Raw genomic sequence first — 71,292 nt, 5'->3', positions numbered from 1 at the left:
GGGGTAGGGGGAGGGGTACGATTTTTAAGAAAACAAAGATTATCAAATAAAGTGTTTAATTAGGAGACGTAAATATATATTCAATAATATAAAACGGGTAACAACATATATTATGGTTCAATTACTAATATCATAGCTACTAATTGCACAACGGGACCTCATTAGGTACCTAAGTTGTATCAAATTGCCTTAAAGTACTTACATTCTTAAAATTATAATTAGTAAATAATAATTAAAGTACATTTCACATTTTATAGGAAATTTTACAGTCCTTTTTCTTATTCTATAGCACTATTTTCTTCTGAAGAAGAATCTTCAATAGTATAGACAGAACTAACATTCAGACTAGAACTACTCATATTTACTTATATCTATACGTAATATGTCTATATATATAGTATTTAATAATATCCTATTATAATTATAATTAATTCTAAAACTTAAACATTAGAAAAACATTTAAACCTAAAAAATATCTGAAGCTAGTTCAGGATACACAAGAAAACGACTAGAAGTATTTCCATCATTAGTATTCCCGAATCCAGGCTTTGGTTTATCGACTATAAACCCATTTCCGACTTACACCTATGTTGGATTGGAGCTGAACGCTGTTTCACATTTGCTTTGTCATTTTCATCTGAAAGGTTTCATTTTTTAACTTCAAGCTTATGTGAAGTAATCACTCAGGTTATCAAAGGTTTTAGTAGGACAACCCGGAGTGGATGTTGAGGGTTTGGAGTGGTGGGCAGTCACTTTACACTTGAAATCTTCTGCCAAATAAGTAGAATGGTTGAACAAGAATCGTTCATGATTGCCTCCAGAACTTTTCCATTTTTCAGCAAATTTTGAAGAATTTTCGCTGATATGGTTCCTTAACTCTTTCATAGAATCATCGCTGATACCTTATGGGCCGTGTCTGTTCCTTATATATTGATATAATGCACTGGTACGATATTATTTTGGGTATATACGCCATTCTTCCAAAAACTCAATGTTTGAAATTGTTCCTTCGATGTCTAGAAAATCCAATAAAAAACATAGTTGTAATTTTTTGTGAATTTTATGACTACTAAAAATCAAAAGTTAATAGATATAGCTATGATATATAAAAATATCAACCTGGGGGAAAAAGGGGAGAGATAGTTTCTGGTCCATCAAACTTTAAAAACGACGAAAAAATATCAAAATTTTGCAACATTGCTCGTTTTGTAAGTAGCAGAGAAAAACTATAGGTACTTTAAGTATCAAAATAAAAAGTACATACCTTCAGCTACAAAATCCATAACAATTTTTTTCACAAGTTTAAAATTCACTAGGATATGATGTTTCTCGTTAGAAGCGAAATTGCAACTAGTTGACGCTTTACTTACACTTTATTCGTATAACAGCCCTTATTAACTCATCAATGATTGAAATGTGTGCAAAACAATTGTTAGATCTGGGATAGTGGGGATATTGGCTACGTATTTTAATAGTTAGTTCTTGGAAATTCGGAAGTGACTTTTGTCTAGCTAGCATGTTCTAGATGAATCACTGTGCGTCGGGGATCGCGCGACGATCTCCGGCCACCGTAAGTGCGGGTCTGCGGACGGCGAGCAAGGGTAGCTTGCCGCCCGACCAGAACCAGACCCGTGTGTGCGGCGCGTCGCGTTCCGCGCGCGCCTCAAAGAGCCATCAGACCACCACAGATGGGGCCCAATAGGGCTGATGCCTGATCCGGAGCTGCGGACTACCTAGCGGGTTTACCGGGGCTCCGGCTCGAAAAGCAGGAGAAGGAACGGGGTGGTTTTTAGTCAGTAAGAGTCTGACACTCCCTTTCGCCTCACCCAAGGCGAGAAAAGTCATTGGATGATTTTCCCCCCTCAAAAAAAAAAAAAAAAACCCCCTATTACATAGGAGTTATAACACTAATGATGTAAAGCGGGTGCACATTGTAGAGTGGCATGCATTACGGGTATACATTGACTACATCGCCTACCCCTTCGGGGGTAAAAACGACACGACTTATTTCTCTTGATTTTGTTTAGTCTGACATGTGTCCTCAAGCTGTTATTCCGATGCTTTTTCCTCCCGAAAATTGCATCTAAGTAAGTACGGTACTGATTTTCATTAAAACCAAATAGTTACATAACGAAAGACTGGAATAGACGTATTTCTAAATATCTTTCCAAATTCAAATAAATCGAACACAACCCAGCAATCGACTTACAATTTACAACCTATTATAAACAAGTATAGCTTGTTGACAATTTAGTTCTTAATTTAAAACGACAAATTACCAACAGTTAACGCTTGAGTAATTACAGGATACGAACCTCCTTGATCGGTTCAGTAACAAGCAATTTGCTGTTAAAACCGTCTTAATTTCAGGTAATCACCTCTTTTGACAGTATACGTTAGCAAGACAGTTTGAAAATAATTATGTTACCGAGTAAGGTGTGAGAGAGACGCCCATTGTGCAACAAGGCTGCGCTCGCGTCGTTGCTCGTTGCATGCATAATGCCGTCCACAAATTACCAATTACCACCTGTTACATAACACGGGCCTGTATGCAACTTACACTGAGTCCTTTCTATTGACATTTTGTGCGATTTTAGCTAAACGTGGATTTATATCTTGTATTTGTAAAGAAGTAAATAGCAAGACGTAAGTCAGTCACCATTTACTTTTCAGAAGATTGATAATAGTAAGTACATCTATGGACAGCAATTGTGCATTCGTTTTGATGTAGTATACTCAATACAAACATGGAATAAAATAAACCTCTTCTGTTCTTCGCTTTGCCCGGTCGCTTTGATTATCCGTGCAGCCAGGGAATGGAATAATCTGCCGGCAAAACAACCCGGATCTTTTCAAGGTAAATAGTTACTTTCTAAGTCTGTGTGCTCCATCTTCGGCCACGTTTTCGATTCGCCGTTTAGGCAGCGGGGTGGTGACAAAGCGCAGACTTACCAACGCTAAAAAAATCTGACATCTTCTCTTGGTAGAAGGCTTGCTGCACTTCGCTTGGTAACTACAACGCGAATGCCTATGTGAATATCACCTTGCCAAATATCCTGTCAGTCATTATAACTTTGCTCTTTTATATTTGATAGGATCCTATTAACCATTATTTCAACTGATGATCAGACATGAAGCGGTCATTCATCTTAACAAACTGCACGTCAGTTTTGTAAACACAATTTTATTTGTTTTGGTCATTATTATAATCGTACTATTATAGATGCGAAAGTTTAAGTGTATGAGTGTATTTTTGTTACTCAATCACGTCAAAACGGTTGAAGTAATCGGGATGAATTTGGAACCAGACCAGATTGCTACTTTATATCCCATGCGAACGCGGGCAAAGCCTCTGACAGAAGCTAGTTTATTATACATAGTATAGTTCTACTTATCTGTTTACATTCACGTAATAAAGAAGATATCGAATGATATAAAGTTAAATTAACTATCGAATAATCAAATGATGTGTCTTTTCCATGACTTGAAAGTCTAGCTACTAGGTTATTTAAATCCTCTAGAATTCAGTGATACTGTAAACAATCCTCCCGGGATTTGTTTTTATGAATACTAAGGTTATGTATTATTTAGTCTACAAATCAGTAGATTGAAACATTACCAAAATTGTCTTGAGCTCGTGAGTCAAAAGAACATCAGGTGAGCTTGCAGCTCGATATCAATTACATTGAGCGTTACATGATCAGGCCGTTGTTTTAATACTTTATGCCTACATTTATTACAGTTATAAATACCGAATAATATTTGGCAGTCGAAATTTCTGTTTCCCGTACATTTAGTATGTCAGTCGCATCAAGTTTCCCGGTGCGATTGGTCGCCTTTCCGCAAAATGATTTGCGTGGGTCCACTCCGGAATATTAAGCAAATTGAAATTTATCGCTGAGGAACTACCTAATGTGTGACTCAACTTCCTCCAAGCAAAGCGTAGGAGACGCCACGACACCCACAGCAATGAAGATTCGATATTTTCTGATACAATTTTCGATAACTGATATTGATATGTCAATCATCTATTGCTGTGCCTCCAAAGCCGGAATTCGTTCGCCGACATTCCCTGAGGGCACGGCGGTGTTCAGCCCACGCAGGGCAGATTGCAACCGTGTGTTCCACCGTGTCCTCCGGGCGGTCTTCGCAGTGATGACACCCGGGCGTTTCCTCCCGCCCAATAAAAACAGGAACCTACCGAAACTCCCATGTCCGGTAAGCACCTGCGTCAGGCGGTAGGTGAGGACGCCATGGCGCCTCTATAGCCACTCCTCAAAGAGGGGACTTACCGCTGCAATGACAGCGAGCCCAATGTATGTGGAGAATGGAGATGTAGTTGTATCCTTTTGTTTCTGCGAATGTTTCTCGGATGCGTTGCAGCGTATCATTAACAATAACGTTGTTCGTTAATGTGTTTGTTTCTGCGCGAGAAAGCTTATTGTGTAAGCTCATATGCGTATTAATGCATGTACATTGATTTCAGAGGTTCTTCAGTGCGCCATTGTATGGAGCGGTTCATTGTGTCCATGCTAATGTAGTACGTTTCAATGCACTCTGATGCAACCATGTCATTCATTAAGAATTGCATAAGGCAAACATTCATGTGAGCATTTCACAAGTTCTTTCACGGATGAGAGATAAGGTATGATAATGTTTCTAGTGGAATTTAAGGAAGCAGGTATTTGGGAGTAGGGCGATGTTCATGTGTGGTCGGCACGTGACTGTTTAGAAATAATTTGAATTCAATACACAACGCAAGCGCCGATGTAATGTGAAGGGACTAAAATCTGAGTTGTTAATGAATGCGAACGAATTGTATTCACGTCCAAATTATATTTAAACATGGTAAGCGTTTTAACGTTAAGTAATGTTGCTTCTTTCCGTTAAGAGGTAGGCAGATGTATGTATCAGTGTCCCCAATTTCTCACAGTAGGTAGAAATTGGGCTTCCTGCAATAGATGTAGACTAGCTTCTTTTATAAGCAATTTATGAACGAGATAAACTTCACCTACGACTACAACAACAAGTTAGACCAAAATACCAATATTAAATCACCAATTCTTCTAATTCTAGAACACGAACACAGAAACCTAAATTGAAATCTATCGGGAGATCTAAAGCGATACTCATCTGTTCGAGACATGAAACTTCTGCAAGATAATTTGGAAGTAATGGTGCGTGTAATGATACGATCATTGGGTGTGTAGGCAGTAGACTCGACAAAGCAAGACATACTCCATTGAACAAACCTAGGGAAATTAATGAGTCTTTGTTTTAATAAAAACGAGGACATGGTTTACGATTGCATTGCGTATCAATCAGTTTTTGTGGGAAACAATGCATTTGTTTGTTTTTATGATTTGCTTTTGATGGAATAGGTAATGAGTTTGTAGGTCAGGGGCAATATATATATATATATATATATATATATATGCCCCTGACCTACATATATATATATATATATAATATCAAAGATATATATATATATATCTTTGATTTAAAATAGGTACACAGTAGTCTTAAAAAGATTACGTTCTGATTTTTATTCAACATTATAATAAAAAAGTTTAGACTGAACTTCCCGGTATATAGCAATACAGCCTCTATTAGAGTTATATATAACACAAATGGTAAAAAGTGGGTGTACATTGTATAGCAGCATTACGTGCCGTAATGTGAACCTCTGCCTACTTCTTCGTGGATAAAAGGCGTGACGTTGTTCTACTGAAAATTAAATGCAGAGTTTATCTGTTTACTGCCTAAGATATGACCCTGACGGTCATTAGTCCATATACATTAAACTATAGGTATAACTATATACATATGTTTATCCTGTTGATTATAATTACCGTTATGTAACCATTTAGCTTTAATCGCTAAAGGCCTACGCAGACATGAGATTATCCATGACGTACTTACTTTTTTCTTAATATAAAACTACAACACACTACAACTCTTGCACATTACAGTACAAGAGATTAAACAGTAGTATATATGAGTAACCAATTAAAGACTCGATAATTATTTTTCACTACACTGAATTTCTGATTCAGTAGGATTTACGACGTCACGCATTGGAGCGTATTGCTCATGATTATGAGCTCCGGTCGAAGCTTGAAACTAATCGATAACCCGCGAACAGATACGACGTTATTTTTTCTGAATCAGACATCTATATTTTATTATTTTTTTCACTGGAAGAAAGTGGTCCATCTGCGTAGACCTTAGGAGGTCAGTAGGTGAATATGGAAGATAATATAAGTGAAGCCTTTATTGACTGGCGCTAACAATTAATAAGAGTTCTGGTAAATGAGGCTTCTATGTCCTTAATAGATATAAATTGATTAACTGCTTCCTTCCTGGCCGATTAGAAGCTACCAATGAGGAGCCTCACTTAATTGAATTAAGAACGTAAAAAAGGTGTGTTGTATAAATATAGATTCGCGAATATTGTTTTTAGTAGGAGTTCTGTTTTTTTTACACGTACACCAGTGGAAATCCTATAGATACGCAGACATGCATGCATGTATGTATGAGCGTATACAGGTATTTGTCTCCTAGGTTTATAAGCGGGTTTACCGGGGCTCCGGCTCGAAAAGCAGGAGTAGGAACGGGGTGGTTTTTAGTCAGTACGAGTATGACACTTCTCCTCGTCTCGCTCAAGGCGAGAGATGGCACTGGATGATTTTCCACCCTTAAAAAAAAGGTTTACATAGGTAAGCCTATTTATGTGTACTGACTTTCGTTTTTTTACTTGACTTACATATTAATTAGCAACATGTCTAGACATTGTCTACCAAACTAGTAAACTATTAGTGTCTAAATGTAATTATGTCATTGCAATGGATGACAAGTTCAATGACCTTACGACGACATCTATTGGGGACTTGAGACAATTAATTATTTAATTGTTTCAAGCTAATTATATAACAGAATACTGGTTTGGTATGTGTTACGGTATTGTCATCGGTAACTAATAAATTTAAATTTATTCTGTGTATTTTTTTTTTGTATACTTGGAAGACTAGAAGTATCTAAGTCTAAATCTCGGTAAGATACAGTATAGTAATGAAGAGAGAATTCTAAAAAAATCACAGTTTACTCACGTACATTATTAGAGAAACGCTCTACTAGTTTCGGGTCACAGAGGGACTCTTCATCATGAGCAGCGATTGTGCGTAAAATTAAAAATTAACTTTTAACTAAAGAAACTCCCATATAGCAGTACCTATATTTAAGGGTTCCTTAGAAATAATAAAGTTATTTAAACCAAACAAAACTCTCGAATACTTACACAGTTTGCCTTAAGAAACAAACAAATGCCCTTCTTTCAGAAACCTCCTTCAAACAAAATAGGCTCATCTTTATTTTATTTTATCTGCCGACGGCTGAACAAGGGGCGCCAAGTCGATCACAAAACAATGCTTGTCCAGGTAACTGAAGAATACTTAAGGAGAGTGTGGCGACCCAATGAATGTTTCTATAATTAGCTAGGGAGATGCGTGAACGACCGACGCGCCTCGCAGACGGTGAAGGCCGAACGTCAGACGTCCAGTGACGAATCAATTTTAAAGGCCACCATAACTGATGGGAACGTCAGTTCCTGTTCCATGTTCCTAGAGCATGTAACGTATGGAACCCTGCTTGCATATGAATGCTCTGTACGTAAGTGATGACAAATATTGATTTGTTTCTTTCTAGTTTTTATGGCATAGTATAGGAGGTAAACGAGCTGATGGATCACCTGATAAATAGGAGGTAATGATTAATACCGCCAACGAACTAGAGCTGTACAAACGCGTTGTCGACGTTTTAAAAGGAGTAGGTACGCTCTTATCTTAAGAATTGAAATTTAAACCAAATTAATTATTATTAACACTTTAATTATTATCATAACAACATACAATGTGGTTCTATTTAGGCGACATTCAGTCCAAAAAGCCAAAGTCTAATTCAAATCATTTATTTGCTAATATAGGTAAATTACATTAAGTTGTTAGTAGAAGAGTACAGAAAGTTCCACAAGTAACAACTGTAGATTATAATAGATAGACTAATTCTGACGTAGGTACTTCCTAGAGACGTGATCTGTAAACTAATCTTATGCACTGCACTTTTAAGCCTCTGATTAGCTATTACTATGTACCAGTTAGTATTTAAGATGGCGCTTGTCCACTTAAATAAATTGTAATTACATTGTTGCATTATGACACGCTTCGAAAGGTAATGCACATTATGCACACCAGGTACATTTCCAATAAGTTTTTCAAATTATCGTCACGCAAATTTTATTATCTATTTTAGTTCCTTCTATTTTGGGATCTAAAATTGACTTTATGATACCCAAATTGCCTCCAGAGACGTCATAAGTATAAATTTGGGTTCCTACGTCATTACGTAATGTATTACAAAACGTAATTACATTATTATCCAGTAAGGATAGTCAAGGTCTTCTTACTGACATGGTACAGAATTGTACTCGCTCTTGTACGCTTAACCGTGAAAATAAATGAGTTTAGCTTGAGAAAAATGTCGACCAAATGGTCGCAATTAATTTACCATTATACAAGTAAGAACCTCGACTAATTTGACATTTAAAATTATACTGTGGTAACGTTCCGAGTGGATCGAATTGACTGTTTGAACAGAAACAGATGGTCAAGCAACTAAACGCATTCTTAAAGAGTTCTTATTACTCCATGAATGATTTCTTTGCCGATATGTCTATTAGAATACAATCTACCTGGGCCATGATGCGTTTCTGTATAGATAGTTATGAATGTTATTATAAAGTTGTATTTTACGCCCTATAAGGGTAGGACATAGCTGGTACTAAAAGGTCTTAATACCATCTGTATTATGTACCTAGTATAGTCCACAATAAAAAAATATTTGCTTTGAAGGATTTTTGTTCTTGTTCGTAGGATGTAATCATGATTAAAGTTAAAACAATAGTCGTAGTTCACAAAGCCCTCAGGTTAAAAATGTTACCAAACTTATCTGATGAAGTACCCGAGGCGGATACAAAACGCTTCGCATAAATATTAAGTGTATAGTACTTTGGTACCTACCACAACCATTAAAGTCGACCCATCTGGTCGGCAGTAACATATCGACATTAAGTAGGTACTTATTTCAATAAACTACAATAAAATTAAACAATTTGAAAATTCCCACGATTACAAGTTTGTTGCAAATGAATAAAATTAATAAAAGCTCTGTCTTAGGTTTATACTTTATGTGACTAGACAAAACGCAAGAAAATCCGTCAAGGGCTATCCGCCCTATACGAACTAAGTTTATAGCAAATTCACCACTTTGTTTAAATCACGCATACAAATTTATTTGTGCTAAAAAGCCAATTGTAAAAGAGTCTACTACTAGATAAGTAAACACTCACTAATTAACATTCTTGCTCCAATTACCAAAACCATTGGATCGGCGCGACAATGATTCGCGTATTTTTTTTTATTTATCGAAGGCGATATGGCCAGCTAGCGCCAATTCATCCAATAAAGTTATTGAATTACCGAACCATTGAACACTGAAAGAGATTTCTTAAATTAAAAACACGTGTGAAGCAATTCTCATTATAATTACCGTTTTAGTCCAGTCATTTGGTAGTTTTACCTGGAAAGTTTTCCGGGAGTTTTGAAAATTGGTGAATTTATAGATTTGGGTATGCTCTTTTCGAATTTCAACTTTGCCACCTCGTACAACCGCCGCTCGCGCCGCCATATTGAAAAAATGGCGCCTAAAAACGATTTTTTATTAATATCTCCGTACCGACGCATTTTACGAAAAAATATTTATCTACAAAATTAAACAAGAAAAAAATTCCTACAATTTATGTATTGATAACTTTTTCATAAAATCAATAGTTTTTGGCGTACGAGCGCTACTTGAGCAGTTTATAATCAGCAGTGAACTAAAACAAGACTTTTTTTATGTTAAATGGGCCGACGTTTGGCCGCTATCTCGCCTGATGGTAAGTGTTGATGCGGCCTACGATGGAGCACGTCTGCCCATAAGCAACCTATTCACTCGGGCCTTGAAGACACCCAAGTTATACCCATCAGGAAACACAGACTCCGGCAAGGAGTTCCACTCCCTAGCCGTTCGCACAAGGAAGCTTGAAGCGAAGCGTTTCGTGCGTGTGGGTGGGATATCCACCATGAAACGGTGACGCCTCGCCGATTGTCTTGTGGTTCGATGATGGAAAGGACTAGGAGGAATCAAGTTGTGCAATTCCCCCGCACACTCTCCGAAATGTATCCGGTAAAAAACGGAAAGGCTTGCGACTTTGCGTCTGTGTTCAAGGCTTGGCCGGTCTCCACAAGCGCATCATCATTGATGAGCTTCTTGGCACGCCTTTCAATGTGTTCGAGCGCATCCAGCTGGTATTTAGCCGAGCTGTCCCATAATGATAATAATGACTACGTATTACTCTCTCCATTCTCAGATTCTCAGATAAATAAAATATATGAATTGAAACAGTTCTATATTTTCCTTTTGGAAGCGTACCAATGAATTTGATTTGATTTCAAAGATACCGAACATGCCAAAGAAGTATACGTAGAATGTTGAAGTCTTCTTTTTACCTTTAAACCAATATCTGTTCCACATCCTCAATAACTCTCGTTTATAAGAGGTTAAGATCGTATCATCGATATAAAACTCCAGCATCCCAATGACAAATGGCGTCATAAAATATTTCTGCACCTATCTCTTATATCAAAATGCTTAGGTTTAATGAAACCTCGCAAAGAAGTAGCGTCCATTTTGATTATTGCCATAGCATTTTAGATTTCAGATTATTCTCGTTACTTAGTAAAAATAACTGCTGTAAGGTATTTAGGTTGCATTTAAGAATGTTGAGTTAGTTGTTGCAATTCATAGTGTCGGAGCCGTGGCCCGTGAACCAAATTGTCTGGCTACATAAAACAACCATATCGTAAATTGTTCTTAATTTAGTCTAGGTAAATACGAATGTACTGTCTACAGTCTAGACTGAGTTCTACACTCGTTAACGTCTGATAGTTTGTGCAATACTACAAAATATGGCCGACTTGCATTCATATTTTGAACTAAGTTTTCTATGTAACAAATAGGGTAAGTATAATGCAAATTGAACCAAGTTATCTTCTTTATTACAAGTTATGGATTGGCTATTTTATGGAGCAACTGGATCAGTCTCAAGCTTATAAAATTCCTCAACAATTTGACATGTTTTCTCTTGGACTAATCAGGACTGGGTTTGGGGGTCAACGTTTAATCAGATGCACCTGAATTTTAGTATTTAACACAAATATCTAATTAGTAAGATAGAAAAAAGGTTAATGATTTAATTAGCTTGCATTCTGCAGTTCCATGTGAGTAATAAAAGTTATTTCTGCGTAATATAAATGGGTAGCACACTTAACTTGTTTATAAAGTTTGAGAGACGAACTAGAGCCAGCGGTCGCGCATTGAATTCCTGATGAGGCGCGGCGCCACCTTTGCATATTAGTATGAACCAGGCATAGCTAATTATTTAAAACGTGCCGAGTCTTACGTACTTAGTTATTCCGCGCAATCTATAGTGTCAATATGTTCGTAGAAGATATAACGAAATCAATTTATTAAACAGTTACTTATGAGGTATTTCTTCGAAGAATTTCGGCACGATCACAATCTGCACATTGTAATCATTCTATTGCTACGGCCCCGCCGTAAATCGAGATTTTGTTAGGACACACCATTTTAATACGTTGGACAGTTAGCAAGAAAAGTAAAAAAGTATGAAAATTCCGTGTGCACTCTTTTTATTTTAATTAGGAAAATCTTAGTAATACGTCTACCCTGTCTTCTGTAATCAATTCGTCTGCATATTTACTTAAAGTGTTTCACTTTTTACTCGTAAGCTAAGTAGTTAACATGAACACAATGTTTCAGAGTTCTTAGTGAACGGAACATAGGTATCTGTCAACGTGAGAAAGTGAAACTTTCCGCCATCCATCATGATCTATTCTCAAACTGACTACTCCTATATTTTACGAGACAAATTCATTTGCTTGCCGTCTAGATTTACTACTGTGAAATTAGAATACAGGCTGTGTCATCATCACGTCATTATGTTTTATACCCGACCTGTTAGATATGCGGTACGGAGCCGATTTCACTAAACATTTGCATATGAATGTACTGGACAGATGAAGGATAAAGGAAGCCAAATGTGAGCATTAATCAGTACGGGACCTACTCCAAATACTTATTACAATCATTCAATAAAAATGTAACGACTTAGACGCCATGCAGCCTTAACAACTCATGTTACACAATTTTACGACAATAGTAATGGACATTAATGCCTCTAAAATGATATGTAGCAGGCCCTTAGCGCCGCTTGAATTCTCGTTAGCACAGCCATATCCATAATATCTACCAATTAGAGACTGGATTGAAAGGTACATAATGCCAGCGGAGCTTATAAATTGAACGCGCCATATTGCGGGCTCGGTACCACGTAAATCAAAGGACGTTAGAACTATAGGGACGATACATGTGACTAACCGTTTAAAATGTTATTACATTAAGATTTAGAGTAGTTGTGAAGTCTCGGTGACATCACGAGTGGCGCCGCTGCTCACCAATTGCCGGCAATTGTCTCGTGCTAGTCCTACTACAGCAAGTCGCGCGTACAATTTGCTAAACGACCTAATGAAATCATTGCACAGTAATAATTATATTTACTCCCATTGTATAAGGGCGTTGTAAAATATTAATTGACATAACCGGTCTCCTTGTGTTTGTACAAAACAAACGAATGAAGGTCGTCGCTCTCATCAATCAAGACGTTTGCATCAATTAGCTTTTGAGAGTTAACTGCAAGACTGCAGCGTAATCTGATACGCTTCCATATTGCTGAACATTACCCACTTGCAGGCCCTTAATTGGATGTGTGTACATGACATTTTGTACGGCTATTCGAGTTTTGTTTTTATTCTAACGGAGATAAAGAACTTTATGGGTCTCGATTTGATTGCATGAGTGCTCGGGTGGTCAAACGAAGCGAATTTCTCGGATGGGTAATTATCGTCACGTGAACTGGCAAAAGGTGTAATAAAGCATTAAATGAGAGACAGTAAGGCGGAAGGCATCCAGACGACCTTCTATCGAAATGGGTCGAATTTAATGAGATTTTATGTTTTAAGTTCACACACAATTTATTATTCTTAAATATAATATTAGTATATCTACGTAGGTATATAATCACCAACTGAAGAATATGAATATATTCTTATAAACATTATAGGTAGAGAAAATGACAACTTCAAACCTGTTGCAATGAAAATATGAACATCCTGTACTACTTATTACACAATTTAGACCACCATGCGAACTCTTTTGTCTCCAAAACAATAAATACGTGCACAACTTGAAGTAATTTGCATAAAGGAAGCATATACTTAAGTATTCAGTAATGTAGTGTCAGCAGTTTTGGGAGCATCTTATTTCCATTAGCGCGATGAAAGTGATACAGACTCTCTACCACTCATCGTAAACATTATTTTGAGATTTAGAATGCATCAATGTCTAATAAAAATATCATTACTGTCCTTTTCAGACGTTTGTTGAGAATGTTCACATTTAATATAAGTTTTATGGGAATACGGGCGCCGAGGCTGAGTCAGCTTTTGAGTTCTGCCATTGTCGAATCAGTGATAGTACAATAATTGGGCCTTTGTTAATAAATTGCACTCTGAATTTTAAGTTGTGTCAGCTAATGTAATTAGAAATAGCAATTTTACAATGAACAATATTTTGAGAATCGAAAAAAGAAAAATGTTGATTTCATTTTAGCCAATCCGATCTCTTGAGATATACGTTGTAGCTTTCGACAGTGATTGAAAGTAATTTCGTTACGAAAAATTTGGATTTTTGTGCCTTAAAATTCCTCAAAGGCCTTAAACTAACAATAGTACCTAACAGTAAAATGTGAATACTAAACTTATAACGAACGGCGCATGGTCGACTACGGTGACCGCCGTAATATTAAATACCTACACATATACACGGTGAAAGTTGTCGGTAAAGCCCCATAATCATAATCAAATACAAAGGTAAGCAAGCAATAAGGATTTTTTTAAGGAGGTAAATCATCCATTGTTTTCTACCACCGTGGGCGAGGCGAGAGGGAGTGTCAGACTCTTACTGACTAAAAACCACCCCGTTCCTACTCTTGATTTTCCGGCCGGAGCCCTGGTAAACCCGCTATGTAGTCCGCAGCTCCGGAGGCAATAAGGATAATCCCATAATAATTATTTACAAAACACTCAAGTATATGCACAATTAAAACAAATGTTTTAACCTTAAATTTGGTAAAACCATGATGCACATAAAACAGGATTATAAGGAAATAAATACATTTTATTTTGTTATATTCACCTCTTGAAATTTACACCGTGCATATTAAGACAGGAATACACATGCATCTTCAATATTAATAATTATTTGTATAAGATTTCCGATATATTTTTTTATTTAAAAAATATATGCAATTAATAAATATTTACCTAATTATTATTAATAGACACAACAAAAAATTAATTCCATAAAATATTTTATACATTATACATTTCATTATTATTGAAACAAGGAGTTTTTTTTGTGTAGAAGCACTCTTTCAGATTGTCAGTATATGTATGTGAGGACAATGTTAAATCAGTACCTATATAATCAATATATTAGAGATCACAATGTACAACTTTCAAAAATAAATAACTTCGTAAGTAAGTTCTACCTCTTCTGTTGCACGTTGCAATGTCTCTGCATTGTTCTCACATATATGTACTTATATAGAATTATTGATTGGAAAAATGTAACAGAGAAATTGTAAACACGTATTTTTTTTAAAGATAACCAATGGAGTTTCTCTCTCGTACTTCTCCGTTCGAAGCTACACTTCCGAACGAGCACCTTTTTTATGACGGTGGGAAACATTTTAATGGCGCATAGCTTTTTGGGGAAAAGACTAGGGAGTGTGGGATAACCGATAAGGGGCACCGAGATCCCTAACTAGACCTGCTCCGGAGCCCCTTTGAACGAGCACCTTGCTTGACTGATAGACTATTTATTTCTTTATTTGTTGACATTTCAAAATTGCCAATTTATGGTTTAAATTAATTATTAATTAGTATGATTCGACTTTGATTTTGATAATAAAAAAAATATTAGTGCATATTAATAGATAAAATATATATAGTAGTGCATTACCAGACGCAGCCATAATGTCTCGTGAAATGTAGATACATTCGTGTAAGTAAAACTAAAAGTCTTTGATGATAATCCAGGCTTGGCCGGGCGCCAAAGGAACGGGTTTCTAAATTAGACGAAAATGCACTGTATCTATTTACATTAATAAAATTATAGCCTCGCTACCCAGTCGTTGTTACTATGCACTCCCCATCTCTTTAATGTCGAGTAGATATACATATATAAAAAATTAATAGCCCAAGAAATGGGAATTAGGTAGCCACATAAGCCACATACGTTTTATAGCTCACGCTTACCCAGATCTAAATAGGTCGTAAAAGATAGGTCTAAAGGACTAGACCACAGTTTAGTATAAACAGTTTATATACATAGGTGTTGCTTATATGAACCGACAAAATTGCATAACAGCCGGTGTCTGCAAGACACTACGCCTATCATGTATCTATCTACTTAATAGAGGTAATAGAAGGCGATCCTATTACGTATTACAACATAAAATCTGTATTTGTATAATAACTATCGAGAAACATACTAAATTAACTAAAAATCACGGTTTACGCCAGCCAGTTAGAATACGACCTGTCGTCGCGTCTGCGCATGCTGCTCATGATGAAGATTCCCTCTGAAACTAGTAGAGCTTTTCTCTATTAATGTACGTGAGTAAACCGTGATTTCTAAATAAAATATCTGTGTTAATACTGATAATCGTTTAGTTTAAAAAAAGAATATAATATTTAATTTTGTTTATCATATCAGGTAGATATGGCAGAAATATCTACACTACACTGCAATTTTAAGGAAAAAACATACATAAAATTCAGTAATCATACTTTGTTAGGTTTTCTTTGGAAAATACCCACGTCCTTATTTATGGGATAAAGGGCAAACGAGCAGATGGATTATCTGGTAGACATACATATATACATACATATCTAGACACCTGTAATACCTTTTATAGTAGGTATTTTTGGGTGTAAAGGTAATACTTTCCGCCCTAATGGGCACCGAAGGTCCAATGGCAGTTCCTTTTTGAGGAGACTTATTTTCAGCTTATCAACATTAATCACTACTGTGTGCCACACACGCTAGTGGTAGATTTAATAAACCTCTAAACGTTTCAATTGTATAGCTCTTATACTTGAGTTTTTATTGATATCTAAAACGTCCCGAGTGCGTCACTCAATCACTCACTGCTGACCAAAACAGCATACTTAAGGTACTGCCTGACGTCCTAGAAAACTGAAATTTGTCAACTAGTATTAGTACCCAAACAATAAAGAAAAAACTGTGTAAGTTTTAAACCCCTTAAAGTAGGGGTGTACTGTATTCAGGTACTTCCGCAAATTTTGACGGACGGTAGAGGTCAGAATGCGTGCGGTAATCGAGCAGACGTATTACCTGATGGTAAGCAATCGCCGCCGCCCATAAATACTTGAAACACCAGAGGCGTTACATGCGTTGCCGGCTTTTTGGGGGTTAGGAATTTAAGGGTTGTTGTTCGGGAATCGGGAATGGGGAAGATTGGGAAGGGGGGAATTGGGCCTCCAGTAACCTCACTCACACAACGAAACACAACGCAAGCGTTGTTTCACGTCGGTTTTCTGTGAGGCCGTGGTATACTCCGGTCGAGCCGGCCCATTCGTGCCGAAGCATGGCTCTCCCACACTTAAAGTCTACATTTTTCCTTTATTATGAGTAATATTCATATTAAAAATGTATTAGGTAGGTACCTAGAATCTAGATGAATGAGTGTTACACTAATAAATGTCAATGAATTAATGTTTCTGAGAAAAATATTTACTTTTTGGGTATTCCAACGAGCCGGTTTATCAAATATCAAAAAATTATAAGTATTTAGTATTGCATGTGTGGTGGATTTTCCGTTAATTTAAAATGAAGATAATATATGCATATAGGGAAAAGGTTTAAGTTTGGCCTGATAACTTTTACATCGTGAGGTACGACGATTTATAAAATTTAAACAAAATTTAAATTAAGTGTAAACAGTGGTTGGCTGACCTTAAATAAATATAAAAAAGGTATTTATAAATAAAAGGCAACATCCAAATGTATATAAATAAAATAAATTGCTTATGGATGTTGCTTTTTATTCCTCAAATCATTGACACCACCTAACTGCTATAATATTTTTTTGAATACTTTATCCTCAAGAACCCGTTTGCAGCAGCGATGTTTGACAGTCATTTAAATAGTCTGAACCTGAAAATATCTACAACATATCACTCTTACATACATACTACATACACCAACAGTAAAATTATCTTAGCAACATGTACCACCAACGAGTTCACGCTCATTTACGACGAGCAGGCACTCGACCACATTGTCGCCGCAAAATTAACTGGAAATGCAATTAAAAACGTTGGCGATCCGTCAAAGTGAACCAAGTACCACATCATTCGACCGCCGATACAACACACGGTCTATTTTTTATTAAGTTCAGTCGAAAATAACCAAGTTCTCTAGAGTAGCGGACCCATGCTCCAGTAGCCGAGATCGATGAAGCGGAAGATATCGTGATTTTATTACATCGTTAATACTCGTGAACGATAATACTCTAGTGTAAATAAAACATTTGGTGTAGGTTAGTACGTCTGTGGTATCTACGCATGCTACAATGACCCATTACTCAGTCAGTAAAATCGAAATAAATCCGGACTAGGTTATCTAAGTAAGGCTTGATTTAATTTGGCATCTAATCAATTTCATAGATACAAAGAAACCGAAATGAGAAAGCTAAAAGGATAACAAATTATAGTAGATTAATTTCATGGTAATCACGAAGATACTATAAATAGGTACCTATAATCCAATTATGGATAAAAGTATCAATAAAATATCGGAGAGGGAGAAACCTAATGAACTAACCAATCAAAAATTAAATTAAATCTCGTAATTGGCTATAAGATAGACTACGTATTGTTACTCACCTACCTTTCATTGTAACAACCTAACATTATGAATTCTATTGTAGATAATTCATCTGAAAACGAGGTCTTCAAACTAATAAAACTTTTATGATCCCCTCTAATCCCACGGTAAGTTTTGATTTATTTAAAAATATTTGTTTGTTTTATATGACCAGATGTATTCATAACATTCGCATTATATTACTTAAACTCTTGCAGAGCCCGTCTTACTCATAGATATCGAAAATAGACTAATGGAACTACCTATAACTAGACCGGCCAGACTCATCTTATTATCTAGTTTTATGTTTTGAACTCGAGTGTCTTAGATTTATTCATAATTTATTAACCTAAAATCAGCCTATTTAAACTTTAATTATATTTATGACCTATGAGAATACTTTGCTAAGTTTGCCTTTTCCAGCAGAACCTGTATACCTACAACCTACATATACTTATGAGTAACCGAGGAAGGACCGATCTAATTTAGTTTTAACAAAATTCACAAAACTATCGGATTCATATATTAGCACATATCAAAGGATTTCTTTTTTTACTGGGGTAGACAGTGTTCCATATAATAAATATTACATTCGTTAGGCATATTGTGCCTCAGACAGCAGAGTCGCACGTAATACGTAAGCATTATGTAGCACCCATTTTTCTCCAGTTATACTGTAAAGTCCAAGTACCTAATATGGATGAACCTATTATGTACCACAAATTGGGCATCCATGTTGACTGTGCTATTTTTGAGAAATGTTTAAACTCAATAATATTTTTACCTGATGGTGCCTGATCCAGGAATTGTACTTGAGATTTTTTGCTCAGTTGTCGTACTTGCCACCACACGACCACTACGAGGCACTGATTATTTAGAATAAAAAAATATTTTTTATCAAAACAAATTATTTACCTTGTTCTGCCCATTATGATTTTAAAAATCACAAAATAAACTAAAAAATAAAATATTTCAAAAAATGCCAGGCGGTTCTCTACGTGCGTTAGAATATTTCAAGATGGTAGACAAATATCCTGGTAATCAAGTTGATAAATGTCAAAATATTTATAAAAGTATAAAATATTGTCTATTGCTCTTGTTTTCTTTCACTATGATTGGTTACGATTTCTACATTGTAATAATGCGAGCAGCTGATTGGTGTTATCTTTCCACATACACATTTGCACCAATTATCAATCAGTTTGTAAACGGAAACAAACCATGTGCTAACATGGCGATTTTTCATCGTTCTTCGCATGTCGTTTGATAATTATTGCGTGGCTGTTATGGGAATTTGGTTTAATCGTGCAATATTTTATCTTTTTGACACATTTTCTTTGTTTTGTTCAATATAATTATATCGGGGAAAAATGAGTGTCGACGCTTATGGACCGAGCTCACAAACACTCACGTTTTTGGATACTGAGGAAGCGGATCTTATTGGGGCTGATACTCAGGGCTCGGAATTCGAATTCACCGACTTCACCCTTCCATCTCAGAGCCAAACACAGGCCTCCCAACATGATCATGGCTTGTCATCTTCAAATCAGGTTAGTGAAAACATAGTTCAATATTTTTGTTTTTCCTCTAACCTTATTTTGATGAATACGTAACTGCGTAAACCGTCTTATAACATATTTTTATTGCTATAATTATTATTACAGGTGAACGGTTTAGGTCGTTCTGATTTGTCATCGAAAGTGTCCAATGTGACTAATGCTATAGCAGAGTTGCAATTTGAGGAAGAAGATGAGGCCTTGTACAGCAAGGAGTTGCCTGACCACGCGTGCAAGTACTGTGGCATACATGATCCGGCCACTGTTGTCATGTGTAACATTTGCAACAAGTGGTGAGTCAATACCTCTAAGCCTAACACTAGAATAGCTTAAACACTGTCATGTCAAACAAAACAATGGTTTTCTACAAAGTACAACTTTGCTTACAATGTTTAAGGTCACAGGGTATGAATATACTGCAATGCTGTACTTGTAAACTCTACTGCAGAAACTTTAGTTTTACCCACAAAACAAGGCCAACATCAACAAATGACATACCATATTCATAATATTGAAACTGCCACATACTTTAACCTTCCAATCCTTTGGATATTCAACAATGCAAATGTATCTTTCAGTATTAATTTCCATAACAATGTCTGTAATTAGCATTCATTGAATATTTTTAAGGTAAATGTCCGATTTGAACATAATATTACCTGAATCAACTTTGTTGTGCTTAATTAAAGTAACATTCTTCATAATTATTATAATATTCAAATGACCTTGGCTTCTGTCATGCAATAAATGTATGCATGAGAAATAAGTTTTGAAAACTGAGTAAATAACCTACTACTTGTAGTTGCTATATCTAGCAATGATAAATGAATGAGTCAACTAGCTGCACTTCAGTTATACAGTGACTGGTGTAGATTTGAGTTAGCTTTTGAAATGTAATTCTTGATTTATTTGTCTTAAGCCCAATGCAAATTTAAATATTACAAATTCTAATTGGTTTATGATTCACTGTTGATTCTTATAGGAATTTGTCTAGTAAAAGCTGTCTATAAGACAACTACGGCCTTTTTATTTATGTATAAAAAAATAATAGTACTACCTTTTCTGGTGTTATGGGTGTCCATGGGCAGTGATTGATTGCAGTTTGGTAACTATCAGGTAATCTGTCTGCTTGTTTGGTGACCTATCCCATAAAAAAAACCTTTGACATACACCTTTGACAGACTTTAAGCAGTCTACATAACTTTAATTGTTATATTGTAGGTTCTGCAATGGTCGTGGTAACACCTCGGGATCACACATCATCAACCACCTGGTCCGTGCCAAGCACAAGGAAGCAGCCTTGCATAGAGACGGCCCACTCGGGGAGACTCTGCTGGAATGCTACTCATGTGGTGCCAGGAATGTATTTGTTCTTGGCTTTATACCAGCTAAGGCGGATTCCGTTGTTGTATTGCTGTGCCGGTAAGAAACCATTTATAAATATACATGAAATAATATTGTGATATAACATCTTGCATAATGTGATGTAGTAATAAATTGTCATAACATACTTTTAGATGCCAAATTGATTTAAGTAATTTATTTGAATAACAATTTTGTACATTGAGAAATATTGTCCTTAAAGATGTTATTAAATGATGGGACATAGTTTATTTGTGTATTTTTCCTGTTAGTACTGATTACTGATATTTGCTGGGTAATTGAACTTTTAATAATTAAATGTAACTTATTGTAATTTTCAGACAACCATGTGCAGCTCAAAGCTCCTTGAAGGACATGAACTGGGACCAAGAGCAATGGAAACCATTGATTTGTAAGATAATTATTTTAATTTATTATTTCTAAAAGAACAAATCTAATATATTTATAGCTAAACTATGTCATAACTTCATTAATTATTCAATGCAAAGATTACCTTATTGGTTATGTAAGAAATGTTCTTAATTTACAGCTGACCGAGCCTTTCTATCTTGGCTGGTGAAAGTCCCTTCTGAGGCGGAGCAGATGAGAGCTCGTCAGGTAAGTCCTACTATACCTACTTAGACTTGTTACACAATCTCGAAAACGATTATAACGATATCAATTTTAAGTGGCTCTGAGGAATATATCAGGTTGACTTCTAAAGTAGCTCAAAGTCATGCTGGCAGTTTGATGGTTAAGTAATGCAGTCTTTTGCTGTATACTATTTATGCCTATGGACATATTCTTGAGTAGACATTCTCTAGTAAGGAGCAAATTTTCTCTTATAAATATAGGTAATTATCTGATGTTGTGAATCTGTAAGCCTAATAGAAATCATAATCATTGTCATATCAGCCATAAGACTTTCCACTGCTCAACATAGGCCTTCCCTAATAACTTCCTGATAGGTCAATTAGAAGTTACCTGCATGCAGCAGCCATCTGTAATAGAAATAAATAGAATAAATTCTCTTAATTTTATTTAATGAACAATCTGAAAGCCATTGGTATATGTTCTACAGAGGATTTCTCGTTCATAATGTTGATAATGAATGAAACTAACCAGTAATGTTACTTCTAGGTGACTCCGCAGCAAATAGGACGCCTCGAAGAGCTGTGGCGTGACAATGTGGATGCTACCTTCCAAGATTTGGAGAAGCCTGGAGTCGATGAGGAGCCTCATCAAGTACTTTTGAGGTTTGTATGAAAATAATTTAGTTTTAGACCTTACATACATATCAATTTGTAGACACATTAGCAGCTTCAGTTATTTATCTTGAATGATATTATCTTGATTTTCATGTTTCCACAGTATTGTAGTAAAAATCATATCCCCCAAACATTTCTTTACAGGAAAAAAACCTTAAACACATGAAAACAATCTCGATTTAACTAAAACATAACCAATAACCAATTTGGACTCTAATTCAATAGGTTTGTAACCAACCATTTTTGTATATAGCTAGTATTGTATTATTTACTTAAAAACTAATTTCCTTTTCAGATATGAAGATGGTTATCAATACCAGAACATCTTTGGTCCTCTGGTGAAGCTAGAAGCTGATTATGATAAGAGACTGAAGGAGTCTCAGACCCAGGAAGGCATTGAAGTCCGTTGGGATGTCGGGCTTAATAAGAAAACCATTGCATACTTCACCCTGGCCAAGACAGATAGTGATATGAAGTTGATGCATGGAGATGAACTTAGATTGAGGTAATTATAGATGCATACATAGATTATTATTCATTTAAAACATATTTAGATGAAATTATTACTCATATTATACCCAAAGGCGTAGGCAGAGGTGCACATTACGGCACGTATTTCCGACACACCACATGTATGTACACCCACTTTTCATCGTTGGTGTTATAAGTCCCATGTAAATGGGGGTGAGCTTATTACCGTATACTGGGCATAAACTCATTTAAAAATGGTAATAAATCTATTTCCAAACTTAATCTGAGCCAGCCTCAATACCAACTTGCTAATTGGCTAATCTGTACACTCTAAGAAAGAAAAGCGAAGTTTGCATACTTTCTTGCTCAAATAAACTGTAGTTTGTATCTACCATAAAACAAAAATGACTAAACTGATTGAAAAAAATATAGATTGCTAAGGAAATCGCATCCATTTCAGATATGTAGGTGAGCTGCATAAAGCGTGGTCGGGTGTCGGTCACGTGATCAAGGTGCCGGACAACTATGGCGATGACGTCGGCCTTGAACTGAAGAGCGGCGCAGGCGCACCACTAGACTGCACCTCCAACTTTGTTGTTGACTTCATTTGGAAGAGTACTTCTTTTGACAGGTTAGTTAATATTATAAATGCACAAGTGTGTATGTCTGTTTATTTGTCAGTCTTCCACGGCAAGTATTATACAATTATCTGTAGTTTGAAGGTGTTTTTATACTATTGTTTCATTAGTTTTATATATTTTTTATCTAATGTAATCTCTTCATCCAGGATGCAACTCGCTTTGCGCAAGTTCGCTGTGGACGACTCCTCTGTGTCTGGCTACATCTACCGTCGCCTGCTAGGACACGAAGTGGAAGAAGTTCTGTTCCGCGTTCATTTGCCGAAGCACTTCAGTGCTCCCAACTTGCCTGACCTCAATCGTTCTCAGGTAATTATATTTTTCGTAGTTGAACTAGTTAGTAGAATATCATGCGTGCTGCAGTTTTTCTAACCTCATCTTAATTGTTTTACAGGTCTATGCAGTTAAGCATGCGCTACAGCGTCCACTGTCTCTAATCCAAGGCCCGCCCGGTACGGGAAAAACCGTGACGTCGGCCACGATCGTGTACCAACTGGTGAGACAGAACAGTGGCCCGGTACTAGTCTGTGCTCCGTCCAACACCGCCGTCGACCAGCTCACTGAAAAGATTCATAGAACTGGCCTCAAGGTCGTCAGGCTTTGCGCCAAGTCTCGCGAAGCTATGGAGTCGTCGGTGTCATTTTTGGCACTCCACGAGCAAGCTAGGGCCTTAGGCTCCGCTGACAGCGAGCTCAGGAAGCTGACTAGATTGAAGGAAGAAGCTGGAGAGCTGTCTGCGGCTGACGAGAGGAGATACCGCGCACTGCGCCGCGCTGCCGAGCGACGTCTGCTGGACGCCGCCGACGTCGTCTGCACCACCTGCGTCGGTGCAGGGGACCCCAGGGTCGCACGCATGCGCTTCCAGTCCATACTCATAGACGAGGGCATGCAGTCCACCGAGCCCGAGTGTATGGTGCCCGTCGTACTGGGCGCGCGACAACTGATCCTCGTGGGCGACCACTGCCAGCTGGGGCCCGTAGTCATGTGCAAGAAGGCAGCCAAAGCTGGCCTCAGCCAAAGTCTTTTCGAACGTTTAGTCGTCCTCGGTATCCGTCCATTCCGTCTTGAAGTCCAATATCGGATGCATCCTGAACTGTCTCGTTTCCCTTCTGATTTCTTCTATGAAGGTTCTCTTCAGAATGGTGTTAGTGCTGAAGAACGTCGTTTGCATAAAATTGACTTCCCATGGCCGAGACCTGATCGCCCAATGTTCTTCTACGTAACTCAAGGGCAAGAAGAAATTGCTGGTTCTGGAACATCCTACTTGAATAGAACTGAAGCTGCTAATGTGGAAAAACTCACTACACGATTTTTGAAAGCTGGAGTACGTCCAGAACAGATTGGTATCATTACTCCTTACGAGGGTCAGCGATCATACCTCGTTCAACATATGCAGTATCAAGGAAGTTTGCATGCCAAACTTTACCAGGAGATAGAAGTAGCTAGTGTAGATGCTTTCCAAGGTCGAGAAAAAGATATAATTATCATGTCTTGCGTCCGTTCCAACGAGCACCAAGGGATCGGTTTCCTGAGCGACCCACGTCGTTTGAACGTAGCTCTGACACGGGCTAAGTACGGGCTCATAGTAGTCGGCAACCCGAAAGTGTTGAGTAAACAGCCACTGTGGAATCATCTGCTAGCCTTCTACAAGGAACGTCGAGTCCTCACCGAGGGCCCACTTTCAAACCTGAAAGAGTCTGCCATCCAGTTTGCGAAGCCAAAGAAGTTGGTGAACGCGCAGAATCCGGGCTCGCACTTCATGTCGACGTCGATGTTCGACGCGCGCGAGGCGCTGGTGCCGGGCTCCGTGTACGACCGCGCGCGCGCGCTGCGTGACCCGCTGGCCTACGTGGGCCCCGAGCGCGCCGCGCTGCTACACGCGCCGGTGCCGGCCGCCGCCTTCTCTGCGCACCGCGGGCCGCGCGCGCCGACCGCGCCCGCGCCGCGTCCCGCGCGCCGCCGCCCGCCTCGCCTAAGCCAGGAACCACTGTCGCAGCAACCGCCGCTGTCGCTGTCGCAGGGCGCCTCGCAGCCGGACTTCAGCCAAGAGTCGGCGGCGCCCGACTGTCCGTCGCAGCCCGACGGGCTGTTGTCGCAGGACTCCACGTACCAGGGCGGGTTCCGAGCGCGCTGCAGCCAGTACTGAGAGCGCCGGGCGGACCGCCGCGGGCCGCGCCGCAACAGCCGACCTCACTCCTCCGGGGTGGAGATCCACGGTACTGACGACAGACGCCGATGCGCACCGACACCTGACCGACGACAATCTCAACTCGGGTGTAGAGACAGACAGAGGCTTCCCCGTAGTGCGTTGCGACCGCGGGGTTGAATCGGTTGCGCCGGCGGCGGAATCCGACCGCGACTTTGTTAGTCTTCGCCCATCGACCGTATTGAAGAGTGAAAACTCAAACTTAGAAATTGTGTCACGCGCGGAGCATACTTGGGCAACAAGTATCGTTGTCAAAAGTAAAATGTAACCGTTCCATTACAGGGATACAAATTTTATAGGATGTTGAAACTAATAACACCGATATTACGGCAAGGGTTTAATCAAAATAAAGCCGGTTCTTTGACCGAATTGGTAGTAACGTAAAATATATTACCTACTTTCATTAGACACGTATGCACCAAAAATCGACATTACTGTAAACTTGTTGCTATCCTATAATATTATTACACGCGTTACCACGGAACAAATAGAAACGAGTAGACAATGACGTCTCGAGGATAAATCGCAGTGGCTAGAATATAATTCTGATAGCTTTAACAATGTAACTTTACACTAAAGTAAATGGGATAGCTAATTATGTCAAACATATGTAAAAGCAATGTCCTATCAACATATTAGAATTCTACGTTGGAAAAAAATACGCTACTCTTTGGTGTTAAAATCGAATAGTCACATTCATTAATTAGTACTAATTCTTTAAAGAATTTATTTTTATTTGAGTATTTAAAGGCTTGTTTTCTCGTTTCTAGGTGTATTAGCGAATCGCGACGTACAAAAATTTCTGTACACGAAGATATTACCATCTCAGTTCGTATGGTAGAATTTTAAATTCATTTTTTATTTTACATTATAAAACTTTGGAAAAGTTAAGCCAGTTAGTCAAGATTTATAATTTATTAGGCGACACACAGTTATTTCTAGTAATGGTTTGTTTTCGTCATAGGGAAATTCACATTTTCATATATAACTTCATTATCATTGACGATATCAAACAGTGTCAGATCTACATGTTAGACAAACAATATCAATGTTAAACGGGGCTATATTGTTTTTCCTTCCCATTCAATCTGCTGTCTTTTTTTACTTATTTTTGACTGAACTACTTGACAAAAAACCTGGAGTGAACTCCTAACACATAATTATGGCTGTTATATGTACAAATTGTAAAATTAGCTGTAAATTATTATGCTTTCCATTGTCCAGGAATTTCTTTGATATTTGTGAATACGAAGCTCTCAACCAAACATTCCTCAAAATTCTTTTGTATGTTTATTAATATTATATCTATTGTCTAAACACTGTTATAGATTGTCTAATCAAATGTCTTCAATATGAGTTTATAGTATTGGAAACAAGTACTGTGGAATAAGATTCTTTGTCTATTTCTGTTGTATGATATATTACTGTTATTATGTTAATAATGAACTGTCTTAGATAGTTACGTACCTACATTTTTGTTTGTGAAGGAAAATCAATAAAGAATGTCATAAATATAATTTCTTTTATTCATAAGCTCTACCTATCTACTACCTCTCACATAACTATGTTAACCTTTTCAAGTTATGAACAAAGGTTCGTCAAGGATATTCAAACACCTAATATAGGCGTAGGAGGAAGACTATATAGTCTTCCAATCTGTAGTGATTTCTTTTTCTTTCTTTGTATTTCTCATATACCTACATTTAACTCGGCTATTCATATTTTGATTTGGGAAGAGATTTAAGTGTGGCAGATCCATGCTTCGGCACGATGGGCCGGCTCGACCGGAGTGATACCAAGGCTTTACAGAAAACCGACGTGAAGCAATGCTTGCATTGTGTTTCGTTGTATGCGTAGGTTACCGAAGGCCCAATTACCTCTCCCCAATCCCCCGACAACCCTTAAATTCCTATCCCGCAAAGGGCCGGCAACGCAACGTACATGTAACGCCTCTGGTGTTTCGGGTGTTCATGGGCGGCGGTGATTGCTTGCCACCAGATGATCCGATGATGATGATGATATATAAAAAAGAAAATAAAATAACAATCGTCATAAACATAATGCAATTTTATTTGTAAAAACAATATCGTTATTGTTACATAACCAATAATATCAATATCTCAATTCTTTTATGGTTAATAGAGGAATACAAAATGCGACCAACCTACAGATAAATATACCATTTGATACGTATATAAATTATCTTATTGTTAACAAAATTAAACTTTGAAAATAAAAACGAGATTACAAAACAATATCATATACAATGTGCTTTATAACTTATACATAAAATATGTTTATAAGATTCATTTTGAACGCAAAATATTGTCAAGTTGGCACTGTCTTAAAGCTTTTTATAGGCCGGTTCGGAAACAGAATTTGCGGAATGATACTTTTAGACCTTGATTAACAATGACATCAATGAAAAGCTGCCTATTTCGTTATATTACAAATATATTTTCGATGCGTTAAGCTCTCATATTAAAATTCTACTATCGAAGTTCTTTTATTACGAATACTAATCTAAATTGTGGAGTTGCATTCGGATATTTATTTCTTATTAAGTTATTACCCAAAAAGGTAGCATTAAATACTCATATAAAAGAAAAATTGTGCGATTACTGATTACACTTAAATCTTACACCTTAAGATTAATTTCGACTTTTTTAATACTTTGTCTTTTCAGTCCAGAACATTCCAATCAAAAACATTAAAAACAATTTCGTTTTGCAATTATTGATGCAAAAAAATTACTTCAAAACTGCATAAAGGTTCGAATTAATTTTAGTACAAGCATACCTACCGCTTTTCTACCACGAGACACCGAATGCTAAGCCAATGTTTTTGCACATATAAAGCCAATTTAAGTATCATCAAATTGCAAATTGAACCTTACGCGTGGCAATATAGCGTTCTTTATTCCGTAACATCAACGTTAGTATCACAACCTAACTACACTGACAATGCCAAAAGGCGATTAAAAGCTTAAAATTAAGAATATAATTACTTCTATAAATATTTGTAAATGTTGCTTACAATTGAGATGTTTTCAACTAGCCAAATTCAATACAAACCAAACATTATCTAAATGCGACAATATTCTATCAATTTTGTACAATATTTTGTATTGTCACATACTTTTACCTCCACTAATATTTTTAAAAAATTACAATACTTGAGTAATACTTCATATCATCAATACAATTTAGAAAGAGAGATTATTTTCGAGTATTTTAAAGCAATAATTTTTTTTTCTACAAGAAAACATCTCAATTTAATATTAAATGTTTATAAAATGCACGTTAAAAGATTGCAATCAGATCTTTTTTACTGAGGTAATGGCGGCGGCTGGACGGCAGCGTAAGTAGGATAGTACGGAGCGAAGTTATTCGGACCTCTAATCAACATGTGGTTGGATTCTCCCCGCTCCTGAATTGTGCGCGCTTGGTATGGAGATTCTTTGTAAACTGGTGTAGCTGCAAAAGAATATGGTGTTGGTAAGAAAAAAGTTAAGAATTATTTCGATATTATTACAAGTGAAAACAGAATCATCAACTGCGTTTTAACATCCACTTGTTAATCCCAATATTATTTGGTTTATGTTATGTACAGAGATCATTTTTTTCTAGATAAGGTCACTTAGAAACGGTCTGGTATTTGTCTATCTGAACTTATTTCACCAACACATAGTAAAATTTCAGTCCTTAGGACCATAACAGACGGTAACACATGGTTAAAACACGATTATATTTGGTAATATTTAGCACAATTCAACTTGTCAATTACCTAGATACTATATGTATTATTATTCAATCTGATCAGAATTATAAAATTAAGTTAACTTACTTAAAGTCGGGTACAATGTTTGGTATGGCGGCTGCACGGGCTGCGCTCCGGGCATCACCCAGCCTCCAGGAGCTGCGTCACCGCCTGGCGCTGATGGCACCTGAATAGGGAAAAATAAACAATGTATTAATAGAGAACAGGTTCAAATGGTACTCCCACACTGTTGTTAAAAATGTTTACAATCAACGCGAAGTAAAAAGCATTCTAAATAATGTTTACGAATTTTAATTAAACAGTAGTTGCCTCAGATGATGGCATCTAGCATCTAAGATTCAATGGTAGATTGAACGCAAACATCATAATAACACAAAGTTTCCTCACGTTTACAACATCAAAATGGGAGATTACTATCATTCACGTAAATTAGCACTTTCAAGAAATAGTTTACGAAAAAAAAAACTTGAAACACATTTAGTGTGAAATGTGTTCAAGATGTCAATCAAATTGTAATTGTGACATCTTTTAAAAGTGACTAATGAGCGGGAGTCAGATTGCGTAGTGTCAGGTGTAAATATATCTCAGTTTACATTTGTATTAGCTTTTGCTTGTAAATTCAATGTAAAATATATGTGAGATATGTAGAAATTCTGGGAAATCCTCTATTCGTGCTTCGTAAACTCTAAATTTTTTTCTCTCCAACTGGTAGTATTTGAATGTGCGTTGACTGTCAGTTACTTAACTCTCTCAATTACTCATACAGTCAATGAATTAGTCACAAGAGTAATGTTTAATGGATATTCTAATATATTCATTGATTGAATATAATAAAACGTTTCTACACATGGTACTTTTACTACGTTTTTATTACATATATCCTTAATTCCTTACCAATTTTACACGTAAATTATCTATAACATCCTTACCATAGGCTGTCCGGGACTGACGGGCAGCACAGCCGGTTGACTAGGCGAGCCTGGACTTGTCTCTCCGGTTTCTGCGTTGTTTGGTGGTGGTGCAGAGGGCGCCACTTGACCCACCATACCGACCAACGGTACAGTTCCGATGGCGATATATTTCTTGCCACTCATGTTCAAATGCATACCCGATACTACACATTCCACCTGAAAAAAAGAAAGGGATTTTATTTTTATTACACAATTTACACAGTAGACTTGGCTTTTCTATTTCTAATTTACAGTAAAAATGTGCATTAAAAGGAGGCCACACAAAGTCACGCCTATTTTCTATTCTCTAACTAAGTTGTTGTTATTGCATTTATATTTTGTCAGTTGTCTATTGTTACTTATTCCAGATTTGTGTAAGATGTTAAATTGAAACTTGTAAGGCCAGCAGTGCACTTTTACTCTGAGCCGTATTATCCCAAAGATAAACTAGGCATGTGCCTAGCGCCAGGTTATAGACAGGCGCCGTGAGAAGTGTGGGCCCAACTGCCAGAGTGACGGCCTGGGCGCTTATGAGGTGCTTGCCTACGGCGCTCTCTAGGTTTAATCCACCTCTATTATAACTGTTATACTCTACTAGTGTTGCAGGGTTTCCATGTCTATGGGATATGGGTTATTATACTACCATTGGACTTACCTGCTGGTTTGTTTGTCTAATGTATACCCCAGATTAAAACGATTCGAAAACCCTAGTGATACTAAGTTCTCTGTACATTGTCAAAAAAGAAAATTATTATAATTTTAAATTGGTATTCTTTAGAAGTTTAGATGCAACATACGTACTGAAGCGAAATAGACCGGACATTACACCTACAGATATACACGCGACATCCATAACATTAATATGCAGTCGTTAGCACCTCACGTAAACAAATGGGGTCAATGGCTTTTAGTCTGTCTATTAGTGCAATATTTACCTATTATTTAGCTAATTGTATTGAAGATTCTATTGGAACAATTCAGTTGGAATACATTCTCAATCGACATGGTTCTATGACCAATGTATAAACGTGATGGAAACTAGAGATATGTCAGTCAGGGTAAAGATCACAGTAGACATATGTAATTTTTCGCCTGTCCCCCTGGACAAAGCCTTAAGTTAATTTATGTAACATCATCAAATAAACAAAGTACCGTAATGATCTAGATTTAAAGCTGAAAGTTGCCTGATAATTGGTGAAAGTCTGTCTGTAAATGTCAACACATAAACATACAGCAGCATACACGTATAAATGCTAATGCATATTCTATGTAGGTGCAATAACTTGGCCGTATATGTACCTACAGTAAAACTATAAGCAAGCGTTTTAACTGATTCATAAAATCAAATAATTTGATATTCTTCGTAATTTTATATGCAATTTTTACGACTCTTTGATGTTAGTGCGACTGACCAAAGTGCCCACATGGGTTAGTCGGTTTGAAAACTGTTTTATAAAGGTTTTCTTTCACAAAATTCTTATAGGAGATACCCTAAAAGATAGGATAGTTTTCAGGTGTTTGTGAGTTGTGATTGCTTGTCTGGCCAAGTGTTTGAATGTGATGGATGCTAAAAAAGTATGCTCGTATCGTATTTACTAAGCTATCGGAATTAAATAGTATCTGCCCTTAGGACAAAGACGAGAAGTACATAATCATTATAAAATTACATGAATAAAAAGATCAGAATTTGCATATTGAATCAGTAACAACACGAATTCTGAAATGTTGCCAAGTAGCCCATCTCTTATTACCTAGCAGAATGTGGATAGAAAAAATGTCAAAGCCCGGATCCACTTCGAGGAACAGATAAAATAAAACATTTTTCATTCATCAAACCATTGATTAGCATATCTAATTTTATTCACACGTACGTAAATTTCGTGTGAATTCTGTTTCGAGTTCGACTATGACATCATTGTGAGATCATACACAAAAAACTGGCTAGATAAGCCGTCTGTTATTACATAATGGAGTTACCTTGGGAGGTACTATGGCAATGAAATTAATATGGTGGACCGACCGTGTCATTAACTCTGTTACTCTACTTCGGCTTTGAATATGGAGATAATTTATTTTGTCCTATGGACAGTATTGTCAAGTGATCGCAAGCGCTAAGTAGGATTTCGGGCTTCTTTACGGGGTCAGTCAAGTATATATATAATTTTTTCGGTTTTTGTATACAATATATGAGTAGTAGCACGGAATCTGGAATTGTGCTCAGTATATGGCATATTCAGAAGTGGACATCTCTCGGCTGATGATGATGATATGGCATATAGCACAAATGGTGAATAGTGGGTGTACATTGTACAATGGCATTACATGCTCATGTGCACCTCTGCCTTTCCCTTCGAGGATAAAAGGCATTATGATGCATTGTATACAATATGGAATGAGATGTGTTACATGATTAAAGGATCGCCTTCTATTAGAACTCATAATAATAAACGGCGATGGCACGTAATAAATTTGGGTATCACATTTAATTTGTACTGTAGGTACTCCTAGAAATGTGTAAGTATGAACCTTCTTGTATTGTCAGTAATAAAACGATTTTATAAAGTCCTTGGCTATATGACTTATCCACGTCTATATTAGGCCACGCTACGCCACTGAATAACAGAATCAATTCCAAATTGCGTGTTATATGAGCATTGAAATCTGCAGTTGCAATTGTAATCGCTGAATTAAGAGAAAACAAAAGATAATAAAATTCCAGCTCATTCTACGACAATTTAGTAACCTATACTAGGTACGTAGCAAGAACACATACTATTGCATCAAATGTAAAATATTTGCATTCTTTTATAGTTCACTACAATCACATTTCGTTTTAAAATGGGCCTTATCTCTATAACATTAAAGTTGTTATTGGTATGCAATTGCACCACGTCTATTTCCGTACACTGCGGGTGTTACTTTCGCCGCTGTGATAACAATGCTCATTTGAAAGTCCTACTAATATTATAGAAGAAGACGAAAGTTTGTGAGTATGTACGTTTGTAACTCCTATACGAAAATCTACTGAATGGATCTGATAGAATTCGGTATAAAGATACAATTATTATAGTTGTTATACAACTGGGGCCTTAGTATGCTGTTACGATGGTATCAGAATGGTGGATCATTGAGCAGTGCAAGACAACTAGCAACTGTTCACGGAATATTTAAAAAAAACGTTACCCCACATTAGGATTTTCTCCTGTGTCGTACAAGTTCACATACACATGACAACCAGACCCGAAACAACAATTTGTGGATCACACAAAGAGTTGTTCGATGTGGGAATCGAACCCGCTACACGTTGCGCGGAAGCCGGTTACCCAGCCACCGCGCCAATCGTGCAGTCAAATGGATATGGACTAGTAAAATATATTTTAGTAGCTATAAAGTACAAAACAATTAGGAAGTAAGTCTTACTTGTAGTAAGTATAGCCTGCGGTTATTCACGTCCTTCACAGTTAACAGAGGGCTTAGTACGAGTTTGTTTTACGTTTAACGACAGCGCGTTCGGTGCTCTGATTGGTTGGTTCATTCCCGCCGGCCAATCAGAGCGCCGAACGCGCTTTCATTTCGTTCTTACTAAGGATCCGGATAATTAGGGTAGCAAACGCACTTATTATACCAATCTTAATATAATAATTGTATAATGATTACTAGACGTTTACATTACGTAATTCAATGCATCTTACCTTGAAATCGTAGTCTAAATCAATGATGTTACAGTTGACTAGATCGGACGGCGGTATGGGCGGCACTTCCATAGTTAGGTCCCAACTCTTCGTTGTTCCTGCGGGCGCCGGCCCTTCTTGTATCGTCAGGACTACATCTTTGATCTTCTTCGTCTGATTTGTAGGTGATGTGGCTCTGTATGTTACCACCTAGAACAATTTTTTAAATTAATAATTGAAATGTTTGTATAGGACAAATTTCTGAATGACTGCTCTAAATTGTATAATGGTTTTCGCGCCACTAGAGGCGGCAGTGTAGTTCAAGGTTTATTAACCAATAGAATTCTTGTTCTTGTTAAGCCTTTAGTGACTAAAGAATTAACTGTTGTGGCTTATTCGCACTACGCTAGTATTTTAGTCTATAAGTTCTCATTTAGGTCAGAGTAGCAACCAGGAAACCTTTTAACCAGTAAAAAATATTGATGTCTCTACTAAAGAGTAAGAATACCATAATTTATTATGGAACTTATGTCAATTTAAAACCATATTTGAAAACCACCTGACTAGATTCAAAGCAATAAATAACTATAAACTTATAAAACATGACAAACAATCAAGGATAAATATAATAATAGAGATAAATTGCCACACCGCTCATAAGAACTCACTTAAATCGAGTACTGTAAATTAAAGTTAATCACATAATGGACAGGAACAAACCAGTTAATGAGACTCATTTGTAAAATGTTTACAGTAATCACAATTATACACTACTGTTTTGGAAAAAGAAAGATTAGCTTCAGAATAGTAGAATAAAATAGGAATAAGAATAGATTAGAATATAATAAAATAGGAGAATAGATTAGAATAGAATAAAATCCAATGTCTGATTTGAATAATTATCTTTGTGTTGGATAGTCCATTTACTGAGGACGGTTATAGACTATATAACACAGCGCTACGATCAATAGGAGCCGAGCAGAGCGGTTGAAAAACTGCGTGGAAGTAGCTAGTATAACAGTATTTAAATTTTTTTCACTTACCTTTCTCAAGAAAACCTTGACGAGATGCAGTTGGACATTACTCTTGTTGTCTACCTCTACTCTTATAGGTATCTTCTGTCCGGGCACATAGCCTGACACCGGAGCTTGCACATCAACTGACAGTGGAGGGGAGGCGCAACAGAAGCAACAGAATGTCTTCTCTAGTTGAATGTGGATTGGTTCCTACAATATAAAAGAAAATATTAAATATGTATAATGATCCATTAGTTCAATTTAATTTGGTTTTAATTTAAGACTATGTTCTCACCAAGATTTTGTTTATTAACAGAAACTATTAAGTTTAGTAATTATTTCATTGTAACTAAAGAAACCATAAAGCAATTACAAAGAGGTGAAGTCATAATGTGATTGTGCACTGTGACAAAACAAATGGCAATGGGATTGACTGCATATTTTCCAATATTTCCATTGGATGTGGTTTGTAAAGTCCTGAGCTCTCCATAAAGTGTCACGCATTGTGTTAAAGGGAAATCCAGTTATGACATCTCCTCTTTTTATTTGCTTCGTGGTCTACCATGAAGCTACAGCTACAGTCTCTAGACAAATAAGTATAAAAAAATTCAACATTTAACTCCCAACATTAGTGTGTTTATGTGATTCATCAAAAACTTAGCAACATTAGAGAAAAATATAACAATTACGATGTTCAAAATCACACCTTACCTTATAAGAAGGGTTGAGATTCAAATCAAATGCATTGATCACAGTAAATGCCATCTTTGTCTCTTGGTCAAACTTCCAGGGCCGGTCCAGGGTCACTTTGACTGTATACCTGACATACCCATACTGACCCTCGAAGGATGAAGGTAAAACAGGAGGTAAGGCACAAGTGAAGTTATACACTTGCTTACCAGCCGGGATTTCTATTTCGTTTCCTGTAAAATTTTGTTTTTGTAAGTAAAAGAGCCATGGTATAGAAGTTAGCTTATTGTAAACGATTTTAGACTTTATTCTAATGAAATAAGGTTGAAATTCTATTGCGTGGACATATTGACTTGGTGTTTATGCTTGATAAAACCTGGGGCCTTAGTACGAGTTTATTTTACGTTTAATGAGATCGAAAGGACAGTGCGTTTGGCGCTCAGATTGGTCGGTTCATTAGCGCCGGCCAATCAGAGCGCCGAACGCGCCCTTCGTTTCGTTTACGTTCAACGTAAAGTAAACTCGTACTAAGGGTACTGGATTCATGTTAAACTTGTGATAATAAACTGAATTACTTTAAACTTGAGACTAATGACATAGTTTATGTTATTTCCCAGGAAAAGGAAAAACAAAGACCTAACAGACATTTTGTGTAGTAGGTAGTATAGAGTATAGAAGAAGCTAACTACCTGCGGGTGACTCATAGTATGTATTTACGAGTTGTTATAACCTAAACATTGCCTTCAACTTCATTTAGTCTCCTTGGAGAATCCATTAAACAATTACAACTGGCTAACGAAGATTGACCCCATAATAAACTGGTTCAATGATAAGACAAACAGTATATTTCTGTTCTACAATTTATACTAAAACCTATATACTTCTATACTTATACTAATGTATAAAGCTGAAGAGTTTGTCTGTTTGAATACGCTAATCTCTGGAACTACTGGTCCGATTTCAATAATTATTTTTGTGTTAGACAGTGCATTTTATCAAGGAAGGCTATAATACATAACGCTATGCCTAACAGGAGTCAAGCAGCCGATGAAGCCACTGAGGAGTTGCTAGTTAATAATATACATTGAAGTTATGTTCAATTTTGTATCATTTCATATGAAATGTAGTAATTTTCAAAAAATATTTTAAGTGTTTGAATGGTTTCCCGAATAACATTCTATAAACTTTATTTAAATAAGCGTAGGTAGTATGTATTACTCATACAGATTATAAGGTAATACCTACCTAGAGATGCAGACAAAATATCAATATTTTTGCAATTTATATTGTACTAGCTTTCCGCCCGCGGCTTCGCCCACGTGTAATTCGGTTATATATAGCGTTTTTTAATGATCTCGACAGGGCTCAAATGACCTCTCCTGCTCTGGGTGGAACGGAAGGGAGTGTCAGACTTTTACTGACTAAAACCCACCTCGTTCCTTCAGTTGCCCTTTGCGTTCCGGGGCCACGGTATCTCGTTAGAACTTTCCCGCAGCCCCGGCTCAGTTTATCCCGTTTCCCCCCTTGGGGGTTGACTTTTCAAAAATCCCTTCTTAGTGCTCACTTATGTTACTTAAGGAACCTCTGTTCAAAATCTCAGACTCCTATACCGAGCGGTAATGTTTCGGCTGTGCGTTAATAAATCAGTCACCCAATCGCACCCCTAAATCACGATTGGATGGTAGTTTGAAAAATCTTATAATCTCAAACATATTTACTTGCCTATGTACGTGTTCATGCCAAGTTTCAAGTTTATAAACCCAAGGAATAAGATTTTTCATAGAAACGTTTTTACCCCTTTTCCCCCCTTGGGGGTTGAATTTCCAAAAATCCTTTCTTAGTGCTCCCCTACATATCCCAAGGAACCTACATTCCAAATTTCAGCTGTCTACGACCAGTAGTTTCGACTGTGCGTTGTCTGTCAGTCAGTCAGTCAGTCACTCAGTAACGGAAGAGTTTTATATATATAGATGATGTACGTAGTATAATATGTACATAGTGCTTGACCTTCAATCTTTAGTGAGATTATAATAACATAGGTATTTACATGAAACATCAGCTTTAACAAGCAGAATGTAAATTTTTTATACTAGCCTTTATGTTTATACTATTCACCCATTTGGAAAAAAACATTCTGTATCACTCTCCAGCCTTAAAATTTTGGTATAATAGAAAGGTAAACAAACTTTTGCATTTAGTATTAACTTCTTGTTTGTATATGCGACAATAGAAAACTTATTGTGTCTCAAATAGATCTGCATTCTGACATACCACAGATTAAGACAGGATAGTATACTATGAATCATTATGTCTATGTTATATTTTATTCATACAGTTATTCTTAATTCATAATAGAACTGGTATGCCATTACCTATTATGCAGATTGAATGGTTAAAGAATTACTTAAAAGTTAATTCATTCTCTCTATGCAATATTGCAAAACATTGTAGGTATTTTATTCAGTGATAATTTCACTACATAAACAAGTTAACAACTGATAGTAACAGCCAGGTTATCTAAATAACTGTATAAAGTATAAACAGTTACTTGAATGTTTCATATTTCAAGTGAAAATGTATGATTTGTCACCTTTCATTGACTCATTAAGGTGAATAATTGTTACTTGAGTTATTAGTAATAATGTGACAGTGTCTTTCATTTATATTGCAACTAGCTGCAAACTTTGTATTGCTTCAAACATTTTTTTTTTTCTCACCTTTTAAACCTGCCCTGGACTCACACAAATAATTCAAGACAACATTTTCAGAATTGGTTCTGTTTCAGATGGATGCATATATAGATAAAGCAATTTAATTGTATTTTATTGTTTTGTGTCTAGAGATATTAAAGAGTGAGATATTTATATTTTTATGTTACCATGTTAACAATTGCCATTAGTACTTTAGTTTTAGTTTATGTGTCAATTACTTGGAACTGCATGACTGTCTTATCTGATGATCAAATCTAATAAGAGTAAATATTTTACTAGCTAATAGTCATTAATTAATCATTGTTTGTTTATCTTGATAATAAATTAATATTTAAATATTTTTTTTTATAATCACCTGAGTTGCTTCCCAGCAAATAGTATGACACTTGGAAGTACTCCTCGTGCCCGGTGTGCATGGTATCAGTCGATTCTGTCTTCCCATCGGAAGTTTCTTGATTTCTACTTTCACACCATTCTGTATGAGCCTCTCCTTTAAACTTGACATGGATACCTAAAAATAAAAATAAATTGGAACAAGATCTTAGGCTTAACTACAGTACTCATGTTAGTAACTTACAGTCAACATAACGTATTTCTCATACTCCTACTAACACATGAGTCAGAGACAGTAATAAAAAATAATCATAGCAACATACCTCGGACTTTTTTAGGACTATCAAACACATATTCTATTCTTCCATTGATGGTTTGCCCAGCGTAATACGTGTTCCATTGATTATCTAAATAAATATTAGCTTCTTTTATACCCATTATAAGGTAATATCACAATGAACTTGAACTATTAATAGATTTAAATAAGTGAATTAATTGAATGTTTAGACAAAATTACGACATCAACTAGAGGCAACGTCAACGACAATCCGAAGATTGACAATGACAAAATGTCACAGCTGAAGGAGCAAAAAAGTGACAAACGCCAAAGTAGTCAAACGTCAGAACAAGTCATGACATCCGCTCAGTTGCCATTGAAGAAAAAATAAGATATCCCTAGAATTACAACCTCCTCGAAGTCCGAGCTAAAAACCATGGAATGGGAGTAAGTACAAAAACGAAGGTATACTCTATGGTACGTTGACAAAACCATCAAATAAATAGTGTCATTTGTCAGATTTGTCAGTTTATTAATCAGTCAGTCAGTTCACACTTCACAGTTGTCATTGATTGTTTGATTAGAGGACATGTAGATTGATAAACGCAACGCATTATGTAAATAAACAAAAATGATATTAAATCGTTGAATTATATATTTATTTACTTTAAATAAAAAATCAACGGTAGGCCTTTGCTTTTACTGACAATAGCTTCTCGACCTATTTATGATAATAAGTCTACATTATATTACTCCCAAATGTCCTTTCCTTTTTGACTAATTATAAATTAAGTAATGGCTGATATTTCTGTAATCATACCAGTACATAATGGCGAAGAATGGATAGATACTTGTATGAATTCTATAGCAGAACAAACCATATTCAAAACAGACGATCTAAAGATTGAAATTGCTGTTTATAATGATGGCAGTACTGATAAAACTCCAGAACTTTTAAAAAAATGGGAAGAACAGTTTAAGGAGCAAGGAGTTGATTTCGTTAAATCGGGTGGCAAAACGTCAAAAGGAGTGGGCGCTGCAAAAAATGGTGCTATAAAAATAAGCACAGGCAAATATTTATGTTTTCAAGATATTGATGATATAATGCTACCTCAGAGAATAGAGCTTCAGTGGAAAGCTGCAACATCAAGACCAAATGCAATTATTGGCAGTAAAATATTGAGAGTACCTAAAGACTCCACTCCACGTTATGTTCAGTGGGTTAACAACCTTAACAGCCAGCAGCTGAGGAACCAAATATACACATCCCACGGACCTACTTTGCTAATGCCTACATGGTTCTGTCATAGAAGTGTATATGACAAGGTTGGAGGATTTGTGGAAACTGGCCGTGGAACACCAGAAGACCTGATATTTTTCTATGCACATTTGGATGCTGGAGGAACCTTATATAGAGTAGAAAAGGAACTGGTAGTGTATGCTTACCATGCAAAGGCAGCTACATTTTCTGTTAAAAGAGAAAATATTTGGCAGGTCCAACTAGAAAGATTACAAAAACGTGTATTTCCTAGTTGGAATCATTTTACAGTTTGGAATGCAGGCAAAGCTGGTAGAAGACTAGTTCGATCCTTAGATCCCGAAAACTTAAATAAAGTTGTGGCATTTTGTGATGTTGACAAGAACAAAATAGGGCAACATGTGGAACTATACTGCCCTATTGAAAGAAAAGTACTAGTCAAATTGCCTGTTATTCATTTTACAGATGCAAAGCCCCCTTTACTAATATGTTTTAAATTGGACATGACAAATGGTGAATTTGAAAGGAATCTACAATCATTAAATCTCATTGAAGGAATTGATTATGTTTTATTCAGTTAATATTGTGGAATAATGCATTGACATGTTTTATAACTAGATAATTACAATAAAATTGTATTACTGTTGATTAAAGTATTTCATTGTTTTGCATATTAAAGTATTACAACTACATGTAAACACACTTAAAAGTTATGTTAGTGCTAAGATCATTACAAGTTTGATTTTATAAAATATTACACTATCATACTAATGTGAATATAAAACAATGTAATAACTTAGTGAAATGTGAGATCATAATACTAATACTTTGAGCAGCAATACAATCATTTCTATAAGTAAATGGAATTTACATGCTTGTGAAACTGAGCCTTAGACAATGAAGTTGATTAAAAATCTAATTGTTCTCCCTCAAGTTCTTATTACCATCAATAGCATCCACATTTTCTTGTTCTGTACTGCTAGCTTCAGTGCTAACTTCCATGATTAACACTTGCACCTCGGGCTAATCTGTTCTGAGATCATATTTATTTAAAATGTGCTTTCAAGAACTAAACAACAAAAATTCTAATAGTTTAGTGATTGCTGTTTTGTTTCTACACATAATGTTAATCCTTACTCCAGCATACTGAGGTGACTTTATTTACATAAAAAATCTTAATGCTCGCATTATTTCAAGTTGATTCAACATGCAGCAGCCTCAGCATCTAGAAGTTCATTTTGTATTCTATCAATAAAGCTATCATCGAAAACAGGTGAAGCTTCACGCCGGCGTTTCAGGGTCAATGCACGAGGTCTGTCTTCAATCATCTCTCTACCCTGTTGGAAAAGCCCATACCATTTATATATCATGGTTTTGCCAGGGCATTGAGCACCGTAAACGGCTTTCATTTCACTTAAAATAGTCTGCGGTCCTTTCCCTTGTTTTGTGAGAAATTTGATAACAGCACGAAACTCTATCTGTTGCATATCCATCATATTTACGACCGCCGACATTTTTGCTGATGTTTTATTCCAAACGTTGCTTCTAGAAAGTCTAATCGCGTAGCCGGTACTGAAAAAGATACAAAGCCATTATAAAATCGATAACATTGCAACTGCACAAATATATCATATCGTAAGGTAGGTAGGTATATCTATCATGTCATCTATTATTCTGATTCGAGTAATTTAGGTATAGAATTTTGTAAACAACTTTATTACAATTCGCAATAAGCAACAATTAGACAACCGGTAAAATGAATGCAAAGGCTTCGTATGTTAACATATGGGAAAAATATATAAAAGCACCAACAAAGCTAGCATTTATCAACAGCTTACCTATACCTGTCTTCAGTTTATGTTTGTTCTCTTAGTTTAATTTAGCACCAGTATAGCTGCTACTAACAGCTCTGTTAATTAAATCATGCCATCATTTCGTTTTCTTTCATTTCTTTTAGAAAAATATTTTCACAATCACGAACCAGCCGGGCCGTAACCGGGCGGGTCGGGCGTACCATAGACTAAAGAGTTCACACCGCATCCCATCGGCATACAATAAAACAACCTCTGACCTCTCTTTACTCTTTACTCACCCTGTTTTTGTCATCCGTACACTCACTGTTCAAAGAAATATTGTCTATGCTAGTCTAGACTAGAGGTGAGTATTCCAAGGATATCTACGAGTATGGTTTTTACGAGCAAACGTGAAATAAGTATTTAACATTTCCATTATATTTTTAAAAGGAACGATTTTTGTACTCATGAATAGAAAAAAAAGTGTTTTTAGATGCAGCTCCGTTCGTACTCCTGCTTCGTGTCGAAGCCCCGGGTTAAGTATTTTGCAGCTCATAGAAGAAAGGTGCTATTAAATTATTGTTTTTATACGATTACGTCTTTTAAAATTGGTAACATTTTACAGAGATGTCAAATTATAATTAAATTTTAAATCATTCATTCAATCAATCAAATCCATTCAATTTACTCAAATTGACATTGTCACTGTATCGGGATTTCGGGATGTTCTCCCGGGAAATATTTTATAATTTTGTTATTAATTAGATAAACTATAAATACAGCAATTATCAAAATAATTTAATTAAGAATAAGCAGTAAATAATATTTTATCACACAATATTTTCAGTAAAGGATTAAAACCATGGAAGAAAATAAGAAAAGCAATCCAACTTTAAGTGTAGAAGAACTTAAAGTTAAGGGCAATGAATGTGTAAAGGATGGAAAGTATATTGAGGCTGTTCTGCATTATACACAGGCTATCAAAATGGACCCTAATAACTACCTCTTATACAGCAACAGATCATTTGCTTTTTTAAAGTTAGACCAACATTATCTCTCACTGCAAGATGCTAATGAAACCGTTAGATTACAGCCACAGTGGGCTAAGGTAAGTTTCATACGTACTTTCGTTTCATTATAACTGAGATACATTCTATACAATAAGCTTCATGCTATCCACATTGTTGTTAAAACCCATATCAATAATCTCCTACCTTGTTTGCAGGGCTACTTTCGTCGTGCCGAGGTCGAAGCAGCAAGCGAACTTTACGATGAAGCAATAATATCATACACAAGAGCATTACAGTTAGATCCTCAAAATGTTAAGCTAATGGAATCTATTAAAAACATTTCTGATATGCAAAAAAAGAAAATTAAAGGTGAGTTTTTTTGATAAGTAAACCTGTTATTCAATAGTCAAATGAGTTGTGTTTTGTTAACCATTCCAACTAGTGTTTTTTTTAAGGTTTCTTATCCGTTTATGTGGCTTCATTATTTACACAAGGTTGATGTTAATTTCCATTCTTTCAGATAGTCAAAACATAATATGGATATGTACTTGTGTTGGTCTAATCTTCGGGATTGGTATTGTTGTTTTGGATTACAGTTTAACTTCAAATCCAACATTATCGGTAAGCATCCTTACAAGTATTAATTTCTATAATAAAATTGGTTATATGATACTATGTGTTATATATAATATATTTTGTCTTGTTCTTTTAGCATCCATTTAGCATGGTAGCATTTGCACTTGCCCTTGCAGGCATGGGCTGGGCAATAGGCAAGAGTGTAAACCTGATGAGTTCTATGAGTGCTGGCAAATCCTTACAACCTCCGGAGGACTTAGGTACTGTTCTATTATTCATATTTTATATTTATCTCTAATAGCATCTGTCAATCAGATCTTAACCTCTAACCTAAATTTTAACCGATTGCGACGCCCATTTTGGTGCACTTTTATGCGTGGCGACGAACAAATATTTCGTGACACGACAGTCGTGTCAAGCGCCATATCAGTTGATGACACGCCTATTGTGCCATCAGCCATGTACAGAATAAAATGTTCTTTTTTCTTGTTTACCCTTGAATTGTATTTATTTTCGATTTGAGCGAGATAAAAGACATTTAAAAATGACACGAAACGCGTGTCATACGCCATATGTAAAAATTGGATGGCACGTCTGTCGTGCCATCCGCAACGAATCGGTTAAATTGACAATGATGAGTATGAATCTCTGTACCAAAATTGAATATCACAGTGACTAAGCAAATACCAAGATGTAGTCATGCCTATCTTGGTATCAAAAGATAAGTAATCTGACTACAAACATCTTAATTGAGTGGGAAATAATTTTTGTAGAGTATGTATGTAATTGTAATTTTATCATTTTCATCTAGTCACTACATGACCTAATTTACTAAATCAACCACTTATATGACATCATGGCAAGCAATCAGCACTAGTGAAATATGATATATGCTGTAGAATAATAATCTCACATCAAATAACTACTAATATTATTTTATGTACTGTTCTTTGCAGGTGTAAATGACAATTCAAATGAAAAAGATACAGCAGTACCTGAGAAGAAATCAAAGTACAGTAAGGCACAAGCTAGACAAAGATATAAGCAAGGAAAACTTTAGTTATAAGAATCTTCTTGATCCAATTTTTATAAGATTTATTAGATTGTAAGCATGTATCAGGCTTGGTGAGGGTGTTGTGTTGTTAAAGGTACCGCTAGTCCAATGAAATAATCATAGATAGTCCTTATTGCAAAGACTTCTTGAAAAGACATTTTATAAATACAATTATTCATCAATATTGTTGGAATAAATTAAGGTTTATAATAAAATATTTACCATTTCCTGAAAATTTAATCTGTTTAGTATTTTTATATAGTTATGTTAGTTTTGTACTTAGAACATATTTGATTTTATGTTAAATACTGAAATATTTAAACAATCTGTTTACAATCAGTATCCCTATATTCTGGATGTTTTAAAGAAAATATAAAAAAAAAACGAAAATACATATTTGTTTTAATGCAACATACATTTTTATTTAGGTCAATTAAAACATAAAATAAAGGGGAAATACTTTATTGATCCTAGTGTAAAATGTATTTCGAAAATTCCAGAATACAATATATCCTTTGAATAAAATTCTTGGTCTCATACCTTATACTTAAAATAAGTTCAACATGTACGGGGGTTAAAAAAAATCTGTACAACAATAGGGTACCTACATTTACAATAAATGACTACAGTGGCAAATTTACAATACACATCTGTCCTATAACATTATCCCTGCAGAATGCGGCTATTGGAAGAATCTTATTATGGAGGTTTGATCAGTTATTGTGAGCTTGTTCAATCGTCGCAATATTGTAGCTATACCACGGCCATTAAGTTATTACAACATGTAAATTAAAAGTATCTAATAAAACCATGGATATACATAACAGTCATAAACTCATTTACACAGTACCAAGGCAAAATTATGCGAGAGTGAACTAGGTACCATTCTTGGAATTGCACCTGTGTTATAAACGTAAGGTAACAAACAATGTATTACACATACTACTAATATTTATTGTATTGTAGAGTTGCACTTTGGTGTTTAAAATTACCATTCTTGCTACAAAAGATATGTCAATCGCTATCCGAGATTGCCTTCTTTCTTCGTTTAGCCTGTTTAGGTTTAACTATCTCTTCCTCCTGGAAATTAAAAATAATATGATTTTAAAACATACATTTCAAACAAAAGTCAAAGTAGGTAGCCAAAATTGGTTAGGATGAACATCATTAACCAATGTAATTTTAATTTTGTATCAAAGTGTTTTATATTGTGACTAAGGTACCTCTTTATAAATGGGGGTCATAGCAAATTACTTAAACAATTTACTAAAGGCTTAGCTGTTAGTAATTAACTTATAATGAATAGTAGTTTAGTAACTTAATAAAGAAGTTTATTTACCTCACTATCTTCATTAGATGAATGCAGATTCTGGTTAATTGGTAATGAATTTGAAACTATTTTCCTGGCTCGTCTTGAGATAGGCAACTCGTCCTCCCACGCCAAAGCGAGTAAATCACTATATTGTCTCTGGAATAAAAATATTTATAATATATTAGTTATAGATATTCTAATTATAAACCCCTCCCGAAAACCCCGTGAAAACTTATTGTGCGTTGCGAGGGCGGTACCGAATGCTGCTATCCTAAGTATCTTATCCCTTATATAAAAAATAACTACATGTTATTTTAAATGACTGCAACGATAAATGCCGAGCCGTATCTATTTCGGATTCGGGCCAGGCAAACTCGGGTCGGTTGTCCAAAATTTCAGCTTTAATAACTTTTATTCTGCCGGTCCTATTAGAGAGTAGAAAGAGTGATGTTATAGGTATAGTCGAATTCACAGAAAATAAAAGCCAAAACGATACATAATTTTATTATTCTGACACACATTGAAAAGACTGGATGTGTAGTGACGCCACGTGTAATGGGTTCGATTCCAGGCAATGTATTTTTACAGATAACAGTGGACACTGACCATATTATCGAATGATTAAATAATCATTGTAACAATCATAATAATATAGATAGCATTCTTAGTATATATTTTTACATTTGCTGATAACCAATAACCTAGATGTTTGAATCAAGTTTATCAGAATAATTTGTGTTGTTCAAATGTTTATTAATCCTACAGTCCGATTTGTCCTGTTTTAGTGACATATGTAACTTATTTTCCTTGTGCCATTATACATAATAATATAGGTACATCATCAATGTACTTTCGAAGTCATATTAACTTGTATTTAAACATATTATTAATTTAGGTATTATGGTATATAGTAAATAATTCTGTTTGTCAGTAGGCCATTTGTGTCGTGTTAGGTTTCGGAACCCTAACGACCGAACGGGCATTTGTTTAATTAATAGAGAAGCAATCGAGCGAACGGTACATCCAAAAAACTAGAAACTAAAGACTTTCGCTTTTTTAAATACGATATTTAGCAGTACTTGAGAACGCCAGCTTAACATAACGTTATTTTTTTTCCCCGTTTATAAACAAAACAATTAATGGATTTCGTGTGTGGGTTAAGACTTTTTGAATGAATGCAGTTACCAATAGTGGCAAAAAGCAAACCCATACTTGGATGGTGTGTCATTAAATGAATTTGCTCTATCTACTCTTTCGCGAATAAAATGTGTAGCTAAGAAGAATTTAGAACCACTTTTTCCATAGAAAGGTCTACTGTCGTACCATTTTAATAGAAAATACTACTGGCATAAGTAATTAAAGAGTTAGTTGTTGGTTGGTACCAAAGTATATTGACTGAGGACTGTTAAATAAAATAATAAAAGAACTTACCCTTAAATTATCACTACTATTCGACAGCGCTTGATGAAGTGCTTTCTGCATGCACTCCATATTAAAAATTGACATGTCATTTTGTTCCACACAGCATACTCTCAATTGCTCCAAATGGCCAAGCACCTGTAATATGAAGTACAAATAAATTATTATTCAAATTCAAAAGCGTTTCCATAGATCTGCTGTTTTTCGTCACTGATTTCGACTTATGCAAATGAGGCTAAATCATGATCTATTGTACTTTTTATAGAGCCAATGTCCAATTTCTGTCTTCACTACATTTATCAATATTATCCATAGTTCTTGTGGCTGATGATGAAGGTTTTAAGAAATAAACAAGTTGTTTTTACTTTGCTAGTTTGTTTAGAGTATGCCCAAGATTTAGGAAGTTATATAATTGCTATGAATCTTTGAAAAGTTTCAAAGACTCCTAAGTAATTAGGTACTTAGGATTTAAATAAATAATTTCTTAAATTTATTTTTCGGTCTTTAAATTTTAATGAGATATTAATAACGATTGGGTAATGTTAATTATGCCAAGCATTTAAGAATGAGTAACTATGCCTAATTAAGTTTTTATGAGAAAAACAATACTTACCAATTCAGCTGAAGGTGGAGCATTAGGTGGAATGCTATGTTTTCCCGGACGTTTTCTCTTATTGGGACTAGTACCTGGGTATCTTGTGCTTAAAAGAACTGAAAGTAAATCGCCAACTTTATCTTCGTAATCTTGGCACCAATACAGCAAAGTAGATACTACAAACGTATCTTCTTCGTCTACAGGTCGGCAAAATAGTTGTCGCACTACGTCTGCAGTAGGCTTTTCCTGTTTTAACATCAAAAGAACTGAAGTCAGAGCTTCAGCATGGTCTTTACATTGCAATTTCGGTATGATTGGCAATACATCTTCAACGGATATATCATGTGCTGTTAGAAGCTGCCAAAGACAGTATTGTTCGAATGTCTCCCAGCCTAGACTCGTTGACAGCATTAGCGTTATATCGTCCGACTTGAACATCATCAAAGTGCCTTGTAGAGTCAGACCAACGAGTCTCTGTAGTTGCCCCGCATCCAGTGTGGAAACGATAGCATGTAACATTCGTATGTGATTCTGGGATTGCTCCTTGAATTCTCTGTATACATCGGGGATCAACCACACCAATACATTGGCATCACATTCTTGACATCTCTCAAAGTCGTCAGCTAAACTATCAGCAAGCTTCATCTCTAAATAGCTACAATACTCCTTATACACATCTGCTTTGAACTTAACATTTCTTCTTTTATCTAAATCGCGTTCAGCGCGCCTTTCTCGTTCATAACAAACTTTTAAATAAAACAACAAACTGAATCCCACAGTGCGTAGAGAGTTTTGAGCTTGAATTTCTTTGAATGTTTCTAGTATTAATTTGCGTTTGGGTTCGTCATTGCTCGTTAGAAAAGTAAACATTGAAAAGAGTGGTGTACTCAGAGCCATTTCGATTTCCGCTTGGGTTGGTGTACGGCTAACTTTTAAGGGTGGCACTTCTTGACAAGCTGCTACAAATACATCAGCGAGTGCAGTGGTTGTAGGCATTGGTGAGCCACAGGCGTTGATGAGAGCAGTGGCGGCCGCGGCTGTGCGATCGTCTAATAATGCTTCTGCAAGAGGACGTAGCATGAGAGGCATTGCGGCAGATAATTCGGGTCGTTCTCGCGCACGGACTTCGGAAAGTGGTAAATCGTCATCGTCCGTGTCTTCCGCAATATTAGGAGTGGTCTCTTCTTCATCGTCAGAAAATGCAGGTTCATCAGGACCTCCTCTTGGTAAGTCATCATTGCCCTCATCGCGAATTCCGGACACGCCCTCACCATTTCCATTGGTACAGAACTCTTTAAAAGTTTCCCTTACAGTAGTTCTTAGTTCACGGTCCAACTTTGGAGAGTCAAATAAAGGATGTAAATTTGGAAGTACTCTCTTTTCTATGATCTGTTGCAAGGAATTAAAAATGCCTTGCCTGACTTTGTCTGCAAATGGTGGGTAAAAGTTTGGAATGATTCGACATAGAAAATCAAGTAATGTGGCGGTAACAGCAGGATGTGATCTCATTGAGTGATGCATGACCAGAATTGCTGGTTCGATGTTCATTATATTATCCTTTTCAGGGTCATAAAATAACCAATCATAGAAAAGTGCTAGTTTTGCATTTGATGCTGCTACATTGGAAGTACAAGTAGTAAGTAGCCATCCAATGACTGCCCACCGTGGAATGATATCAGAACACAAGAGTTCATTAGTAGGGTGTATTACACCCACAATAAAACGAATCATGTCACTCCTAAGAGACTGCGACTCAGGTGTAGCCAAGTATTGCCTTTGAAACCATTCTTGATACTTTTTATGGTGACCAAACCTGACTTGCGATGTCAAAAAGACAAGTTTCCTCTCCATATCTGGGGTGAGTCTTGATTGTAAGTATCTGCGTGAGGTTCTTGTTTGCAATAATTGTAGCACATTCGTGAATGTGGGGCATAAAGACTTGGGGTTTATCAATATATCTTGCCATAGCTGATTGAACTCAGGGATTCGTGCTACATTCTGCAGCAACCTTACCAGATCTCGTCCCAAAGTTAACACATCTGAGAAGCGCTCTCTTATGAGAGTGATAACAAAATTAACTTCTTTCTGTCTTAAACTCATAAGCTGTGGTATATTGTGATCTTCTATCAACCTCAAGTATGTATACACCACCATGCAAATAAGTACAGGAAACTTGTCCAACCATGCTCGGTTTTCAATATAAATATCTAAGAGAGATTCTACCAATATTATGTTCTTGGGAGTAATGTCGCCACCAGATGCATAACGCATTAAATTCCAACAAACACTATCAACGCCAGTTACAGCATTTCTTATCATTTCCTTAATCAACCACAGCAACTGGTTGCGAGTAGTATCATGAAACTTCAAATACCTCTCTAGTATTAAGGTGGAAAGGTTGTTAAGGACGCAGGTCAGACCGTCCCGAGTCACCAGCGTCAGATCTCTGTAGCATTTGGTGGCATTGTGAGGTTCTGTGAGAATGGACATCAACATTCCCACAGACACATCTTCATGGTTCTTACATACGGCATTGTTAAGTGCATCGTGAGCTTCCTTCTCGCTGCAGTCGGCCACAAGTGATTGGAAGTAGTTGTAAGCCCTCTCGTACCGCTGAAACCGATAAAATCTAATAAGATAACTGAAAGCTTACAAGAAAATTGAATTTCGCGCCACGCACACTGCAGCGCCACCACTACCAGTGTTAGAAATACGATTGTACATGGCCGACTATATAGATATTCTTTGTTGAGAAACTGCGAAATTTTACACAGTACCTCCTCAACTTCGTCCTTGTTTTCTATGGCGGTGCACACAAATAGTCTAGGTGAAATAGATTTACTCTGCTCCATAATTTGTAGATTATTAAAACTACTTATTATAATAAAAATTTAGCACAGGTTGCCTCCTGCATGGCTATCGTAAGCGAAAAATATTTATGAAGCAATACAATCACAAACATGAATGTGTGCGTGTATATGTCACCGACCGTGAGGGACAAACAAAAGTTAGAAAACGCCGACAGATAGCGCTTTAGTTGGTAGTTTTTTGATATGACGCTGAAAAAAATGATAACGTTTTGGTAGAAATTGTTAGGTTATGGAAGTTTTCAAACGGGCAATAAAAAAGATGGCAACACTTACGATTATGATAACACCATCACTCTGCTGATTGGTTAAATATTCTACCATTGACGTTATCATTTATGGTCATTGGCTAAAACACCGGATTCTAGTAGAATGTTGCTAGTATATTTTTCGTCCGCTCTACTATAAAAAGATAAAATATGCTTGGCATCTGGTACATTATAATGCGCAATAAATACACAATACAACAAATTAGTTAAGTAACAAGATTTTATACATTCTGTTATTTTTTAGAAGTAAACAAAAAGTTGGTTACTTAAATTTTTATGTCTTTGAATTTGAACTTTGCCTAAACTTTTTATATTTTTATTTAGATTCAGTTTTTAGATTTTTCGGGTTTATTATTTTCCTAGCAAGTCCAAAGACACACTTTTGGACGCGTTTCTCTGCATCTGTATTTTTGAAAGTTTTGAACTTTTTGTTATCACCAAGTATCGTAAGTGACCCGGTTGTGGCCACTTTAAGAATTTTGTCGACTTTGAGGCTTTTCTTAACTTATAGTTTTTGTTATCACGAACATATTTCTTGTAAAAAGTCATTTAACATGTATTAATCTTGCCTAAGAAAACCCTTTTTTTAAAGAACGTCCAATAGAAAAATAACTGTATAAAAAAGAAAAAAAAAGGGAGTTTGTGCCATTTCTGGCCAGATTCGTGCCATTTCTGGCCACGGTCGTGTGCCAGTTCTGGCCATCAAAAAATACAATAAAAGTAATCAAAATTTATTAATTAAATTTGACATTTTAGAAACAATGGTTTTCATTTTGTCTGGAAAATATGAAATATTATTACTTCACTTGAATTTAACTTACAAATAAAGAGATAAACATTTATATGACGTTGGTAAAAGCTGCAAAGTAAACTGACCTCCCCTTGTGTGAAGGCAATTTATTGCATCTCTGAAAATGAAAAATATGTATTTGTTGATATGTAAAGCCAAGGAAAAATAATAAATAAATTACGATAAATGACTAGAAGTGGGGCGTTTATGTACAAAAGTTTTGGCCAGCCGTGTGGCCAAAAATGGAGAAATTCATAATTTTGTCTCCATTAGTGGCCACCTTCTAATAATCCCACTTCAGAAACATATGGCGACAAAATAACTTTAGTTCCACTTAGACAATATATTCTTCATGCAGTATTAACATAAACATCCAAACAAAAAGCTAAGATTAAAAAAATAAAAACCAAATCCTCACCCGCTCGCCTTAGCCTTTTTGTTAAGATCTTAACAATTTCACCCTCAACTAAAAAGAATGACTTGTTGCATCGAAGTGAAGTTTGACACATCAAAGCTGCTAATGGTAGCAGTGTCTCCAATATTCAGTATTTTAAATACTGTACATCACAGAGTAATTTATTTGTCCATGCCTTAGTTATAAATATTTGAAGGCCCAAGTGGCCACAAAGGGGTCGATGGCCACAACCGGGTCACTTGCCCTATTCACATAATTAGGTATATAAAAAAGTATTCGCTGGGAAGGTCTAGTTTTTAGATTAATTAATGATCATTTTAGATAATAAGAATACCATCTCCTTGTCTACATCTACACTTCTACATTAATATTATAAAGAGGAAATAATAGTTTTCATTTGTTTGTCTGAATTTAATAGTCTCTGGTAATACTCGACCGATTTCAAACATTCTTTATACCGTTGGAGTCCTACATTATTCCTGATGAACATAGGCTATAGAATTAATGAGAGAAAAAAGGGAAGCGTTTAAAAATTTCGATAATGTAAACCGATGTGTCAAAAAACTGCCAAAAATCTTCTTATATCGCTTAATTATGGACAATAAAGCCAAGTGATGTACGTAAAGTCTTATTACATTAATATCAATTCCAATTATATCCGGACGAAGGCGTAGGGAACAGTTAGGCTTAGGATAAATATATTTATTTAATTGGCAACCCTTTAGTGTTGCTTACTTTTTTGCCACCATTTTGTAAGCAAGTTGCGGAGTGCATGTATTTTTCCGTCATCAACAATATATAATATTGTTGTTTTACTTTTATTTGATCAATAAGATCACAATCACGTCAGTGCTTTTTGATATATCATTCTAAATTGCTGGTGAGTGAAATGTTTAGATTTATTGGATTAAAACTAAAAGATCGATTTTGAAAGTCGTCCTACCGGCATTTAGGATTAATGTTTAATTGTATTATATAATTAAAGAGTTCTTTGTTAAACAGGTGTAAATTGCGATGGATAATCAGAGAGAAAAGGAACGTGATCGATCCCGTCGAGGGGACCGACCATCCAGATTTTCTGATGCAACCAGAGATCGCTCTAGCGACCGGGAGCGCCCTGAAGGGAAAAGACTGCTCGTGTCCAATATTCCTTATGAATTTCGCTGGACGGAATTAAAGGATCTGTTTAAAGAGAAGGTATAATAGTAATAACACAAGAGTGACATCATTAGTTACGCTTCTGTGTATATTTGTTATTGACTGATTTGTTATTGTAGGTTGGAGATGTGGCATACGTAGAACTATTCAATGACGAGAACGGGAAACCGAGAGGGTGTGGAGTAGTTGAGTTCACAAACCCTGAAGCTATGAAGAAAGCCCTATTTGTCATGCACCGTTATGAATTAAATGGTCGTAAACTAGTGTTGAAGGAGGAAACAGGTACTTGATCAGAACTTGTTGCAGTGGATTAGTTTTATTTATTGTATTCACAAGTTTATGAATATTAGTTTCAGGGAATGACAGGAATAGGATGAATTCCTCTCGATCTGGAGGCGGTGGTGGTGGCGGCGGTGGCCGTAATGCTAGGAATGATGATAAGGAGTAAGTTCTGATATTTTTTATTTAATATATTTACTTAATGTATACAAATGTGCAGACATAATGCTGTGTAGACATTTTCCACCAGTTTAGCTTATGGCAGTATAGACACATGCTGTTATTTTTCTTTGCTTCCTATTATTAAAGCAAATAATTTTATTTAGTTTCTGGTCTCTCTCTGAAAATGAAATGTCTATGAATTTTAAATTATAGAGATCACATTCAACTAAAATCTGTATTTGTGTAGAATATCTTATTACTCTACAGATAAGAATATGTATTGCAGATATTCATCACAACAATATAATAAATAAAAATGAATCTTTTTGACAGATTGTCTCAAATAACACCAGATAAAATGTTTCATATTGTGTTTATTTCATATTGTTATCTATATGCATATAAGTTGGATACTGTGATTATAATATTTACTGTTACTTTCATTCAATGTTTTGTTTGATTCTATTTTTAAAGTGAATGTTTTGTTTTTGCAGCTCTTTCAGTTGGGGTATCAATAAGCCAAGGGAGCCAGAGAACTACAATACCTATGGTCTAAGTCTCCAGTTTCTTGAGTCCATAAATGTACAACCACCTTTAGTTAAAAAAGTATTTGTTGCTAATGTAAGTATGAATATGATTTTTATTGTCATTAACATAAAGCATAATAAACAGTGTCCCAAAATTCAACTACATATTTAATTTAACACAGTGCTAGGCCTTCTTATGATGGCTCTGGAAAGCACAAATAAAAAATATTCCATTTTATAAAGAGTATATTACATCTGGCCTAATGTTGTGTTCTCATCCATCCTTTGGATTTACTCACTTGAATATAAAGATTTATTTTATTAACAACCCAAAGCGAATACAAATATGGTTTCTTTCAGCTTGACTACAAAGCAGACAGAGCTAAAATAAAGGAAGTCTTCAAAATGGCTGGCAAAGTCCGCAACATTGATCTGGCTGTAGACAAAGATGGTAACAGCAGAGGATTTGCAGTTATTGAATATGATCATCCTGTTGAGGCAGTTCAGGTTTGTATTAAATTATAAATAATATAGCTTTTATATGTATATTTCATATATTTTAAATTTATATTGTTAAGTTTATCAGTTGACATACCTATACAACAATTTTGTCTTAATTTGAATTTGCACTGTTATTTTATACATACCAATTTTATTTTAGGTAATGTTTGAATTATTGTACCTTGTAATCTAGTGTGAAATGTAAGATGATACTGCTTTTGTACACAAATAATATATTACAAAATATTTTCCTTATGTACAGGCTATTTCAATGTTTGACAAACAAATGTTGTATGACCGAAGAATGACAGTGCGCATGGACAGGGGTGTCACAGATAAAGGTGAAGTGAGGTTACCAGAGGGCTTGAAAAGCATCGGTCTTGGTCTTGGACCTAATGGAGAACCTTTGAGAGATGTTGCAAGGAACCTTCCAACTCAGACCCCTACTACTACAAATCTTAGTCTTGCAAATACTGGCACCGCATTAGGTGCAGGAGTTTTGGGTGCGGTACCAGCTGCGGGTGTGACTTTGAACGGACTTGGAGCAGGATTGTCAGCTAATACTTTAAATACTAACACAGCTTTGGGTGGAAACTTAGGACTACAGGTAAGAAAACCTTTAAATCAAAATGATGAATAATTTCCATTCTTATTGTAATTCCTGAAGGTTCATTATTAATTGTTCTCATGTTTTCAGGCATTTAGTTTGACTGGCTTGGGAGCCTTACAGAATCAGTTGCTACAACAGGGTTTGACTGCTAATGATTTGGCTACAGTGCTCACAGCACAAGCTAATGTGAATTCAAATAACTTGGGACTCGGTAATACAGATTTAGGGTCTAGCCTTAACTTGAACAACTCTAGCTTGGCCAATAGTGTAATGGGTAACAACACTCTCAGCTCAGGACCTTTGTCAGGTTAGTAATTCAACAGATTTTATTTTAAAATAAGGAAAAAGGATAATATATACAATTTAAGTTCCTTTACCACATGGTCTGATTAAGTTTCTGTTACCTTAACTGACACATGTATTTTGACACATTTAATATGAAAATCACCATCAGTTATATCAATGGAAACTTAATCAGATCACTACTGTAGTCTGTTATCGTTACACATGTTACTTCTAGGCACTAACAGGCAAATGGGTGGTGTGACAGTTTCAGCCCAATACGGACGGGATCCTGGAGTTCAGCAATCGAGCAGAGACAAATCATCTGACATGGTCATCATCACTAATGTAAGTATTTGTACTATATAAAGAAGTAACATATGTGTGTAGATCTTATTTTGTGTTTAATTCAATTGCAACTAAACAATTTTGTTTATTTATATTTCATGGAGGACTTATAGCTAAAACAAACAAATATTAATTACAATGAGTGCAGGTATCATTAAGCCAACTACAAGTCCTCATGGAAAAAATAATTTGGAAAAAGAAATTATAACATTAATATGCAACGCGACATTTGGCAAATTACTTATTGATTGTTAATTCTTTGTTAGACAAGAGAGCATCCATTAGTTACGAGGACTTGGTGTTAGTAAATATCACATATTTTTTTCCATAAAAAAAAAATGGAGCCATACATGAAAAGTTTTGCGTAATTTATAGACCCCCTAAGCTGGCCAGATGGCCAGCTTAGGAACCCCAAACAAATGTTTGGGGTTCCGTAACAGATTCGTCTAGCGACTTCCTATTAAATAGGAAAAACACACGCCTTTAACTTGTTTTTCTTTGTCCTAGTTGCCGCCAACAGTGACGTGGCAGTTGATTCGCGAGAAGTTCAGCGAGTGCGGCGACGTGAAGTTCGCTGAAATGACTGCACCTGACACAGCTGTGGTCCGCTTCCATAAGGAGTGGGATGCAGAGAGAGCTATAAGTATCCTTTTACTAAAATACTCAATTATGGGTATAAAATGTCTTACCTTGCATCTTAGAAAAAGTCTCTGGGTGTCTATTTTTACAGCTGCATGTATACTGAAGTTAGTTGTAAAAAAAATCATTGGCAACTCGTGTAGTTCCTCATGTACTTTATGTTACGAGTGAGATAAGATTCCTTAATAAAAAAATCAGAAATGTTCGATCGCACCCGCATCGATGGAAGGACGATCGATGTTCGCTTTTTCTAGCAGGCGGCCGCTGAAGAGTAAGTATTAGTTATTTCTAGTGTCTTTTTTATTCCAGAAACTTCGATAATTTTGCTTTTAGGAAAAACTCGTGCATTATCTTTCAAAAACCCATCGAAACCGTTTCGATTTGTCTTCGGGAAATATTAGTTAATGAGTAGATTTTTCTAAAACTGTCCAGATTGCTCGCGGTGATATTATCGTGTGTTTCTACTTCTTTTAACTTTTTGGGCGATAGGAGCTTTTAGCGTTTATCCTTAGCCTTTTACAACTTTATTTTCCACATTGACTGCTGTCAGATTAATAATTACTCCTTAGTTTAGCGTGTGCAATGATCTGCTGTCTAGCGCCAACAATAGCAATAAGCATGTTTTCCTGGTATGTTGTTCGTCCGGCTTGCACCTTATTGTCTTACCTCAGAGACGGATATTTGGACATCTGCTTCTCCCGTCTGTACTTGTCTTGAAATTCTAAAAATCTACCTCCTTATAGGACCTACCGCCGAAAAATCTACTCATCGTAATAAATCGGAGCATAAAAGTTGCACATGAAAGCAGACGCATGCGTCGAATAGACATTTAAATGTTGTACTTTTTGTGATTTCAGGAAAGTTTTGAAGTCAGTCTGATTCTGGGTTTGTATACACTCTGCCGCCGGGATAATGGAATCTTTGTCATCTTCGTCTTGAATAGTGTTTGGTGATGTGTTTTCAAAACTTTTCTCGATTGACGTTGAATATCTATACACGTGTATTTTAGGTTAAGTTAATGTAAGCATCAAGTATGTTTCATGTAGCCTCTATGTAAAGCTTAATAAATTTCATTGAGGAAATAATATTGTTGTTATGCTCCATAATTTTGACAGATCCATTATTAAATCCAATGTTTAGCAGTGTCGATGATCAATCGGTTCCTTGTAACATCTACAGTAAACGGCTCATACTATGTTGAGGTGTTAGGCAAACAGTGTTATTGTGTAACTGGTGATCTCGCTAGTCGCTAAGTATATATCTAAACAAACGCAAACGTTGTTGTAGCGACTGTTCGATTCTAGAATATCGCAATAATTTGGCAAATATAAGGTCTCAACTTGCAATTGGGTTCTAATTAGAACGAGTTAAGGATTGAGCAGAGCATCGACAGTACAGCGCATCGGCGTGATGTTTAACACTGAAAAATCCTAGAGAATCGGTATAAAATGGTGTTTGTGTTTTTAGAATTGCTTCTGAATTTTAATTCTATCGCCAGTTGAAACTTGTTGAGTTAGCACGAAGCAATTTTATTTGGTGAAGACATTTGCCAGAGTAGTAATCTCTTCATGTGAATGTCCATTGATCAATGAAGTCTGGTAATAATTTTACCAATGTGCGGTTACTGCGCGCTATAAACTTCGGAATTCGGTTGACATTTTTTTTCGCACTACACTCGATCGTTCGCTGTGTACAACGTGAAATAAATGTTCATCGTGAGTGGCTCAGTGAGCTACGAATTCTAAATGTTTTCAAAAATTATAATGTAGGTACTCACAATTCTACCTCTCAACCTGTGATTATTAAATTGGTATCGAGGATATGTAGGTACTCCTGTGTTTACTTCACAAGTAAAGATTTCACATTGAGCTGTCTCACTCACCACGAAAAGTTTTCGAAGATTGCAAAAGTTGGGTCTGTGATGCGTCGAAATTACTATGAAATACGTCTTCAAACTTCTTCGACTCGAATGGTAAGTTTGCCGTCATCGAACTTGGATTTTTGTTATTTGTTTCGGGTGTGCATGGGGTTTTATAGAACTGTCATATTTAGAAAAATGTTCATTTTTGAGTAACTCTGCCAACAGCTGATATTGTTTAGATAGCCGCAGGTTTCCAAAATTTATAACCTACACAACCTTTCTACATGTCATGGTACATCCAGCGTCTGAAGGAGCGACTAGAATACTGATGGTTATCGGTCGCTATCATCGGTTCTGCAAGAAGATTGGTTTGGTCGGTCCGTGAGAGCTGCCTGTAGCCTTTGTATTCTCTACACCAGCGGACCCAAAGTAATAGCTTCACAAGATTCTTGATGATAAAAATTTGGATGTAGGTACTGTTTCATGTCCTTTCCAAGGTTTTGTGGTTCATGACATGTTGATTACTAGACTAAGTTCGAACTTTCTGTCGATCGTTTATTCTGATTCAACGTGGAATAATTTTAGACCGTTGTTTTAATAGATATCTCTTTCAGATCACTATGGATGAGCTAAGTTATGACAGTTTTGTCAATGTATCCGAAATGGAGAGCATGATATCGATGAAACTGTGACTGCTTGATGGAGCTGATAAAGATTCTGGTAAATATACGAATAACTCAATTAAACTTTGCTCACTTTTTAATTCTCCAACGAATTTAACCTTTTATATTTTTAACAGCACGGCACTCTAGGAAAGGAAAAGAAGAAATTGTAGCTATGGGAGCAAAACCATTGTTTGGACAAGGTTCAAGAACCGACGTAACTGGGACTAATTCTTAGAGGACTTTGATACAGAGGGGATATTTGTTCAAAAAGGCATTCTTTGGCTGGAAACCCTTTGACAAGGAATTACCTATTGGTCCAAAGAGAGGAATAAGGTGATAATTCCACTTTAATCGAGAAATGTTTGGACCAACAATAAAACTGATGGACTCACTACATGATCATATCCACATTCCCAGAACGATGCTTTCAGGAGTTGAGTAAAGCAAACATATGACAATATTTGTCAGTGGTACAAGGTAAGCTTATTCAGTCACATTTTCGTCTCGGGGGTTTTAAGTCTTTTTATCGAAATAGATTTTGGTGACTCTTTATAATCTTTATTAGTTCAAGTTCTAATCTAACCTACAACAAGATATGCGGCGCGTGGTGAGGTCACTAAGCCGACCTTTAGGTCAGAAAATTCTCAGTAGACTTAATACAACAAACGACTCGCTTCTTAGAAATATGAAGGGAACTTTCTTCCTAGTTAGGAAGTGGGGAGGATTGATGTATGCGAACTTGTTATATATTAATATAATTTACTTTGTTACAGGTAAACTTTGGGGACTTATGATAGATTTTGGCTAAGACGAATTATAGTGTATACGAATATTATACAATACCGTCATCTCTAGTGACATGTTACATACTAGATAGATAATAAATAGAGTGCAAGGTGTTCTGTGAAGCCAGTCGTTAAGTCATAGTGCGCACATAAGAACCATTATTACTTATGTAGTATATTGTAATACATTTATATAAATAATTGTTATAGCACGCTACACTAAATAATAATTGTAATTATTAAAAAAAAAAACAGTCTGGTAAAAAGAAATTGAATACACTACTTTGTCCCTAAATCTGCTTTTTCTTATTTGAGAACCTGGTTATTTTCGACTTCTTATATCGCCGCCATATTCCTTTTCCAATCTGCATTATCTCGTAAATAGGGATCCTTACCGCAGTGAGTATAAGTTCCATTATGGAGATTACTGAGGTTCCAATACATAGATTGACGACACCACCGCTACGCACTGGAAACAAAATTGCCTCACTTATCTGCTAGAATATTTACAAATCACATAAAACAGTTGTAGGTACTTACAGAAGAGATCATAAAAGCTGAATATTATTTCTCTCCTGACACGCACTTTTGGGAACGCAGAAACGCTAAGTCGCATGCGGTTGAGACCGACAGTAGGTACGAACTGCTCATGATCGTTCTTGAACACGTCCTCTTCACAGTTGCCTAAGCAACCACAGTCGCGAAAAGATCTCGGCAAATCGTCAGTGTTATCGAATCTTTCCATAGTTTCATTGTCAATAGACAGTTTCATAATTTCCTTCTTGTATTCAAGAACACACTCCAATTCTGCTAGGTTACAAATGGTTTCGTGATCTGAAATATTTAAGTGGGTGTTAACAACCACTAGCAACACCAGAAGGATGTGATGTAGGATTTATTTATAATATAAAAATGATAGTATTTAATTATTGAGTACTACTCATAGGAATAAAAAATAATAAATATAATAAACCGCTTTCATAATTTCATAGATTATATAAATTGTTTTAAAATAATTGTTAGCTGAAATGGAACGTCAAATGCCATGTAAATGATAAATGATAAATGATAAATGATATTTATTTCTGTAAATAGGTCATAAAATAACACTTTTACACGTCAATATTTCAAATAGCTAGATGAGGCCGGCATTTCCTATCTGACTACTCTGAGAAGAAATGCCGAAACAAACTCAGAGGTCATAGTCTCTTTTAAAGTCCAGACAATGAAATAGAGGATAATGTGAGAGAACCGTGCAAGTTGGTTCTGTAGTGGTCTTTAGAGGAAAGAACCACAACAGTATGAGCGGACCTGTTCAGAAGGCCGTACGCATGTGTCAGTTTACAATCAGCTCAGCTAACGGCTGTTGCTGAATGATCCGACGAACATTACCAACCAAAAGAACATTTGGGTAGGCCACACAAATGCTCACACTGTCAGAATATAATTAACTAAAAGTGAAATAACTAAGCAAACTCTCACACGGTCCTCAGACTAACAATTTTAAAAATAATATGTTAAAAATAAAAATAAAAAATATCGAATGATATTAATGTATATCATGTCAAATTGTATAAAAATGTAACTTGTGTTACAAACATGTCAACATGACCTGTGTGGACATTATAACGGCTCACTCCCAAGCCTGACTATCATCTAAGTAGTCTTTAATTTTATAAAAAGCTTTACTATACAGTTTTTCTTTAATAACATTTTTAAATTTATTCAGGCTCAAACTTTGAATATCGCTGGGAATTTTATTGTAAAAGCGTATACATTGACATCTGAACGAACCACTTATTTTCTTAAGTCTAGTAGTGGGAACTATATATTTGTTTTTACTTCTAGTGTTTATATTATGTATATCACAATACTTTCTGAATAAATTAATGTTTTTGTGAGCATACACTACATTTTCATAAATGTATTGAGAGGGAACAGTCAATATATTAATTTCTTTAAAAAGTTCCCTAAGAGAGTGCCTCGGACTAAGATTATAAATTGATCGAATGGCTCTTTTCTGCAGCACAAAGACAGACTCCTGAATGTCAGCAGCATTTCCCCACAGGAGAATACCATATGACATGATACTATGAAAATAACTAAAGTATACTAATCGCGCTGTATTTACATCGGTCAAATTTCTAATTTTTTTAACGGCATATGCTGCAGAGCTGAGCCTTTTCGATAACTTATCTACGTGTGGAGCCCACTGTAGCTTAGCGTCCAGGGTTACACCTAAAAAGACACGTTGTTTAAAAAATAGCGGGAAATGAATATTCCAAATTCTGTCGACGGGACGGATTGTTGCTCTGTAAAATAAAGTGAGATTCCTGAATACGAATTTCATTTGGTCGACTTGCTTCTTGAAATAACATGGGTTAATGAGGCACAGATCGACTTCCACTTGAAGTTACATAGTGATTGGTAGGTCTCTTTCCACGCTAAGCATAAATAGTGGTACTACAAACTACTTGATAACACTAACACCAGATAATCTGTCTAAAAGCATCCCCTTATACAATTGGGATGATATTGTCTCAAAGTTATTGCAGACTTAACAGAAAAATGGTAATATTTATTCGATTTAAGCAGATAAATTAATAAAGGCGTGTTCGAGATACTTATATGTACCTATATAGAACTTACCTAACGGTTTGTAAAAATGTGGTATACAGTTGCATAGTTTGAATATCATTTTAATTCTACAATCCATCAAGCATCGGTTGTACGAGTAAATTGGGTATCGTTTAGTAGTCGTTTCGTGCATAAATCTGCAATGGCCAATTTATTTTGCTCGTTAGCAAGAATAACATTTTGTAAATCGTCCCACACATAAAAAAAATAGTTCTCTGTGTGGTGAGTGGGTAGGCGTGCATGTGCAACTATTGGATATTTGTCAGTTATGTTGCGAGTCCCATGTAATAGGAGGTAAACCTTTAGATACGAGAAAAAATTTTGAAGGATGCAGAAAATCGAAAATTGTCAATAGTCAAAAAGTCAAAAAAGTAGACAAGCACAACAAACGAATTGAAGATCAAACTAAACAGTAGATACCCTTAGTACGAGTTAGCTTTATGATGAACGTAAACGAAACAAGGACGCGTTCGACGCTCTTCCGACCAATCAGCTCAACTAACCAATCAGCGCCGAAAACACCTACGTTAACCATAAAACAAACTCGTAGTAAGGCCTCAGTAGACACTCCACTAAGCGTTACAATCGCATTATTCTTACCTGCATTTCCGAAGCTGCAAAGGAATGTACTTAAGATCCTCGGATGCTCTAGTGCTCGTAATTTGCACTCCAAAAGACAAGAACCCTTCGCTCTCGAATGTTAACGCGGGCGTTCCACTTAAGATTACTTCGTCGGGACTCAGAGTATAAACCTGCAATAACTCATATCCATAAGAGCGATATTGTGTTATTAAATTGAGGCATTTCGAAGTGCTTACTTAATAATGTTTAGCTATAAGAAGGAATAATTATGTCTAATTAGGATCTAACTACCCTGTTTAGTGTACGTATGTGACTACTTTAGTTCTACTCAATCTATTTAGTACTTTTTGATCTAGCTATGAGCTATGCTTAATGAGCACATTATCTAAATTAGGTAAGTAAAGGTTTTTAAAGGAAACTAGTCTGCCCGGCTAACTTCGTACCGCCTTAAACATATTTTTCTCACCTTTTAAACCTTCACTGGACTTCTACAAATAATTCAAGACCAAAATTTGCCAAATCGGTCCAGCCGTTCCCGAGTTTTAGCGAGACTTACTAACAGCAATTGATTTTTATATACAGAGAAGAAGAAGATCATTACCTACGCTTAGGAAGTTCACAATACGAACCTTATAAACATTGGCGTAGTTAAGTATCTGAACAAAAAAGTCCATGTCGTGTACAGAGAGCTCAATGTTGTTTTTGGCGTATGCCACACTGCTGTCACTCCATTTGCTACAATACAAAACGAGAACGTTACCTAATGGAACGGTCCGTGTGGTGCTTCGTCATGCAAATGTAAGTGCATTGCCTACAAATGAAAAAGCTGTTAGAATGCGAATTTAAAAATTGGATTCGTTTAGGTTGGTTAGCTAGCGAATTAGTTTTGATTTGTGTCGAGCTTCATAGCGTTTTTTTCCGTTATTGACTGTCCATTTATAGGTTGTAATAAAATAAAAATATTGAACTAGAATATTTGGAAGTTCGCACAGGAATTACAATATTCAGGTGCATGTACGTACTGACGTCGGTAAATAGCTTGGCACATTTGCTAACATCAATCTTCTATTTATATTATTCGAACTTACATATGTATCTATGAATTAATGAACGGCCAACACAATAATTTGATAATTTCGGGTGTTCGCTCCTTGCACTCGGGACCCTAGTTTCAGAAACCTTTACTAATCAATTCTGCCTTTGTATTAACAACGTTAATTGGTTTGGACGTATTTACGTTTAGTGTATTTTAAGAGACATGGGTATGGGTCGGACATGGGTTTTCGGGGCTTGCATTGATTCGTCACGGGACGGCAAAGGTAGAATCGGCCACGTAGTTGTTGACATTCATTTATAAGTAACCAGCAAACTCGGCGAACTCCGTTTCGCCACCAAAGATTTTCTTTTTTTTCTGCTTTTTTATTTTATTTTCTGAATGTTCTTTGTTATGAACCTCACGGAGCAAGACCTTTCCAACGAATGCAACATCGTGGAAATCGGTTCGTGCCATCTGGAGTTATAGCGTCAGGAAGGAAAACCCGACTTATTTTCTTATAATAATAAGTAACTACATTTTTATATATCTGTATTATTCATCAAGTATTAGTAAGAAGGTATTTCTGTTTGATTGTTGTTTAAAATTGTACTATGTTAAGTTGACCAGGATCTTTGACGAATAAATACAACCTAGTAATGGAGTGATATAGAATGAAAACTTAAGTGAAGAATAAAAAATGGTTTCCATTGCACAAACTGACATCGCGTATTTTATTCCCCGAAAGTAATCCTTTCGTTAGAAGGGTGACACTCGTGCACATATTAATGTAACTCACATTTTTCGCCAGTCATGTTATGGGTTCCATGTAATAAGGGGCGAGTGGTATGCCCTTGTGGCAAGAGTTTCTATTAAAATAACTTTTTTATGGAATAAGCCGGTAAACGAACAGACGGATTACCTGATGGTAAGCAATCGCCGCCGCCCATGGACAATAGAAACACCAGAGGCGTTACAAGTGCATTGCTGGCCTTTTGGAGGTTAGGAATTTAAGGGATTTGGGGAATCGGGGATTGTGAAGATTGGGAATTGGGTAATTGGGCTTCCGGTGACCTCAGCCACACAACGAAACTCAACTTAAACGTGGTTTCGCGTTGGTTTTCTGTGAGGCCGTGGTATCGCATCCCATTCGTGCCAAAGCATGGCTCTTCTACACTTAATGTGATAAGTGTAATAAAGTACCTAATATGTAAAAAAGTAAGTGTGGTAACTCACGTGGGATCATCAAGTATAGCAACGTTCGAATTTATTATATGACACATCCCCATCTCCGTCATAGCTGTGTCTATCGTAATGGGCCACTTCGGCATAGTCGTTAACGTTTTGTTCTTAAATTTCTTGAACAAATCTGCAGCGATTTTCGCGTAGTCCTCAGGTTTAATGAGCTTTAAAAATAAAAATTATGAAGACTATTAATTATCTTAATGGGGAATTAAGAAAAATATGTTATGCAGCTGTAACTGTAGCTGTAACAGTAACTATAGCTATAAGAGTAGCCGTAACTATTGCTGTAGCTGTTGCTGTAGCCGTAGCTGTAGTTGTAGTAGTAACAGTTACTGTAGCTGTAACATTTCTGTAGCTGTAGCTGTAACAGTTACTGTAGCTGTAACTGTAGCTGTAGCTGTAGCCGTAGCTGTAGCTGTAACAGTTACTGTAGCTGTAACAGTTACTGTAGCTGTAACAGTTACTGTAGCTGTAACAGTTACTGTAGCTGTAACTGTTACTGTAGCTGTAACTGTTACTGTAAATGTAGCCGTTGTTGTAGCCGTAGCTGTAACTGTAACAGTAACAGTAACAGTTACTGTAGTTGTAGTTGTAGCCATAGCCGTAGTCGTAGCTTTTGCTGTTATTGTTGCTGTAGCTACTATCTGTCCCCCTTATAAATAGAACGTTTTAAGATCGAGGCTTAAAATACAAGACAATATAGGTAGTATTAGTATTGCTAAAGATTTACCTTTAATATTTCGGGCGGTGGTAACAGATCCAGAACATTTAATGCTTCCAAAGACACGGATATAATGGCGGAATAGAATGACTCTAAATTGTAACCAGTATTGTTGAAAGTTTCACTGTAACGAACAAAAGAAGGATTAGCAAGCTGAAGTGGCAGTAGGTCACCTTTATTGGAGCACCAATGACCGTTAGGGTGGACGTCTTCTGGAGTGGAGACCACGCTTTTTTAAAGGGGGAAGTCATCCAATGACTAAAAACCACCCCGTTCCTACTCTTGCTTTTCAAACCGAATCCCCGGTAACCCGCTAGGTAGTCCGCAGCTCCGGATCAGGTATCAGCTTTACTGGGCCCCATCTGTGGTGGTCTGATGGCTCTTTGAGGAGACCACGCCTGGGCAAATATAGTACCTCACACTAAGTTTAGCTATACTCGATTCGAAGGCTTACGAAATTCTACACTTACTTAACATAATCAGCAAAGATTTCATCATCGATTTTGCTCATGGGACACAATACAATCGTCGGGTATGACACATTCCAATTCAAGTAATCTTTTTCCACACTATTAACTGTTGGTGCTTCCTGAAATCAATTTCTCGACATAATAAAAAAGAAATTACTCAGTACATTACAGGATTCATTCGCTCCTCTTCCATAATTCATTACTGAAGGTCGTATCGGTCCATTGTTGAATATTAATTTTAAATTAGTGTATTATTGTTACTGTGATACTTTACAATTAAAATTTTATTGCATAGATGAGGTTATTAAAACGTATCCTAATATCTACTTACCACAAGTCTTGTATATTGGGCAGACACGAGAACGAACATCACAGCACAGGCTGCACCGAAACATGCCGCCCAGAATATTCTACAACAAAGAGAAGAAAAGAAGTCAATAAGTTTATTCTGCAAAAATTTACAAATATGTATCCTATAAAATGTAAACAGTTAACAGATAAGAATAAACTTCGGAGTCTTTAAAATATGCTAACATAGGTATTAGCATATTATAAAATAGAAGGTTTTTTAAAACCGTAATAAAAACTATTAACAAATAGCTTCATTAGAGGACTGACCGACAGACAGACACTTTTTTAAAATAATGTATTATTTGCTTTAACATTTAAGAATGCCTTTCCGGTCTATTTGAAATAAATAGTTTTGACTTTGACTTTGACTATTAATCAAAGAAAGCAAAATTGTTCTATCTTGTATCTTCTAACATGTACAATACAGAATACCTCTCAAACCAATGTAGCTCAGTGTTGGCGATGTAAGGCAGGCCGTGAGTAGTGGAAGTTCTTAACTCGCTTTGTAAATACTTGATCAGTTTCTTAGTCTTTAGCCGGCGCGCGTAATTATCACGTTTCTTCTTAAACGTGGGCTTTTCTTTCACTGCTATACTCAACATGGCTGTCTCTAACTGCTTATATTTTATTACTAAGTATTTTCTTTTTGACTTTCACTCGTTTGTGCCGAGAATCAAATGCCTTTGTACATGACTGATGATTTATTTTGCTTAGTTTATATTTGTATGGAGTTTTAAATACAAAGAGTATAATATGATTACTTGATAGTATTGTTGTTTGTTAACAATAGATTTTCGACGCCTGTAGAGTATCGCCCGTTATATTATTTGACCTTCTATTTTATTTGACACTAAATACAACTTTTATACACGTACGAAGTTCTACAATATTAGTTACAAGTAATTCAAGATGTTTACTCATTTATCAATACAGCTACGAATTATAATTTCGTAGCCAGCGTAATTACTACGGCGTAGTAGTTGCTACGAGAAATACAAAAAGTTGACACGATTATAGTTCTGAATAATATACCTCTATGGACTATAAAAGACTATAAAAGTAAAATATCTGTCTTCAAAGGTCACGTGAAGAAACTCTATAACCTATAAAATAAATTATTGTTATTGATAAAATTCCTATTCTATGTATTTCATGTTCACGTATCAGTATCAATCAAGCTGCTTCACAAACAACAATGGCTATAGGGTTACAAAATAAAAATGTATAGAATAAAATATTTCGTTACTTACCTTTGTTCGTTTTGATAACATCATCGAAAAACTAAATTTATATGTATAGTCATCGAAAATAACTTACCTAAAACTAGATGTTCAACTAAAAACAAGGTTATATGCATTGGTGGATATTTAACTGATATATTTAGGAGATTTTTTTTTTTATCAGAAAAGCAATAATTCTGCATTTACTAGGGATTACTTTTACGACCGTATTCGTAGAGTTCGTAGCCACACGCTACGAAGTGCTACGAGATTTGGCTACGATTACAATCAAATGTGGTTTTTGTGATAACGTTTAAAAAAATTGGTACACATATTCATTCACGATGTGGTTCAAGATTATTCTAATTATATATTTCTATAGCTGCAAAGCAGCAAAATTTAAATTTTCTAATTTAGATTGATTATTATATGACGAGGAACTTTTGAGCTATACTAGAGACTTTTGAGCTATCATATTCATGATAGTTACGAGAGTAAACCGAAAGTTATAATATAATCCTAAATTAAAGTTAATAAAGACTTAATTCTTACCTCAGTTACGCTTCGGATTAAAAATCCTATTAAGAAAGGTATCATTAGAGAAACACAATACAACAGAAGTAAACAGATATAATTTAATCCCAGAATTTCCATCAATTACATTATTTGTAGGTTAATTTACATCCTTTTATTATTAGGGTGTAGTAAACCATCATTGTTGGTACAAATTGTATTCTTTGTGAAGAAAAGATCGGCGCTATTGTCGAGTAATCTTATAGAGTAATCCTAACAAAGGTTTGAGGGCAACATGTTTTATAATATAATAGGCCATTCAGATACTAATAATATTATAATAAGTGACCTATTATTGTCCTCTTGCTTTTATGTGTTTACCTGTAGTTGAGGTCATGTGACCCTTGTAAAAGTTCTGTTACCTTAGTCCCTTATTGACCTGTGATTTCATTTTAGATCCGATAAGATTTTTTGTAAGATAGAGTGTGAAATATGTGACAGTTACAAATAGTGTTTTAAATAAATTATGTTAGTGCGTAGGTTAGAAGACCTACTTTCTATCTGTATAAACAGATAATACGTATCTCAACAAGGAAAAATAGGTCAAGACTACCTAAGGAAGACGAAATATCAAATAAACCCGATCGAAATAAGCGATGATACCATAATGGACTTTGAAATTATCTTAATTAAACCTTAAGCTTTCAATTTGTCGAATTGGCCTTAATAAAAGGTCTGATGGTTGAATCTCGTTAAAATGAGGTTGAATTAATTTTGCCGAAAACGTATTTCACGTAGTAGTCTTATTTAAACAATTGAACCATTAGCATTAGTATTTATAAACTGTTTATTCTGTTTTAAATTGGCAATTTAAATTATAACGAGTCAATAGTGCAATAAAGCCAAGGTATAAATTAGCAATGTGTTGATTTATTTAAAATTATCCGCTGTTTGGATTGTTCTCGAATTTTGGTTCGAAGCGTTCTTGGTTCCGAGTGTTTACACATAAACAAGGTAAACTTAAAAACGAGTGAGTGATTTACTGGCCGAGCAATCTATTTGTTAGCCATAAAACCCACGAGACTCGTTGCAAAGCAAACGCTAACTTTATCAGAATGCCCGTGTTGTAGTCAAGAATGCCCTAATCGGCCATTTGCTAGCGTTAAGCCCCTATTTATTATCGTAACTAGTGGAGCACTATCGCTTTCGGACCGAGTCGGAGATCGTTCCGTGTTTCTTACATGGCCATTTATCTGTACCCTCTTACTAATTCAACAAAACGTGAGAGCCGCCAAGATAACAACTTCGTTTCGAAGATTGTCGATACAATTGTGCGCTATCGAGCGATAAAACGGCGCCGCGCCTTCGTTCTGCGTACACAATAACTTATTATTCCGCTGGATGTATGGTTTTTCCTTTAGAAACGCTACGTGGGTACTTTACAAATTCCTGCAAAACGTTTTGTAAGTACTAAGTAGGTACTGAAATCATTAATATTGTAAAAAATGTTGTGTAAAACTCGCGTAAGTACTTTTAGTATTCCAGGAGGTAAGTACAAGTGACAGGTGGAATTATTGTCAAGAAAACATGATTTCTTTTGTGGTGAACTCGCGAGCTGGTGTAGTTACGGCGGGAGGTGTCGGTCCGATCGTGTTGGATCATTACTCTTTGTCAAAGTTGGTCGGTCGCTCACCGCGATCCCGCGCTCTCAATCTCCGGCTTCGGTCGAGCTCACGTAGATTGCTGCATCGCGAAACCTATTTAAACTTAAATAAGAATTGTGAACCATTGTTAGTAGGCTTCAACTTGTTCTGCTGTCGTTCTATTTGAGATAGTTGTTTGGGAATATTATGCAATTGTCTCTCCTCGATACAAGATCTTGTTTTGTGGCATAGGTACCTAGTAAAAAAGCAAGCTATTGTACCTAAGTACAATAAGTTTTAAAAAGTCGTGTAATTTCAATTATGGTAAAATACAAAAGTAGTTTGTTAAAAATAGTGTAACTTATTTATTGTATTAAGTGGTATTTTTTTTAATATAAGATACCAATCGTGATTGGTTATAGGATAGTGATTTTAATAATATTAAATACACTAAGATGCATCTTCTCTATTTCTCTATTATAGTGAAACCTATTTATGATTCCACACACACAAAGGAAGCATCATAAAGATCTGGGAATCCCGCATAACTTGTTTCGAATTTTATTTATAAAGAACTATTGTAC

At 36.0% G+C, this 71,292-nt stretch overlaps 7 protein-coding genes across 12 annotated transcripts; 4 read left to right on the top strand and 3 right to left on the bottom strand.

Annotated features, from left to right (window-relative positions):
* The first annotated feature begins 19,378 nt into the window (after window positions 1-19,378).
* Window positions 19,379-27,207, top strand: LOC118273940 (regulator of nonsense transcripts 1). The gene is made up of 10 exons (XM_035591214.2): window positions 19,379-19,739; window positions 19,854-20,038; window positions 20,967-21,167; window positions 21,449-21,519; window positions 21,658-21,725; window positions 22,248-22,363; window positions 22,671-22,880; window positions 23,307-23,477; window positions 23,634-23,793; window positions 23,879-27,207. The coding sequence occupies exons 1-10, from the start codon at window positions 19,560-19,562 to the stop codon at window positions 25,628-25,630; spliced, it is 3,114 nt and encodes a 1,037-aa protein (XP_035447107.1). The 5' UTR covers window positions 19,379-19,559; the 3' UTR covers window positions 25,631-27,207.
* A 532-nt stretch (window positions 27,208-27,739) lies between these two features.
* LOC118274270 (arrestin domain-containing protein 17) lies at window positions 27,740-39,415 on the bottom strand. The gene is made up of 8 exons (XM_035591717.2): window positions 39,165-39,415; window positions 38,864-39,019; window positions 35,819-36,030; window positions 35,135-35,317; window positions 34,113-34,301; window positions 30,400-30,597; window positions 29,537-29,636; window positions 27,740-29,166 (listed from the first exon to the last, which is right to left on the bottom strand). Exons 1-8 carry the CDS (start codon window positions 39,277-39,279, stop codon window positions 29,018-29,020), a joined length of 1,302 nt encoding a protein of 433 aa, XP_035447610.1. The 5' UTR covers window positions 39,280-39,415; the 3' UTR covers window positions 27,740-29,017.
* A 227-nt stretch (window positions 39,416-39,642) lies between these two features.
* Window positions 39,643-41,029, top strand: LOC118274271 (UDP-GlcNAc:betaGal beta-1,3-N-acetylglucosaminyltransferase-like protein 1). Its single transcript, XM_035591718.2, has one exon. The coding sequence runs from the start codon at window positions 39,914-39,916 to the stop codon at window positions 40,955-40,957; it is 1,044 nt and encodes a 347-aa protein (XP_035447611.2). The 5' UTR covers window positions 39,643-39,913; the 3' UTR covers window positions 40,958-41,029.
* Window positions 41,030-42,833: 1,804 nt separating this feature from the next.
* LOC118274272 (uncharacterized) lies at window positions 42,834-45,201 on the top strand. The gene is made up of 5 exons (XM_035591719.2): window positions 42,834-43,277; window positions 43,395-43,548; window positions 43,700-43,800; window positions 43,892-44,015; window positions 44,712-45,201. Exons 1-5 carry the CDS (start codon window positions 43,032-43,034, stop codon window positions 44,813-44,815), a joined length of 729 nt encoding a protein of 242 aa, XP_035447612.2. The 5' UTR covers window positions 42,834-43,031; the 3' UTR covers window positions 44,816-45,201.
* A 54-nt stretch (window positions 45,202-45,255) lies between these two features.
* On the bottom strand, window positions 45,256-51,138 carry LOC118274269 (integrator complex subunit 3 homolog). Its single transcript, XM_035591716.2, has 5 exons — window positions 50,913-51,138; window positions 48,154-50,748; window positions 47,553-47,678; window positions 46,149-46,277; window positions 45,256-45,889 (listed from the first exon to the last, which is right to left on the bottom strand). Exons 1-5 carry the CDS (start codon window positions 50,985-50,987, stop codon window positions 45,824-45,826), a joined length of 2,991 nt encoding a protein of 996 aa, XP_035447609.2. The 5' UTR covers window positions 50,988-51,138; the 3' UTR covers window positions 45,256-45,823.
* Window positions 51,139-53,189: 2,051 nt separating this feature from the next.
* Window positions 53,190-60,588, top strand: LOC118273990 (myelin expression factor 2). 6 transcript variants are annotated; one of them, XR_007707312.1, is made up of 14 exons: window positions 53,190-53,356; window positions 53,479-53,673; window positions 53,754-53,916; window positions 53,985-54,078; window positions 54,570-54,696; window positions 54,963-55,109; window positions 55,366-55,710; window positions 55,801-56,020; window positions 56,264-56,343; window positions 56,851-56,986; window positions 57,181-57,253; window positions 59,458-59,563; window positions 59,643-59,985; window positions 60,282-60,588. XR_007707312.1 is itself a non-coding variant. In XM_050705606.1 (12 exons), the coding sequence occupies exons 2-11, from the start codon at window positions 53,491-53,493 to the stop codon at window positions 57,234-57,236; spliced, it is 1,545 nt and encodes a 514-aa protein (XP_050561563.1). In that variant the 5' UTR covers window positions 53,190-53,356; window positions 53,479-53,490; the 3' UTR covers window positions 57,237-57,253; window positions 57,840-58,067. The 6 variants fall into 6 exon arrangements, 4 of the variants coding, with proteins under 4 accessions (XP_050561563.1, XP_035447191.1, XP_035447192.1 ...); XR_004783449.2 differs by having other exon boundaries at window positions 56,234-56,343; XM_050705606.1 differs by lacking the exons at window positions 59,458-59,563; window positions 59,643-59,985; window positions 60,282-60,588 and adding an exon at window positions 57,840-58,067 and having other exon boundaries at window positions 53,991-54,078.
* Window positions 60,582-67,934, bottom strand: LOC118274340 (sodium channel protein Nach-like). The gene is made up of 10 exons (XM_050707625.1): window positions 67,765-67,934; window positions 67,313-67,391; window positions 66,982-67,100; window positions 66,521-66,635; window positions 65,782-65,951; window positions 64,142-64,247; window positions 63,531-63,682; window positions 62,943-63,067; window positions 60,834-61,127; window positions 60,582-60,762 (listed from the first exon to the last, which is right to left on the bottom strand). Exons 1-10 carry the CDS (start codon window positions 67,932-67,934, stop codon window positions 60,584-60,586), a joined length of 1,509 nt encoding a protein of 502 aa, XP_050563582.1. The 3' UTR covers window positions 60,582-60,583.
* Window positions 67,935-71,292: the final 3,358 nt, after the last annotated feature.

Source organism: Spodoptera frugiperda, chromosome 3 (genome assembly GCF_023101765.2).
Source record: "Spodoptera frugiperda isolate SF20-4 chromosome 3, AGI-APGP_CSIRO_Sfru_2.0, whole genome shotgun sequence".
Taxonomy (NCBI): Eukaryota; Metazoa; Arthropoda; class Insecta; order Lepidoptera; family Noctuidae; genus Spodoptera; species Spodoptera frugiperda.
Note: the sequence above shows the minus strand (reverse complement) of the source record. Positions and strands in the feature narration are given on the sequence as shown.

Coding starts and splice junctions, on each gene's coding strand:
- LOC118273940 (XM_035591214.2), top strand. CDS start 19,560: ATGAGTGTCGACGCTTATGGACCGAGCTCACAAACACTCACGTTTTTG. Junction 20,039..20,966: donor TGTAACATTTGCAACAAGTG/GTGAGTCAATAC, acceptor GTTATATTGTAG/GTTCTGCAATGGTCGTGGTA. Junction 21,520..21,657: donor GCAATGGAAACCATTGATTT/GTAAGATAATTA, acceptor CTTAATTTACAG/CTGACCGAGCCTTTCTATCT.
- LOC118274270 (XM_035591717.2), bottom strand. CDS start 39,279: ATGGGTATAAAAGAAGCTAATATTTATTTAGATAATCAATGGAACACG. Junction 39,020..39,164: donor TAGTCCTAAAAAAGTCCGAG/GTATGTTGCTAT, acceptor TTTTATTTTTAG/GTATCCATGTCAAGTTTAAA. Junction 36,031..38,863: donor TTTGCTGGGAAGCAACTCAG/GTGATTATAAAA, acceptor AAAATTTTACAG/GAAACGAAATAGAAATCCCG.
- LOC118274271 (XM_035591718.2), top strand. CDS start 39,914: ATGGCTGATATTTCTGTAATCATACCAGTACATAATGGCGAAGAATGG.
- LOC118274272 (XM_035591719.2), top strand. CDS start 43,032: ATGGAAGAAAATAAGAAAAGCAATCCAACTTTAAGTGTAGAAGAACTT. Junction 43,278..43,394: donor TACAGCCACAGTGGGCTAAG/GTAAGTTTCATA, acceptor CCTTGTTTGCAG/GGCTACTTTCGTCGTGCCGA. Junction 43,549..43,699: donor GCAAAAAAAGAAAATTAAAG/GTGAGTTTTTTT, acceptor CCATTCTTTCAG/ATAGTCAAAACATAATATGG.
- LOC118274269 (XM_035591716.2), bottom strand. CDS start 50,987: ATGGAGCAGAGTAAATCTATTTCACCTAGACTATTTGTGTGCACCGCC. Junction 50,749..50,912: donor ACAAGGACGAAGTTGAGGAG/GTACTGTGTAAA, acceptor TATCGGTTTCAG/CGGTACGAGAGGGCTTACAA. Junction 47,679..48,153: donor CTCCACCTTCAGCTGAATTG/GTAAGTATTGTT, acceptor TTCATATTACAG/GTGCTTGGCCATTTGGAGCA.
- LOC118273990 (XM_035591297.2), top strand. CDS start 53,491: ATGGATAATCAGAGAGAAAAGGAACGTGATCGATCCCGTCGAGGGGAC. Junction 54,697..54,962: donor AAAAAGTATTTGTTGCTAAT/GTAAGTATGAAT, acceptor GGTTTCTTTCAG/CTTGACTACAAAGCAGACAG. Junction 56,344..56,850: donor ACATGGTCATCATCACTAAT/GTAAGTATTTGT, acceptor TCTTTGTCCTAG/TTGCCGCCAACAGTGACGTG.
- LOC118274340 (XM_050707625.1), bottom strand. CDS start 67,934: ATGTTGAGTATAGCAGTGAAAGAAAAGCCCACGTTTAAGAAGAAACGT. Junction 67,392..67,764: donor GAGCTACATTGGTTTGAGAG/GTATTCTGTATT, acceptor TCTTTGTTGTAG/AATATTCTGGGCGGCATGTT. Junction 63,683..64,141: donor ACTACGCCAATGTTTATAAG/GTTCGTATTGTG, acceptor GAGTTATTGCAG/GTTTATACTCTGAGTCCCGA.